This window comes from Poecilia latipinna, unplaced genomic scaffold (genome assembly GCF_001443285.1).
Source record: "Poecilia latipinna isolate Pla-1442-1.1 unplaced genomic scaffold, P_latipinna-1.0 Scaffold1544, whole genome shotgun sequence".
NCBI classification, from domain to species: Eukaryota; Metazoa; Chordata; class Actinopteri; order Cyprinodontiformes; family Poeciliidae; genus Poecilia; species Poecilia latipinna.
The window spans coordinates 1-69106 of NW_015114160.1; the positions used below are offsets into that span (position 1 = coordinate 1).

The 69106-nt window shown below is 38.9% G+C and overlaps 7 protein-coding genes and 1 long non-coding RNA gene across 15 annotated transcripts; 4 read left to right on the forward strand and 4 right to left on the reverse strand.

The window, feature by feature from the left end:
- Positions 1-37: 37 nt before the first annotated feature.
- On the forward strand, positions 38-2140 carry LOC106963532 (complement component C7-like). The gene is made up of 4 exons (XM_015058482.1): positions 38-461; positions 833-932; positions 1015-1196; positions 1778-2140. The coding sequence occupies exons 1-4, from the start codon at positions 368-370 to the stop codon at positions 1954-1956; spliced, it is 555 nt and encodes a 184-aa protein (XP_014913968.1). The 5' UTR covers positions 38-367; the 3' UTR covers positions 1957-2140.
- Positions 2141-2966: 826 nt separating this feature from the next.
- Positions 2967-12013, reverse strand: LOC106963533 (complement component C6-like). Its single transcript, XM_015058483.1, has 18 exons — positions 11933-12013; positions 11357-11516; positions 11037-11193; positions 10776-10920; positions 10566-10707; positions 9795-9933; positions 9485-9679; positions 9133-9376; positions 8690-8812; positions 8436-8602; positions 7017-7242; positions 6275-6443; positions 6071-6182; positions 5063-5195; positions 4538-4732; positions 4325-4412; positions 3421-3665; positions 2967-3338 (listed from the first exon to the last, which is right to left on the reverse strand). Exons 2-18 carry the CDS (start codon positions 11506-11508, stop codon positions 3157-3159), a joined length of 2814 nt encoding a protein of 937 aa, XP_014913969.1. The 5' UTR covers positions 11509-11516; positions 11933-12013; the 3' UTR covers positions 2967-3156.
- On the reverse strand, positions 11944-19885 carry LOC106963536 (regulator of G-protein signaling 7-binding protein B-like). Of its 3 annotated transcripts, none has more exons than XM_015058494.1 (6): positions 18752-19885; positions 18497-18669; positions 17591-17721; positions 16336-16477; positions 16196-16266; positions 11944-12106 (listed from the first exon to the last, which is right to left on the reverse strand). In XM_015058494.1, the coding sequence occupies exons 1-6, from the start codon at positions 18881-18883 to the stop codon at positions 12042-12044; spliced, it is 714 nt and encodes a 237-aa protein (XP_014913980.1). In that variant the 5' UTR covers positions 18884-19885; the 3' UTR covers positions 11944-12041. The 3 variants fall into 3 exon arrangements, with proteins under 3 accessions (XP_014913980.1, XP_014913978.1, XP_014913979.1); XM_015058493.1 differs by lacking the exon at positions 11944-12106 and adding an exon at positions 15388-15479 and having other exon boundaries at positions 16336-16474; positions 18752-18883; XM_015058492.1 differs by lacking the exons at positions 11944-12106; positions 17591-17721 and adding an exon at positions 15074-15479 and having other exon boundaries at positions 16336-16474.
- A 94-nt stretch (positions 19886-19979) lies between these two features.
- On the reverse strand, positions 19980-25623 carry LOC106963534 (E3 ubiquitin-protein ligase RNF180-like). 6 transcript variants are annotated; one of them, XM_015058488.1, is made up of 9 exons: positions 25465-25623; positions 24873-24937; positions 24606-24707; positions 24034-24120; positions 23305-23787; positions 22044-22199; positions 21532-21745; positions 21335-21460; positions 19980-20291 (listed from the first exon to the last, which is right to left on the reverse strand). In XM_015058488.1, exons 3-9 carry the CDS (start codon positions 24672-24674, stop codon positions 20116-20118), a joined length of 1311 nt encoding a protein of 436 aa, XP_014913974.1. In that variant the 5' UTR covers positions 24675-24707; positions 24873-24937; positions 25465-25623; the 3' UTR covers positions 19980-20115. The 6 variants fall into 6 exon arrangements, with proteins under 6 accessions (XP_014913974.1, XP_014913975.1, XP_014913973.1 ...); XM_015058489.1 differs by having other exon boundaries at positions 24606-24710; XM_015058487.1 differs by having other exon boundaries at positions 24606-24710; positions 24873-24973.
- Positions 25624-26286: 663 nt separating this feature from the next.
- htr1ab (5-hydroxytryptamine (serotonin) receptor 1A b) lies at positions 26287-28209 on the forward strand. Its single transcript, XM_015058491.1, has one exon. The coding sequence runs from the start codon at positions 26805-26807 to the stop codon at positions 28059-28061; it is 1257 nt and encodes a 418-aa protein (XP_014913977.1). The 5' UTR covers positions 26287-26804; the 3' UTR covers positions 28062-28209.
- A 7378-nt stretch (positions 28210-35587) lies between these two features.
- On the reverse strand, positions 35588-38835 carry LOC106963526 (uncharacterized). The gene is made up of 3 exons (XM_015058477.1): positions 38750-38835; positions 37286-37589; positions 35588-37039 (listed from the first exon to the last, which is right to left on the reverse strand). The coding sequence occupies exons 2-3, from the start codon at positions 37519-37521 to the stop codon at positions 36643-36645; spliced, it is 633 nt and encodes a 210-aa protein (XP_014913963.1). The 5' UTR covers positions 37522-37589; positions 38750-38835; the 3' UTR covers positions 35588-36642.
- Positions 38836-59007: 20172 nt separating this feature from the next.
- On the forward strand, positions 59008-60299 carry LOC106963529 (uncharacterized). Its single transcript, XR_001428208.1, has 2 exons — positions 59008-59124; positions 60237-60299. It is a non-coding gene; the product is annotated as an uncharacterized LOC106963529 (long non-coding RNA).
- Positions 60300-60509: 210 nt separating this feature from the next.
- Positions 60510-64240, forward strand: parm1 (prostate androgen-regulated mucin-like protein 1). The gene is made up of 3 exons (XM_015058479.1): positions 60510-60986; positions 63413-63491; positions 63565-64240. The coding sequence occupies exons 1-3, from the start codon at positions 60521-60523 to the stop codon at positions 63644-63646; spliced, it is 627 nt and encodes a 208-aa protein (XP_014913965.1). The 5' UTR covers positions 60510-60520; the 3' UTR covers positions 63647-64240.
- Positions 64241-69106: the final 4866 nt, after the last annotated feature.

The window sequence follows — 69106 nt, forward strand, 5'->3', positions numbered from 1 at the left end:
ACTGGAGTTTGACACCCCTGTCATTGTGAATGACAACCTGAGACCAACAGGTTAAACTAAAGCAAAATTTAAAACCCATTAAGTTTTATTAATGAAGCTTTGGTTGTCAAATAGATGAAAATGTGGACATTTTTAGAAATATTCAGGATTTGTACTGCGCTTATTGTGAATATTTCAGTTATAACAGTTTCTACACTTATTAGATGTTTATTTTTTCATAGATGGTTTCATAAATATTATGCAAAAGTAGAAATTAACATTTCTTCTAGGTTCCACTTGTGGATTTCCTGAAATCGGCGGTTTAGTTGAAGCCACGCCCATTAAAAATGCCTACCAGATCGGAGACACCGTGTCCCTGTCGTGTCCCATGGGATCAGAGCTGGACGGCGAGGTGTCAGAGGTCAGGTGCAGCTCCAGTCTGCAGTGGTCGCCGTCTCCTGATGATGTTCGGTGCAGAACAGGTGAATCTTCAGAAACAGGTTACCTTTAAACCGGATAAATATAATGATTATTACAGAGAATTTATTCATTTTGACACAAAGTGATTCAAGTTCTGAAGGTGAGGTCTAATTTGGCCCAGACAACTTTATTTTTAACAACAGAGTATTTGGCCCAAACTGGAAGAGAAAATAAACAAAGTAAATAAAGAATAAAGTCAAAGTAATAGTAATAAGAATAATATTTTAATAATATTACAGAGTAATATTATGTATGACTTCATAAGAATAGTCACTTTGACTAAGATAAACCATCATCACTGGTCTATAAATGAAAATAAATCACATTAGATTCTGTAATGTTTCATTAAATTTGCCTTCTTGTTCCTCCGCAGTGCTGCTCACCTCTCCGGCGCCACCTGCTGGTCTGAACTGTAAACCCTGGGAGAAGATCGGAAAAACCGGCTGTGTCTGTAAAATGCCCTCTGAGTGCCTGTTAGTCTCTTACTTCAGAACTAAAACCAAACTCAGATCCAGACCCAGTCGGGGTGTTTGGTTTAAAATGTTCTTGTTTCAGGTCGTCTGTGCAGTTCTGCTCCCGGGTCGGGCCGAGGAGTCTCTGGTTGGGCGTCTGCCAGCTGGGGGCGCTGCGCTGTTTGGGGCGCAGCTTCACGCTGGCCGCCGATACGGACTGCAGCAAACCGGAAGAGGAAACGTTCACTTCCTGCAGCGACTGCAAACCAGGGACGACCTGCCGAGGTGAAACACCCGATTACTGAACATCCTGCTCTATAAAAACACAAAAAAGAGTAAATATGTTCAGATCTGACGGACTGTTTCCAGCCCAAATCTCAACGTCTGATGAAACTCATGTCAATAGTGCCAGATATACATTATGACGGAGTATAGAGACAAACCAAATAGTACAAAGATATGAAAATAAATACAATTTAGAGAACAGAGATGTAATTCGAATTATTTTTACTATATTCTCATAATATTATGACTGAATTAAAGTCATAACATTTATGTAATATTATAACTTAATTCTTTGATTATTTTTGACCTTATTATCGTATAACATCTGGGATTTTTGTTTTACTTTAACTACTATATAGTGACACTTTATTAACCATTTACTACTCGATGATGTCACGATCGGGAGAAATTAATACGTTTTGAGATTTTCTGCCACACAATGACAAACTATTTCAACAGAATTTTCCTCTGAATTATCAATAAAAACACCTCAAATGTGGAAATTTGAACAACCCGCCTAAAGCTTTTCTTTATTATTTTCCATCCAAAAGTGCTGAGTATGATTACCTTTTTAATCATAGAATCCCAGCGGAAATGCGCATGTCTGAGTCCGTCGGAGTGCCCTGCAGGCCCCGCCTCCCTGTGCGTCAGTTCCGGTGATGATGGCGGCACTGCGAACATGTCGGAGTGTGAGGTGGGATCCAGGAGGTGCGCAGGCGAAACTGTCCGCCTGATCAGTCTGGACCAATGTCCGCAGTAAACAGACACTTTTCTTCATTGTTTCTGTAAATATTTATTACTTTCGTAGCAGCTGAACTGTAAATAGAACAGATCGTTCCAAATAAATTGATAAATTTCTTTGTTTTTGTACATCCATAAGGATGTTAATGGTTGGATTGATTGTTTTTGTTATAAAATTAATAAAACTGTTTTAATTCTCTTGATTTATTTTATATTTGTTCATCCATTTTTTTAACTTTAACAGCAACTGGATGGTTTCTATGGTCCATTTAAACTAAGCTAATTCATATTAGAGCTAGCTAACTACCACCTTTGCCCCTCCAGCTAGTTTAGCAATTGCTAAGCTAGCATGAGGGGCAAAGTAGCTAAACTTGACTGGCAGCCAATCAGAAAGATTAACAAGGCAAACGCCATTTCAATTAATTATTTTAACTTATATGGATTTTTACAATAATGGTTCAAAGATTACAGAAGCCCATTGCTGTCATGAAAGAAACAAATAAAAGCCCAGCAAGAAGTCATAATTTTGAGGTATGGGTGTCGATAGGAGCAAGTTTCCTTAGAGAAACAGCGGGACTTTGAATTTCATAAACTATAAAATTCAAAGCTGCTTTGAGCAACTTGTTCCCCTCCTCTCCTGTGGGGGCACTACTCAATGAAACAATGAAGGACACACTGAGTGCAACTTCCTTCTTCACAAAATATGAACAAAAATGAAATGCCGTCAGATTTTAGCGGTTTGGCTTTGGTGAAAAACCAGGAACCATTTCTCCAGCTAGCGCTAGGCTATCGCATTTGTTTTGTTTGTATTTACCCAGAATCCCCTGCTCTGTAGTCCACTTCCTGCTTTTGGAGCGGTCACTGGTCTGCTTGGCGTTCACATTAGGGCTTTGAACTCTAACTGAACCCAGACCTCTGTTTGTAGGCAAACCAGAGTTTGATTAGCATTCACACCTGCCCAAAGGAACCAGAGTTTCTGGAAACTGGTGTGAATCCACTTCGTCAACAAAACAAATGTCTACATTTTTTAAATATAAAATTTTATTGCAATACAAAGTAAAATAGAGCTTTAAATGCCAGGATAACTACCTTCATCCATCCATTGAATATACCCACAAACATTGACACTCAGGACAACCAGCCATACTAAACTAGCTTCAAAAACCTTTCATTCATTTTTAATCGTCATCTGCAGCTGCAGGCAGGTTTACTTGGACCATCATCTGCTCTGACAAACGCCCTCGTTGAGGATTTCATGCTCCCGGCCGCTGCAGGTGATAGCTGCCAAAGTGCAGAGACTCATGCTTCGGATCATCTGCATCGGCTTCAGCTTCACGCAGAACATCTGGTCCGAGGTTCTGGGGCAGTCAAGAGCAGCTTTGCACTGGCACTTCTTAGAGGCTAGAACCCATAAGTAAACATTAGACATGATGCTTGATCACTTCCCAGACTTCCCAGTACGTGAGACGCCAGACCGACTCACCTGAGCAGGTCTCCCAGTCGTAGCAGCTGTCCAGGTCGCACGGCACATGCAACGAACTCCTGGGCGACATCTTGGCTCTGAACCTGGCCCACTCCAGTTTGGTTGGCTCGACCGAGTCGCACACGCCTTCACCGATGTAGAAGAGTGGGTCGCCGTGGCAACGGCCGGCGTGGAAGGAGCAGAGCGACATCGACACAGCGACATCCAGGTTTGTGTTCAGGACGCAGAGACTCGCCGACTGTGAACTGGAGACGTGCGAACGCTCAGATCAGTGAAGAAACTTATTTACATTCTGTTAGATTCTCCTTCCTAACAAGGTTCTGTCAGTCAACATTTAGCAGGTTTATCCAGTGGTGGACACGCCTACATTAATTTTTACAAATAAACTCTAACTTGGCCATTTTGCTAACTTTCAGTTGAATAAAGTTTGACCTGTGTTGACATTTTGGTCATTGATTCTTAAAAACTCTCAAAGTAGTTAGATGTTTAGGACTTTAGTATTTTTGCTAACTTTGAAAACGTTTAGTGCACTTAGCTTCACTTAAGTTCATTTTTCCAGCTAAATTTTTGGCTGTTTTGTAAACTTTCAGTTGAATAAAGTTTGTTTATATATTTAAGAATTGTTCAAGTAACTAGACGTTTATGTAAATGTGTCAATGACACATGGTGACAACTTAGCGCCTAGCATTTAGCATTAGCTTCTGCTAGATACAATGTTGGAGCGGTGCTTTAGCATTAATTAATTTATGATTAGTGATTTAGAGTTAACGTAACTAACTAAAGAGTTAGTTAACTAAAAATGTAACTAAAAATGGTAAAACACATCTTTGACAGAACTACCAATGAGCTGAAGAGGCTTTAAAATGATGAAAATGCAACATGTTAAGATCTAAAATTCACCCACAGACAGCTTTCCCGTTCAACGCAGACACAGCCAGATCTCTGCCGCTTCTGTCCTGGACCGCACTGGCCGTCAGGAACAAATGGCTCCTCTGAACAGACAAAAAGGGACATTTAGTTCAGCACTTTCACTAATGGCTTCACAGCTAGCAAACAAAACGACTTTTTTCCAGAAGTTTGTCCAATTTTAAGAGCCTCTTCAATGTTTCTAACCAACCGTCTGTGCAGCGGAGGTCTGCAGGCAGCGGAGGCTCCCAGGTGAGTTTTCTGCTGCACCTGTAGATGCCTCTTGGCATCGGCATCAGGCCCGTCTCATTGCAGTTGAAACCAACCGATTCGCCCACTCTGTACGTCGCTTTGGGCGGATACAGCTCCATGTTCTCTGGGACCTCTGGAGCAACACAAAGCCTCCCTAAAGACAAGAAGGTGGCAGATTTTAGGAACTTCCTGTGGAGAAACATATGAATCTGCTGATCTTTCAGTGTAAAAGCATCTCAAAGACTTTAGACCTGACTTGGACTTGTCCCTAAATCACTAGCAATATTTAGACACATCCACATTTCTCATTGTATCCAAACTTTTCTATTGGTAATTTATGATCTTTGGAACTTTAGAATAGTTTTTAATTTTATGTTTAAATCATTACGGCTAATAATGTCTGGATTTACCTGTAAACGTTTGGGACTGTCTGGTTTCTCTACATTGACTTTCTCCCAACGATGCGGTAAAAAAACAGACTTACTGATGCATCTTCCTCTTGGTTGACTCCAGGTTCCATCAGGTTGACAGTTAATGAACTGGAAACCTTCCAGTTCGAATCCAGTGAAGCACTGGAACTCCTCATCCTCACCGAAGCTGTAATACTGTTTAGATTTCTACAAGAATGAAGCAAAACAGCTATGAGACCTTAAAATGATCAAATGTACAGCAGCGTATTGGGGCCATTTTATATAGGAAAACAAACAGAAAGAACTTTTGAGAATAAGCTCAGAAATTTATAGAAAATACAAGGACATTTCTGAGCTTCAAAAGTGGAAACTGGGTGCTGTGGTGGTGCAGAGGTGAGGCGCAGCCCATGTGCCACATGTCCTCCCTCTCTCATAACCTCCTTCCTGCCAAACTACTTTTGAATAAAGGCCACTAGAACCAACAGAACCTTTAAAAGAAAAACGTGGAAACTTTGGAAGAAAAAGTCAAATATTTTCAGATTAACCATAGAAAGATTTTTTTTTTTTTAAAAAGAGGAAATTTCTGAGTTTGAAAAGTTGAAGGTTTGCTAGAACAGAAACTTTGATATTAATTAAAAACAACTTTTGAACTTTGAGATTAATCTTTCCAGCAAATATTTGACTGTTCAAACTCAGAAATATCCCTGTTTTTGTTTTTGTTGTTGTTTTTTTGGATTCTTTTTCAAATTAATCTAGAATTTTCCAAGTTTTTTATAACAAATTTTAAACTTTTCAAGGTCAGAAATGTTTTTTGTTTTTTCTAGAAAATTTCTGAGATTGATCTTAAAGTTTCTGATTATTTTTCTAGCAAACTTTGATTTTAAAACTCAGAAATTTCCAATATTGTTCTAGAACATTTATAAGATTAATCTCAAAATTTCTGATTTTTTTTGCTTAAATTTACTCGTCCTTTTATTCTATCCACAATGGCGTTAATATGCCGTTATAAATTGCTATTAGGTTCAAATTAAACGTATTGTTAAATTTAGACATGGTTTTTGTCCAGTTAAGGTGATTTTTACCCGGAGGAAGCTGTGGCTTGGTCTCTGCGGCCTCAAACAGCCCTCCACCCCCGGCGGCAGCTCGTCCCTCCATCCCACAGTGAACTCATCGTCGTTGTCACACGACTCTTTTCTGCACAGGAAACCCAAACAACAAGCAACTGTAGAAAAACCAAACATGCTGGTTGAAATAGTTCATTTTACTTGAGTCCAGATGAGTCCTACTTTTCAAACAGGGAGAGGGGACACGGTTCCTCTTGTCTGTTTGGACCGTCGCAGGGCTGGCCGCCTCTGAGGGGAGCAGGGTTGTCGCACTTCCTCGTTCGGTGTCGCCTCATGGAGGCGCTGCAGCTGCTCCACGGCCCCCAGCAGCTCCAGTAACCGTCCACTACCTCTGTGGAAAACAAGCAACCGTCCAGTACAAACAGGACTAAATGTTTGTCCTCCTTTCAAGCTAATAGGCTGTAGGCATATTAGCCTATTAGCTAATAGGCTGTAGGCATATTAGCCTATTAGCTTGAAAGGCTAAAGCAGTTCAACATAGAGATTTAAATTGATACTTTAGTTTTTTTCTTTATTAATTATAATGGTATGAAGTAGTTGGACAGTCAACATATGACCTGAAGTCAAACAGATACATTTATAGATTTATATGTGGAAAAAACAGTCACTAGTTATGCTAGCTGCTAATCCCCTGGTTAAGCTAGTGGCTAATCAGAGTTCAGTGGAAATATTTGTTACTTTTTATTTATTGTTTTCAACCATATAAATTACATTTCAGTTCAAAACATTGTGAAATGTCTGATTAGTTGTATCATAAAAGTTTTTAGCTAGATTCTTTTTTTGTTTCTGCCACTCTAAGTTATTTACTCGTAGAGAGTGGCACAGTGGCCAGGCAATATAAAAAATATTTTGAATAAGAATAAAAGATGCATTAAATGAGTCTGGTACTCAAAACGTCGGGTACCTGAAGTGTAGTCAGGCGCCCGAATCTCACAGTTGGTGCCGAACGTTCCTGTCTGGCAAACACACTTGCACTCGGTCCCAGAGAGAACCGGCTTGGCGTTGTTGGGACACGGGGCGCACTTACAGGTATCAAACTCCTCCAGGTATTGGAGCAGAGCCTTCCTCAGATGTCTCCTCTTCGTGACAGCACAGGGAATTCCCCGAACTAGATCTATGATTGGACGCAACTGAACAAACACAAACATGGAGTCTTTAATATCATTACTGATTACAGAGTGATGTCAGTTTGGTGAACTGGGTGGAAGTTTTTGTGAAAACGTTAAGATAGCAGCTACTTACACCTACTAACCAGCCTTGTTAAAATACCCAAAATAATGAGATGACTAGCTATGAGTGAGTTCATGCAAAGCTAAGCATAACCAAACTGTATCAATGTGGATGTTCGCTCTCCAATGACATCAAGCAACAACAAAAAAAAAAATTCTTAAGAGAGGACCAACTGTGGATAAAACCTGGACAAGAAACGTCACAAGAACTTAATTCACAAGCAGAGCGAGTTAGACAAGGAGAGAAATGCTTCCTCAGCATCCTGCTAGCAAGGATGCTAACTGTGGATGGCTGAAAACTGAACTGTATGCCGGTGATTTATGCTGCCTGTAAGCTTAGGTGCTAGTTATGTTTAAGATATCCTTTGTTTAAGCTGCCACGTCCATCAACATGTCCTTTCTTATGAACAAGGCGTTAATCAGTTGAACATCTGGATGACTCTTCCAAAGGTTTATTGTTACTGGAACCACGTGTTGAAATCTAAAGAGTAGAGCACTTGGTCTTACAGGCAGAATATGACTCAATAATTGGTTCTAGTCATGGCAGCCATCTTGTCACAAGACTATTCAGACAATGACAGCCATTTTGGGGGATCCTTTGTTTAACTTTGTTTTTGTTTACACCTACGCAAATGCCATCCATTGTCTGTAGCAGCTTGTCCTTGTGAGGTTGAGGAAAGGCTGGTACCCATCTCCAGTGGTAATTTGGTCAGAGACGAGATGCACCATGTTCAGATTGCTGGTTACTCAGCTAACATACAGCTAACAACCCGTATGCTGGCAGTCAACCATGTAGACACCCTGCCAAACCTTAGGACAATTTAGAGTAACCAGTTAACCTAACATGCATGTCTTTAGACTGTGGGAGGAAGCTGGAGGACCCAGTGAGAACAGGCGATCTCCATTCAGAAAGACTCTAGGTTGGGATTTGTGATGCCAAACGTAACACCGTCTCAGCCACCGAGGAAACTTTCTCTCTATGTCCCTTTGTAAGAAAACCCTTCGGATCATTCTGGTTATTATCTGCTCTACTACGCCAACCCTTAAGGATCAATGATGAACAAAATGTTTCTATGTGGATCTCTGGAGTTGACCTGGTAGTCCACCAAAGCAGGGTTGTCAATCACAGACTTGGCCCAGTTCTTGTAGGATGTCTTGTCCGGAGCAGCGCCTTGTCTTTCCCAGGACAGAGCTCCAGCTTCCCGGGCTCCACCACCTTTCACCATGGAGAAGGATTTCTCAGAGGCCTGGATGAACGAGCCTGGACAAGAGAAAAGAGGAGAAAATGAGCAAAGAGACGAACCAAAGCGTAGAAATAAGAGAAACTCTGCTACACTTCAGAAGTAACCTTGGTATTTCTCAGTCATGCGGTTGTTGGTGCATCTGGTTACGCTGCTGGATTCAGAGTAGAGGATTATAGTCCAGGACGTGTCTCGGCTCAGGCAGCCATTGATGGTCTCTTCTGTTTCACCTGCCAGAGATAAAAACTGAGTTTTAATCCACTTAATCATGTTGGTTCAATGGAAAAATGTATCCAACTAGGTTACATAAACTGTATCTGTCTTTTCTTGTTAAAGGATGCAGGATCTTTGGTGACCAATATGAAATCTTAAGCCAAGGCTTTTAAGGAAGCGATCTCATGGTGCTTTTAGGATACAACATCCATCCTAGGTTTTCCTACTTGAGCAGTCATTTTGACCTTATCTGATCATTTCCATGCATAGCGTTGTAGACGTACCTCTGGTTTATACTGTGGTTCTACACTGTTAATGCCAGGGTGTGACGTATAACCTGAGCTCTTTATCTCCTCCCGGCTGTACTGGTAGAGCAGATCATAGTGGCCTCCCAGTTTTCCAGAGCTGTAGTAGTGCGTGCCAAAGCGCTGGAAGATCTCCCTGTAGAGGGCGTAGTTGTAATCGAGTGGCAGAGCGTGAAGGAACTGAAGGAATGGCAGCGAAAGAACAAGATCCTGTGGATCCTTCACTGTAAAGTTCGAAATCGGTAGAAGTTGATGCACTCGGAAAAACTTGGAGTCCTGGAAAATGGTGGGATAGACACTGATTGTAGTACTTTATAAAACATTGAATAAGACATTTTGTTCTTGTGTTAGCAACGGGTTGTGTAGATCTAACATTTAAATCACCTTTTTCTTTGAAGCCTCAAAGGCTTCCTTACTCGAGGTCAGACTGGAGCTAGAAGAACGGCGCCCATAGAAGAACAAAAACTGAAAGCTGTCTTGATCTCGTGTGTTTTGTTCACTCTGACCTGATTTCTTTATCACAACCGGCTCAGAAACCACCGGCTGCGGGTCGGTGCTGAAGTCTTCCAACACCCCGACCTAAACATCCACAACATAATTAAAAAGTGGAGAACATTTCCAGGATGTATCACTGTTTTAAAACTTGGTATCCAGTTAGCAGGAACAGTTTTCAGAGCAGATTATCGATGACTACCTTAATGTCAAAGGTCTTAAAGTTGTGTGGCACTCGATGGTAGAGTAAAGTGCTTTGCGGCCGCCTGATGATGCAGCTTCCTCCCATAAACATGTTGTCCAGCACTGCTCCCCTCGGCTCCTCCGCCAGAAAATCAAAACTACAAATAAACCAGGAACCAGAAGGAGGAAATACTTTGTTAAATATAATTATTTTCATTTCCCACTGCTCTGGACGTATCATCAGTCTTTGGAGGAGAAAAATGCTGCAAAGCAGCACAGAAGACACTTGAAACAATGATATAATATTAGCTATATCACTAATCCGAAAGCACCAATAATAAATATTAGCTCAGCTAATGCTAAAGCGCTATAACAACATCAAATTTAGCAGAAGGCAATGCTAAAGTGCTTTAGAATGTACCAGAAAAGGAAGCTAATGCGCTAAAAGATGTCAGTTAGCTAAAATGCTAAGGTGCTAAACATGCAACTACTTGGAGAACTCTTAACAGTTAGTAACCAAAACTTAAACATAGATGTTGAACTTTATTCAACTGAAAGTTTATAAAACACCCGAGTAAATTAGTGCCTTAGAATTTATCTGAAAAAATGTATATACAAAAAGCTAAGTGCGCTAAACACCTTCAAAGTTAGAAAAAATGCTAAAGCGCTAAATAAAAAAATGTTTTTCAATTAGCGCATTAGTGGAAGTGTGCTCACTACAATGAAAGTACACCTCTACAAACGTCTCTGGGGCAGTTAGCAGTTTGGGGTAAGAACCAGGCAGTTTTACCCGTTTCCAACCAGATCAGCCCCCGGGGCGGGTCTCCTCTCAGAGGGACAGACCACCGTAGGGGCTCCGCAGCCCCTCTCATCCGAGTTATCTCCACAGTCGTTCTGTTTGTTGCATGTCAGCGTTGAGTTGATGCAGCGCCCTGCAACAGAAAAGGTCGTTTTTAATCATTTCTTACAGCTGAAGTTCAGGAGACTCAGTTTTAGTCACCATTGTCACACTTGAAGTCGCCCCTGCAGCCCACCGCCGGGAGCTGGCAGTCTTTGGAGGGGTGGCAGGGCCTCTCCTCTGTCAGCTCCACGCTGCATTCAGAGCCACCGAACTGGGACGGTCTCACCACAGACCGGGTCCGAAACTGAAGCAGAACACGGCAGAAACCCGAGTCATGGCAGCTGGGTTTAATAAATTATTCACAAATACTGTAGTTTCTAATGTGAACATGAAGTGTTTTGGAGTGACGTTGGTTCCTGCCTGCTTCCTGGCGCAGGGCGAGCAGTCGGACCACCGGCTGAACTCGGACAGGACGCAGTTGATGGGACAGGCCTGCTGGTTGCAACCCCTGGTGTCGTATCTGGAACACATCTGGTGGCAGCTGTTCTTCCAGTAATAATCATCATACTGAACGTTCCTGCAGAGACGGGAACGTCTGTCGGATCTTCTGGGTTTGCAACAATACTTTTAATGTTTTTGGTTCGTTGTTGCACAATTGGCCGTTTCTCAAACATCATTTAGAAAAATAACAACCTTATAACGTGTTTAACTCTAAGAATCTGTTTTTTTTTTTCTCTCACCTGCTTCTGCTCTGAGTGCCGTAGTTGCAGGTTCTGGTGCAGGCGGACCAGGGGGCCCAGGGGTACCGGTCACAGTGACAGGCCAGGCTGCCGGACATGAAGCCCAGGAGCAGCAGCTGCAGCGGCAGCATCATGCTGCGGGATGGAGACATCGAGCAACCTGAAAATTATTTAAGTTTTTATTTATTTTAAAATAAAGCAATGCGATTCATTTAGTTTCTATAGAGGAGAAATAAGGCCACTGAACAAAAACAACAAAAAAGATTTTTAACTTTATTCACACAATTCTGACTGTCTTTCTGAAAATGTTGACTTTTTTCTCAGAATTCTGATTTTAATCTCAGAATATTTTTTTTTCTTAGATTTTGACTTTTTTTTCTAAGAATTATTAAATTAAAATCAGGTTTTTTCCCCAGTGACTCTGATTCTCTTTTGAGAAATTGTTTTTATTGCATCTGCAGTTTTCATGCAAATTTATTGCATTTTCCTCCTTAATTAAATATCTATACATTTTGCAGCAGGTTTTGTTGAGCAGACTTTAACCACAAAAACTTAAAAGATGAAGCCATAACTCACCAGATGAACTGCTGTCGTCTGCAGGAGGGATTTTAATCAGAAATCTGAATCGGTTGGTAATAAAAGCAGAGCTGCAGCTGATCTGAGGCTGAGCTTCCTGTCTGCGTGGTTATAAACCCACAGCGATCCTCTGGGAATCCTCTTGTTTATGAACTCTTGTTGACCAATCGGTGTCTAAAAACAAATCACAGGTTCTTGATCCCGGTTGTTACGGGAAGCGAAGCAGCTCTGGAGTTTCCAGGCTGCTCGATGCAAACCAGATGTTCAGTTTCACTGCTTATCTTCCAGAGGGGGACGGGGAAAGTTTCTGCTCATTTATGACCTTCTTAAGTTTTCCAAACATTTTCACAATCAGCAGCTTTGCACAATCGACGATTTGTTTTGGTATGAACATCTCAGCCCAGTCTGGATCATTTCAGCAAAACAAAACCATCTGATAGAAGGAAAATAGGCCAGATTTTTATTAAAACTGCTCACAATATGAATCTAAAATACTGTTTATGTAGAACTCAAACCAATAACAATAAAGATCTAAAAGTTTTATTAATTCCTATGTATTCCCAAACAAATTCCTTATATTCTGGTTTTCTGTAAACAGTATCTGCTCCACATTGTTTTAAAAAACAAGATCGTACAGACAGGATTTTTTTATCCACATAAAATCACAAACCCATCACTGATTGTTGTTATAATCATGCCAAACCAATAGGGGACAGCATAGCGCAGAGCTACAACCTGTCAGCCAATCAGATTGCTTCAAAACAACCACCACTTCCTGTTAGGAATCAAACATGGCGTCATGAGCTTCATTTGTAGGTTGAACTCATTTTAAATAACGTATTAGAATATAAAGTTATATTTGCGCTTTATTTTGGACCCTAAATCTTCTTCAGAACCGCTTTTAGGGTGACTGCTCTGAGGAAACGTATATATTAGGTTACAACTTAAAGTATTTCTGAATTTAATTTGTTATTTTAGTATTTAGCTAATCCTAATTCCTGATGAATATGATGCATGGAGCTGATAGAAAAAACAACAAAATGATCTTAAAAATGGGATTTTCTTGTATATAAAACTTTATTTTTGTTATAAAATGTCCTAAGCTGTACATTAAGTTCAGCAGTTTCCTCTACTCTGCAGGAGACATCAACACAGAGGCCTAATCTGAGTCACACACATGCCAAAACAAGACGGACTATTTAAAACATCAGCACAGCGTTACAGTGAAACTGAAAACAAAACACAATCGTTTACAGGTTACATTACATTCAGTTGCAAAATGGCCCCAGCTGGATGCAAACAGATTATTTCTGTTTTTGGTGTATTTTCATTTTAAAAGTGAGGCTTTGTCAAAGTAATGCAAAAACGGAAATATGAGAAGCATTCTCATATTTCCGTATTTCCGTTTATGGAGCTATATTGGGGCCATAAAGTTGGTTCAACAGGAAAAAAAGTTAAAACTGTAAGAAAAAGTTTTGAAACTGAAAAATAAATTTTACAACTAAAAAATGTTCAGTTTTTGCAGTTCCAAAATAAATTGGCAGTTTCAAATCTTCTTTTAGTTCCCTTTTTTTCCTTTTTAAAACTGAAAATAAGTTTTAGAACAAAAAAAGTTCTAAATTAAATTTCAGATTCAAGGTTCTTTTTCTATTTAAATAATTTTTTTTATTTAAATTTTTTTCAGTTTGAAACTTTTTTTTTTTTGCAGTTCCAATATATATATTTCTTTTTGGAAAAAAAATAATTTAAAACAGTTTTTGAAAAAAATTTCAAGTGCTTTTTCTTTTAAATGTTTTTGTAAATTTTCAAAAAGAAAAAAAATGGCCCCAATTCATATTTTTGTTTAAGGGAAGACTACTGCAGGAAATAAAATAACCAATTTGAAAATTAAACAGAAGAAGAAAATGTAAGTGCCATAAATGCAGAGCAGTTCTGTACGCTAATCATCTGTGTCTGATACGGCGTTAACTGGACTCAACAAATATGGCGAGAGCTTTGGGAGAGAATGGCCGCCCAACAGATGATGTCATCAGAGCAGAGCTCCGCCCACTTGGTGAGGAACGTCCCGCCAATAGAAACACTCCCACCGTGGCTAAAACCAAACCAGACATTAGAGTGAGATCTGACAATGGAGAAGGAGCGTAGAGATCTTTATATCCTGTGAACACTACAACTACAAACTGCGCTGTTTTTATCAGGATTTTATGTGACAGACCTGAACAGCAGAGTTCAGACGTTGTGAAGAGGAAGGAAAATGAAAAGTGAAGAAGCACAAACCTACTGAGATATGGAGAGCAGATCAGAGAGGAGGCCGATCTCAGGGTGTTTTCACACCACAGTCCCGTACACTCAGTCCGATTTGGGACCAAAACTGCAACATCTGTTACATTTTCAGATTTCCAGCTGCTGCTGTTCTCTTCCTCACTGCACTAAGTCAAACGATCCAAACTGTTTAAGCAACCTGTTAGCCTCCTCACCTGTGGGGGCGCTGCACTAACAACCACAGAGAAAACCTCTGAAGAAGACACTGAATGCAACTTTTTTCTTCATGAAATGGAAACAAAAAATGGATTAGCGCCAGATTTTAGCAGCTGGAGGATTTCTCGAGTCATCTCTCCCGCTAACAGTAGCAAACATATTTGTTTTGGTTGTATTTACCCAGAATGCCCTGCGCTGTAGTCCACTTCCTACTTGTGGATAGATCTCCGGTCTGCTTGCTGTTCACATATGCATTAAAGGAGTTCACTTTAACCAAACCGTGGTTTGCACGCGGACAAGACTTCACTGTTTTGGTCTCACCTCTCCAACCGAACTGGACTTTCTAGTCAAACGGACTGGAGTTTATTAAACTACAAAGCTAACTGTAAAGATGTTATTTTCCTTCCTTTTCACGACTATGAACGCCTGCTGAATCATCCACGGTGGTTTAGGGGGAGCGATGTGAATCCCCCTTCAAGGCACCGTTAGCATCAGATTCTTTTTAACACTTTTATGACATTTTTCATGCATGTTTCAGTTTCTGCACCGACTGGTTCAGGCAGAAAAAAGCAGATTTTCCAAAGTTTATCACCGACAACATCGAAGCGATAAAAATATACTTTAAAAACGGAGATGATTAAGATTCAGAAGCAGCTTTTCTTCTTTTCCTCTCTTCTCTCTGTACATGAACGCGGCGTAACGTGGAGGACTTGCTTTGTCACGTCACACAGACCAGAAGACGAATGAGACTTGGACACGATGTGGAGCCATGGGAGAAGCACAGTGAGGCAGCTGCATAGCCTGGACATTTACAGGGTCAGAAACCGAACAAATCTGACGTCTCAAAGACCCGCTTCCCAATAAAACACCAAGCTTAAACATTCTGGAGCTCTTGAGGAAACCCAAGATTACAATTTTAGTTTGAAGAGATGAAGTGAGATGTGAGTGGGAGCTGGAGTAAAGGTTGCTGTCGATCCTCAGCCCGACACCATGCAGCAGAGTCCGGGGAAGCGCCTCTTCCTCTGCCGGACCAGCGGCTGGGGAGTCAGGTTCAACAAGCTGCTGTCGTCTGGAACGGGTCAGAACATCCAGAGGTCACATGACGAGCGCAACGCTTTAGCTGATGGCTAAATGTTTCAGATCGACAAACCGGTTTCAGAGTTAGGGTTCAGTTTTGTTTTACCAGCCTCGGGTCTGATTTACTGTCAGATCTGCAGAATCAGAAAATCAGCTAAACTGAATCTGTCTGACAGGATGAAGTAGGCAGAAGGCAGAGATGGGCACTGCTAGCTAAAAGGGTAGCTGCGCTAACCCCACTGCACTGACCATAAACAGTAGTTTCACTAAAGCTAAAGCGCTACAACAACATGGTGGGAGCTAATAAATATGGTATTTAGTGAAAGCTAATGCCAAAGCACTACATTAGCATAGTATTTGGTGAAAGCTAATGCTAAAGCACTGCACCAACATAGTATTTATCAGAAGCTAACCCTAAAGCTCTACACTAACCTGGTATTTAATGGCTGCTAATGCTAACCTGCCGTACCAACCTGGTATTTAGCAGAAGCTAATGCTTGTCAAGTCAAGAGTGCTATAGCCAGTTAGTTTAGGAGTTTTATTTTTGGGACCTTTACATCTTTCAAAGAACAGAAACATTTCCACCATCAAAATGTCCGCCTCATCAAGATCAGTGAGTCCAGAAACATTTTTAAATAATACATGAAATGTTCATGATGGCTTGTTATTCCAAGCAGAGTTTTTCAGTGACTCTACAGCTGGACGTACCTTGATTTTTCAGCGGCAGCGGCATCGTCTCCCTGAGTTTGCTGAGTAAGTTTCTCATCTCTTTCATGTCTCTGCCAGTAGAAACGCATTGGGATGAGTCACGTGGTAAAACAGAAAACAGAAGAAGAACAGAGCAGCACCTCTCTATGTTGTCGATATCCGTCCCCACCAGCCACGTCTCCTGAGGGTAATCGATGGGAGACGACGACCGGTCCTCCAGGATGGGAACGTCCGAGCTCTCGTCCATCCGGAAGTCGACTCTGGGCTCCGAGTCGGTTCCTGCTGGGAGGAAAACCCACAAATAAAGCAACAACACAGACCTGCTGTCTGCCTCCAGGAGGATCAGAGTTTAGAAAAACATTTAGAAAAACATGAAGAAAAAGTATCTTAATAATTTAATCAACTCTCTGCTGCCATCTGGTGGTCAGAGAGGCAATAATCCTATGATCTCAAACATGTTTGATAAAATCAAACAGCAGCAGATCTGCAGCGTGGAGGGCGAACGTTCTCTTCACCACCGAATCGCTCACAGCGTGTGGTTTTATTATCAAAATATATTAAACAAAATGCATTTTAGTGGCTAATATTTAGTTTAAATCCATGAAATAAGAGCTGTAGTTAGCTATTAGCAGTAGTGGGACACTTCGCTAAGGCGCTAATAGCAGAGCTAATTTTTCATTTAGCGCATTAGCAGTTTTGATAATTTTGAAAACGTTTAGCGCAGTTAGCTTCTCATAAATTCATCTCATATCCTGTTTAGGAGATTAACTGTTGAACAGAGTTGGGTAACTGGTTACATTTACTTAGTAACTTTTAAAAAATATAAACTTTTAGGAGTATTTTTACTTCTACTTAAGTAATTTCATTATGAACTATTTCTACTCTTGAGTAAAATTTCTGGATTTTCTACCCACTGAATGAAAAACATGTTTTAACCAAAAATCCAGCAGTTTTTGTTAAAGCTTAAGAAGTCTTTTAGTTTTTGTTGAATTTTTGTCATTCTGGTCTTTAAAATACCTAAATTTTCACATAACTTTATATTTTAGTCCATCTGATGATGTAAATTCTAAATATTAAATGATCAATAATTTGATCATTTACTCAGGACTTGAGGAGAATTTTTACCAAATAAGTTTTTAGTTTGAACTTTAGTAAAAATATTTTGAAGTAGTTCTACTCTAACTGGAATATAATGTTTGGGTAATTTACACACATTGATGATGTAAAACATCAACTTTAGCATTAGTTAGCACTTTAGCGTTAGCAGAACTGATGTTTATAATTACTGCTGTAGGGTTAGAGCAGCTAGCTTTTCAGCTAGCGGTGTCTCTGGTTATGAGAAAACGTCTAAACTTCAAAATAAGTCATAAAAGTGTTTCTGTTTTAGTGCTGTACCTTTCCTGTGCAGCTGCAGAACCCCCAGCAGGCACATGGACTTGAGCATCTCGGTTATGAACATCTCCAGGCAGCACTGCAGCTGGATGAAGAGCCGGCAGATTTCAGGATGGATCTGTCCGTCCTCCGGCCTGCAGGAGACAAGATGGATGAGGATGTTCACAGACGGAGCTCCAGATTTAGACTCACTAATGCATCAGGAGGAAAAGTGATCATAAAAACCCAGTAAACTGTGGAACTGAAACTGTTACACACTTCATCAATTTGTGGCATAATTTGCTAAAAGAATATAATGTTTGTTTTCTTTTATGAGTTTTCTGAAATTCAATAATGTGTTTTAGAAAATACACATAAAGTATTCTGCTGCTTTGTTTTTAATAAGGCTTTATGGATAAAGTTATTCTACCTTCACTGTTGACAGGAAATTTAATATTTATTTTTGTGCAAGTTTCATCTTGTTTGTATTCTGTGTTTTCTCTCTTCATTTTGACTTGTGTATGGAATAGTAAAAAAGACAAATAACTTTCATTCTGATTATTTTGTATTTTTATTTTAAAAAATGATAAACTGCTTTTTTTCTTTGTTGCTATAGATGTTTTATTCTGGATATTTAAAATGCCTTCCTTTTTTATTTTTACAAAATTTAAGTTTCTTGGTCTTTGAGACTGTGAACTTCCAATAATACAAATAATATCTCACCTCTATTTGTAATCTTGAAGTAATACATTACAACAATATCAATATCAAAACAACAATATCATAATTTATCGCAATAATTCCTGGAACAATTTATCGTCCAGGAAAATGTTACTGCAACAATAATAAATCAGAATTTAATTTTTTTTTGTTTTCACTTTAAGCCAAAGCGGTAAAATGCTGCTCCATGTTCCTGCGGTTTGTGTTTACCCTGATCCAGAGATGATGGCCAGGTCCTGGTGCGCGGCCCGGGCCATGGAGCATCCTTTGGACCGGGTTTGGTGCATCTGAGCCCGCAGAGACGGACAGTCCACCGAGATCTCCCCGACAGAAATGACCTGCTCCCGGTACAGAGCCACCAGCGTGTTGAACTCCTGCACCGTCTGGAAACCGACACCAGTAAAGGAGGATAAATCACGAACAGAGCGGAGCGGGTTTCATTTATTTTAATGTCTTTCTACCCACCATCCTGCTGTCGTCCACCGCCGCCTCCGTGCTCTCCCGCCGCTCCGGATCCGCCTGCGCCCCCTTGCTGATGGGGAAGATGCTCCCTGCGGATCTTGGGCGCTTTTTCCGCCCGTACGGTGCGGAACACATGCATGCACCCCCTCCGCCGGAGCCCACCCAGAGAGAGGCACCCCAAAATAAAAATATCCAAAAAGATCCAACAAAATGAGTCAGCTCAGGCGGATGACAGCCCGGCTCGGAGGGCCTCCCTTCCCCGGCTGTAAGCGCTGGTTTCCCGGGGAAACAGGAGCTGGTGTCCGGCCGATGGGAGCCCCAGCAGCCGCTTCTGCATCCCAGCCGAGATGGAGTCACCTTCAGCCGCCTGTGAAGGCCGACAGGAGGGGGAGGCTGTGCGGCTTCCGCCTCTGCCTCACGTGTGAAGGAGCCAACAGCAAAACAAGTCGTCACCTCGGAAAGAGATTAACCGTTTAACGACGTGAGCATGAACGGATGAAAACACTCACACACACACACTAACAGGGTTTAAATGTAAAAACATCAAAATGTTTTAGTTTAAATGGATGAGAATGATAGTTTCAGCTCTTTATGGGGCGCAGTTTGAAAAGTAAGAGCAATAATGTGAGGAATAAAAATTAGTTTGTTTTTCAAAGTCAGTTTGACCAAGTTATTCATTCATTCATCACAGTTTAAAACTATACATCTAATGAGCAAGATAAATATTTAGTTATCAAGTTTGATGCTTAAATACTAAGTTTGAGGTTAAATATTTAGCTAGCCAAGCATTTAGTTACAATGCTAATAATATATTTTGAAACTAAATATTTAGTTTGAAGCTAAATTTTGTAAGTTAAATATTTAGTCTTCCAACTAAATTTAGTTAGACTTGGTTTGGTACTTTAACAAACCCTTTGAACAACCTGTTCCCCTCCTGGCCTGTGGGGGCGCTGCACCAAGAACCACTGAACGAAATGACACAAAAACATCTGAAGACACTGAAAGCAACTTCCTTCTTCATGAAACGTAAATAAAAACATAGTATAAGATTTTAGGGTTTGTCGAATTTCTCTTTAGTTCTTGTTAAAAACCACTAGCCGTTTCTCCCGCTAGCGCTAAGCTAACGTGTTTGTTTTGGTTGGATTTATCTGTACTTCTGAGGACACAGGAACAATGACTCAGCACAACAAAAGGTGGAAAAACCCAGAAAACATGAAAACTGTCTCAGTCCTTGAAAAGTCGAGAAATTTATTTTACAAGAAGTTGGAACCGTTTCGTTCAGCACCTTTCTGAGGTTCTGCAGGATCTGAAAAGCCTCTCAAGTTCATAAATTATGTGCAAATTAAAAGCAGGTCATGTGCAGAAGCTCATGTGAGTAAAGTGAAGAAGAACCCGGCGAGGTAGAGGAGCAGCACCACGGAGATGACGAAGAGGATGATGAGCGTGGCGAAGGGCAGCTGAGGAAGGCCCTGAGCGCTGAGGTCAAAGGGTCGTTGAGTTAGGCGCCAGCGTCGCCACGCGGCCTCCGCGCTTCGCCCATGACCTGCAGCAAACAGAGCAGAGGTCAGAGGTCACCAGACAAAATGATCTACAGAAATATATTCACAGATCAGCTGAACGTTAAAACTGCTCTATGATAGACTTTTTATTCAGATTATCAATATTTTAGTTGTTCTCAAGACTAAATATATGAAACTTAGTTTATGACTCTTTTCTATTCAGCTATTGGCTCCAGATAAACAACATAACATTTTAAAACTAAAGTCATGGTTCTACCTGCTCACAAATAAACTGAGCATTTTAATTAAATCATTTTTAAAAACAAAGAATTTAGTTTGAGCAACAAAATCAGGATTGGAGTTATTTATTTTAAAACGGTCACTATAGTTAGCAAAGTTTTATATATATAAAATTTATTATTAAGATAGATATTAAGGATTAATCTTACCTTATTGTGAGCAATAAAATAAGATAAATACTTTTAAACTGGGAGCTCTTTGGGAAAACAGGTGTGACGTGTAATGACACACCTGAGCCACCAGGGGCAGCAAAGCTTCAGTGTATTATATTTAAATGGAGGCCATTTTGTCTCGCCGAACAACAACAAAACTCTTAATGCCACAGAAACAGGCCTGGTGTCTGATTATGTTTTGGACAAATTAGTGTTTGAAAATGTCAGAATTTATGGATTTTTGTGGTTTTTGTTTTGTATGCAGAGGAAAAGAGATTCTGACTCCTGTGTTTTAATTTCATATTTTCCAACAAACTGATCCCAACATGGAGTCACATTCAGAGCCCCGTTGGGGCCAGTGTGGTGGAAAAACAACATTTTATCTACAAACAGAGAAAACTCATCACTACAAACGAGGAACTCCTCTACATCTCTGATTGGTTCTGACACTGTTAGGAAGATGAACTAAAGGAGGAGCCATTTTGGAAATCAGGCTTCTGAAAATGAGCCTAAAACCAGAGATATTAATTACTGACCCAGTCAGGTGGGTGTTTCAGCGGTTAGACTCAAATAAAAATAGAAAAACCTGCTAACTGTGACACAGCAGTTTGAGTTAAAAGTGAAAATGCCCTGACAGCACAGGAAGCGGCTCTGCTCCCGGGAGCTGGGCAGCGGCCAGCGGGCGCTCGGCGAGTTCTGGAAGTTCTGCCTGCGCGTCGCCCAGACCTTCGGGAACAGAGTCTTGGCCCGGTGGTCGAGCTCTGAGGGAGGAAGAGCAGCGGGGTCAGAACCGGAGGGCTCAGTCTCAGATTGTGACCCGCCGGGCGCCGACCTCTGTGGAAGCCGGTGTTGGCGATGAGGCGGCGGCAGAGCGGGCAGGGCGTGTGGGCGGCGCGGTTCCGGGCCAGGCGCCGCAGGCACGGCTCGCAGAAGACGTGAGCGCAGGGCAGGCAGCTGCGGGGCCGGAAGAAAACGTCCAGACACACGGCGCAGGTCAGACCGTCCCGGTCCACGTCCTCACCGGCCAGAGGACGGGCTGGGGACGACTGGGACACACAGGTCAGAGGTCAGAGGAGGGAAACCGACAACCTGCAGAGACTCTGTAGTTTCTCTACTCATCGATTCTCCTCATTCATCTCAGTAAATCAGATCAAACCAACAGTAAATAATAAACATTCAGATATTAAACCGTGTTTTATTGATCTGGAGTCATTTTATAACCTAAACATGTTTTAATCGTCATATTTAACAGAAATACGGCTGCAGTCTGAGTTACAGACTGAAATCAATCAACTTTTTAATAATAATCTAATTTACTGCAGTGTGGCCCCTGCTCTTCCTCACCGGCTCCTCCTCCTCTTCCTCCTGCAGCTGGCTCTGCAGCCATCTCTCTCTCCTCCTCTGCTTCCTCCTCTGACTCTTCAGTCGGTTCTGGTCTGTTTTGCTCAGTCTGATCCGGGCCAAGGAGCTCAGAACCACGGGGCCCTGAGAGGACGACACCTGGTCAGGAGAGAGCCAGAACTGGGTCAGAACCGGACCAGAACCAGGTCAAAACCAGGTCAGAACCGGACCAGAACCGGGTCAAAACCAGGTCAGAACCGGACCAGAACCGGGTCAGAACCGGACCAGAACCAGGTCAGAATCAGGTCAGGACTGGGTCAGAACCAGGTCAGAATCAGGTCAGAACCAGGTCAGAATCAGGTCAGAACTGGGTCAGGACCGGGACAGAACCGGTTCTCCTGAATGGTTAACTGTTTAAAGAAAACAGAGCAGCGTCCTGCGTCTCTCTGTCGTTTCCTGCTAATTCATGCTGTGGAGTTTTGCCACTCAAAGTGGCAGCAGGTTGGAGCTACGACTGAGTTTCAGTCATTGTAGACAGAAAAACAGAGAAAATCCACTGAGACACTCAGAAATTTCTGAGCTCCAAAACTCAATAATCTGAGAGAAAAATCTCAGAAATTTTCAAGAAAAAACTTGAACATTTCTGAGGTTCAGAGGTCGAACATTTTAGATATTTGGAACTCAGAAAATTTCCGCAAGTCTAAAATTTTCAACTGATGAAACTTTCTGTGAAGCTGTTTGAATTGTCTTGTACATGAAATGGAATTTACAAATAAATTTGCTTTTTTTCTAAAGTCAAGCTAGTTATGCTAGCCTGACTATGACAGCCCTGACATGTAGATGTGCTGTGGAATTTGGTGTTTCGGTTCAGTTGAATAAAAATGGCGACCTAAAGACAAACTCTCTGACAGAACATCAGTCGATGTTTAAATTATCTAATCAATCATCGCTGTGTTCAGATGATTGTTTATTAATAATCACAAAACAAACATCAAGCCTGAAAACATAAACATTATGTGTAGGAAATGTTTGTGTCATTTCTGGTGTTGAATCCTGAGTGATTCAATGTTTTTTCTGTTATTTTCTTCTCTGCACTGAGTTCAAATCAGCTTCATCTCCAGGTTTCATTTTGGGAACAGACTCTACTGGTGAAAGTAAAACAATCGTCTTTTTTCCCTCCAGTGTTAATTTAACATTAAATAATAACATTCAGTATTAAAAAGTTTCCTGCTGACTCCAGATTCAATCAGAAAAGTAAACGAACCGCTTCCTCCTGCCGCTCCGCTTCTCCCTCAGAGGTGAAATAAACATCATCTGTTTCCTGAGGCGCTGCAGACGACGATGCTAACGGTGCTAATGATGCTAATCCTGCTGGAGCTCCAGACTCCCAGGGGACGGCGTCGCTCCACACCTCATGATCCGGTTCAGCCTGAAGTTCTGCTTCTCTCCTGACGGACGAGTCCAGCTGCGGCGCGTCCGTGTCTCCGGCGGCACCGTGTTGTGGGGCCCCACCGGCACAGACCGGGCCCAGAGCGGGCTCCTCCTGCTGGGCCTGCGCCGACCCGCGGCCCGTCCTGCGCGGCGGGACGATGAGGAGGCGGGGCTTCTGGTCCAGATCCACGCGGCTGCGGCTGAAGTGGACGGTGGCGTCGCGGCCGCAGGGGCAGCGGTACCGGTTCAGGAAGCTGAAGCCGCCCAGCCGGGACCCACAGTGGAAGCAGTTCAGCTTCCCGGACGTCCAGACGGCCTGAGGACGAGACGGCAGGTTCTGGAAAACTCTACAAACGGTTCTGATCACAGATCAGTGGAGCTCAGCCGACCTGAAGCAACACAGAACTCATGATTCTGCCTCAACCTGGATGACCGTCTGAACGACACCGGTCAGATTTGGTTCACTTCAGGCTGCAGTGAGAACGCAGCCTGAACCTCATGTCAGACATTACATTAAATATTAAATGATGAGAAAAACAAGCAGGAAGAGGAGAAAACCAACCTGCTGAACTGAAGTCCAGATCCACTCTGGTAGATTATCAACATCCATGTGCCAAATACAGCAGGGGCCCGGACCGGAGTCTGCTGCCTGGAGACACAAACTGAGCTTCCAGTAAAACAGAGAGCACTAAAATAAATTCACTTAATGGAAAAACTGCAGTTTTTACACTGGGATGAGGTGGTTTTATAAATGTATCAAAATAAATGTGTCTCATGAAGCTGTAATGGAAACATATGAGTCACATGATCAACAGCCGGATGTTACTACTGGCAGAAACCACAAAGAAGACAACAACAGGAAGTGGATTTACAACATTCAAAGGAGATGGATGGATAAAAGTGATGGTTGAATTCACTTTAAAAATCAAAACTTGTTTTCCAGAGTTCACAGGAAGTGCCCTATGTCCACTTCTTGGAGTGACTCTCCACATTAATGATGTTACATTAATAAATAACAAAAGTCTGAACTGGATGAAAACACAGAGATGCTGAATGTCTGAGGCTCAGTCCTTACAATGTTCTGTATCCAAATCAAACCAGTTTGATTAAATTTAAATAAAACTCGTTACTGACCGCCACCAAACACTTGGCGTCTCCGACGGCCCTGCGGCAGCGCCTGCAGCGGAGCTTCTTTCCGTTCATCTTCACCCGCCTGGCAGGAGCAGATCAACCCATCTGCTGGTCAGGAGGGACGACAAACCAAACAGGTCAGAGGTCAACGGATTATTAAAAACATCTTCAAAATGATATTTTATTCACTAATTCTGTTCAAAAAGTGAAAATTTTTATTGGTTCTGCCTTATAGCTACACTTTTTCCTTCCACTAAACATTCCACTCACCTCCCAGAATCAGCTGTAGGGTGTTGCCATGGAGACGGATGTTAGGGTTTTGTTAACCTCGTGACCTGATCCCAGAAACATGGATTTAGGACTGAAACTGACTGTAAAAAGCACCAAAAGTTCAAAATAATTGATGAAAACTTCCAGGAAACGTCCGGACTGTTGATCTAAACCCACTTAGAGGGTTTTAGAAAAGAATCAGCTTCTTTAAATCTGGAAATATGAGAGATAATTTAATAATTCAAGACTTTTATCACAGCTAAGCTTGTCAAAATGCACCTGCTGATGCTGAAGAAATACTTTCAGAATCAAATTAAAACCATCCAACTGTTTGCATTTTTACACAGTTTAACACCCGCATCAGTCTCCATAACACTTCTTTGTATTAATATTACAACTTAGCTGTTATTTTTCCTCTAAATGTCTCGCTAAAAAAGAAACTAGACCGTTTAAACTGTTAACCTCCAGCTAGCTTCGCTAAAGTTAACCAAATAAACAAGTTTCCCCTCGTTACGGTTTAAAATCCACAGCGAGCTAACTTTTAAAGTGTCGATCTTATATTTTATAATCAGTTTGTCACAGTTAGGCTTACCGTGAGTAACTTTTAAATGTTTAAACGGCCGAGGTGACGAAGTGAGGAGCATTTAAATCCGTTTGTGACAACAGGAAAAGTGAGAACTACGGGACGGCCGTTGGGCCAAAAATTACGAGAGCGCTCACCGTCCCAAATCTAATAAAGGCGAATATTTTCGCTTCTCTGTGATGATTAAATTTACATTTATCTAGAATGTTACGCCGTTAAATAACGCATTGGAAATTGTAGTAACAATAGTGTCCCCCTGCTGGTTTATTTATGTAATTACACTTAGAAAATAGAAAGGTTTGGAGGAAAAAATCAATTTGTATTGACAAAAAAGTGTTGAAAATATAATAATTTACTTATTCACAGTATGTCATTGTAATAAAAGTTCAGTTGAGATATTTTTTTTATTTAGATCAAAGGGTAATAAATAATATAATATAATCCAAGTATCTTCAGTCATTGATATCATAATAATTAGTATAATAATGATAATAGTAATTATCATTATAAATATTTTTAATATTGTTATTACTATTATTATAATATCATATTATTAAAATAATGATAATAATAACAATAGTAACAATTGAGATTAATATTAAAATAGCTTATTAATAATAATACAAAACTAATAATATGATCAAAACTACAATGACATATTATATTACACTATAAAAGTTTAATGTTATTATAATTAATTTAGCTTGAATATTGTTTGAGGTGTATCATTCAGACCAATAGCTTGATATATATAAATTATTATATTATAATAATATAATATTGTAAGTAGTAGTAATAATAGTTATTATTGTTGTTATTATTATTATATGTATAATTATCAACATTGTTATTTTACTTCTCTCAATCTTCTAAAATTAACTTATAAATCTTAATTTACAGTCTATAAATTATGAATCTATTTTCTTATCAGACCTAAACATTGTATATTTTATAGTCACCATGCCAACAGCAGGTGGCGCTCTAAGCGCCTCTGATCCGTTTGGTCACCTGGTTCTCTGACCGGTTCTGAAAAGCTGCAATAAAACAAAACAAAAACTGCTGAATAAAAACAACCAGAGATGAAACCTGGAAGAAAATAAAATGTTCAGTTTCCAGTTTAACAGCTGAAACATTAAGAGGAAACGGAATGAACCAGAACCAGAACCAGAACCAGAACCGGCCCCATGACGCATTTTCCATCACAGGTATAAATACCGCGCATCATTCTCAGTCAGCAGCCGCGACCTGCAGTCCCCCGCGCTGCTCTGCGCTCCTCCCGCAGTCCGCTATGTGCGCTGATCGGCTGCGCACCGGGCTCCGCTGACACGCTCTGACCGCACCGCGCCACCATGGACGGCACTAACAACACCACAGCCTGGCTCGACTTCCCCAACTCCACCGAACCTGCTGCCGCCGCGGGCGGCGAGGTGACGCTGAGCTCCCAGCTGCTCACCTCCTTCCTGCTCGGCGCGCTCATCCTGTGCGCAGCCTTCGGGAACGGCTGCGTGGTGGCGGCCATCGCACTGGAGCGCTCCCTGCAGAACGTGGCCAACTACCTGATCGGCTCCCTGGCCGTCACCGACCTGATGGTGTCGGTGCTGGTGCTGCCCATGGCGGCGCTCTACCAGGTTCTGGACCGCTGGACGCTCGGCCCGGTGCCGTGCGACATCTTCATCTCCCTGGACATGGTGTGCTGCACCTCATCCATCCTGCACCTGTGCGCCATCGCGCTGGACCGCTACTGGGCCATCACCGAGCCCATCGACTACATGAAGAAGCGGACGCCGCGGCGAGCCGCGGTTCTGATCAGCGTCACTTGGATAGTCGGGTTCTCCATCTCGGTGCCGCCAATGCTGGTGATGCGCTCCCAGCCGAGCGGCGACGCGGAGGACCGGCACAGCCAGATGGAGTGCAAGATCCGGCAGGACCCGTGGTACACGATATACTCCACGTTCGGCGCGTTTTACATCCCGCTGACGCTGATGCTGGTTCTGTACGGGCGGATTTTCAAAGCGGCGCGGTTCCGGATCAGGAGGACTGTGCGTAAAACCGAGAAGAAGAAAGTGTCCGACTCGTGCCTGGCGCTGTCTCCGGCGCTCTTCCACAAGAAGCCGCACGGCGACGCGCAGCAGGGCAAGAGCTGGAAGCGCAGCGTGGAGCCGCGGCCGCCGCTTCCGCCGAGCGTCAACGGCGCGGTGAAGCACGCCGACGACGGCGAGTCTCTGGAGATCATCGAGGTGCACAGCAGCTCCAGGGGCCACCTGCCGCTGCCCAACACCCCGAGCTCCGCGCCGCTGTTCGAGAGCCGCCACGAAAAGGCGACGGAAGCCAAGCGGAAGATCGCGCTGGCGCGGGAGCGGAAGACGGTGAAGACGCTGGGCATCATCATGGGCACCTTCATCCTCTGCTGGCTGCCCTTCTTCATCGTGGCGCTGGTGATGCCGTTCTGCCGGGAGTCGTGCTACATGCCCGGCTGGCTGGAGGCCGTCATCAACTGGCTGGGATACTCCAACTCCCTGCTCAACCCGATCATCTACGCTTACTTCAACAAGGACTTCCAGAGCGCCTTCAAGAAAATCATCAAGTGTCATTTCTGCAAACCCTGAATCAGAAACGAACCGGAACCGAGACTCGTGTTGATAATCATCGTTAAATATCTGTAGACTATGCATAGATAAGCTGTGATCGTTGGATTGAGGCTCATGTTCTTGTTCATGTAACGTCCAATAAAAAGATACTTTTTCACAAACTCTCAGCTTTTAGGTTGATTTTTATGGGGGAATATTATTGCCATAAGTCAAGAGCACACACTTTCAGTTTGAAAACAGGAACAAATATTAATAACATATAAAAAAAATTTTCACCTGATAATTTACAAACTTAATGTTTTTCTTATAAAAACATGAAAAAAATCATTAAATTTCAGATCTATAATGATTTAAACTCACACTTCATAATTAGTTTAATTAGAATTATTGTATGCTTAGTTTATTGTTGAGCAGTGAAAAGGTGTGCTAACTAAACTAGAAACAACCAATCAGAGCCAGGAGGCAGGACTTAGTGCTGTCAATCATGATAGTGTACACATCCATACAACCTTGGAGAAATTTGAAAACTATATTAACATTTAACTGAAAAATTATTTTTAGCTTTTCACATTATGAAGTTCATAAAGTTTCTATAGTGAAAGTTTCCAGGCTAAGCTAGGTTAGCAATAGCACTAATGCTAAAGAGAACATCGAGGCTGTTAAGATTTACTAGCCACAGTATTAGACGAGATTTAAAACGTCTCAGTCATGTTTTCTCTGTTAATAATGAAAAGGGTCTTAATTTCAGCTTCTTTATAAAACCAGATGTGAAATTATATTTATTAGGGCTAATATTAGCTCATTTTAGCCTTGCCTCTCATAGCTTTCTTTAGTTTACTTTGTGCTACAATGGCTCTTTGTTAAGTTTGAACTGAATTAAAAACATTTCTGCCAAAATAAAATGTTTTATATGAACCAGTAGCCTACATATATTACTTATTTATTTTTTATTTTGTCTAAACATCTCAGCAGTTTGGTCATGTAAACTGTAGCAGTCTCAATATGTTTACAACTTGTCTGTAATGTAAACTACCTAATCTGCAACACATTACCCAACAGAAACCTTTGACATTTGATTCTGAGCTTCTGCCACCAGGCTCCTTCAGACTAGCCAGCAGCAATTAGCAAACAGCTGCTGGAACGGCTCATTATAGGAGCTGCTTCTCAAAGCATTGCTGGTAAAAATGTTGTTAAAGGGTTAATAGAGGAGCCATGTTGGGATGAATTCCTGAAAGTTTCAGAAAGAGCAGGAGCTTCTTAAAGAGACAGAGGCCCAATAAATCAGGAAGTCACATTTCTTTTAAGACAGATCTTAAAATGTCTGATACAGCATTTCTTTGTTTTAAACTGAAGGTGACATAGTTACTTGATTGTGTTATAAAATCATATCTAGAGTTGGGTAGCAACTAGTTACATTTATGTAACATTTTGAAAAAAAATATTTTTACTCTGTTGTACTTTGAGTAATTTTATTAGAAAGTATTTCTTCTCTTACTTGAGTAAAATTTCTGGATTTTCTACCCAATGAATGAAAAACAAACATGAAAAACAAACATGTTTAACCAAAAACTCACCAGACACAAACACACACAGCTGCAGTTTCAGATAGTTTCATCAGTTTCTTATTGAAAGAAACTGATTTGGAAAAATTTTCTTTTGTTATTTATATTAATTATTTTCATTTTGATCCTTAAAATACCAAAATTTCCACTAAACTTTACACTTTGATCCGTCTGATGATTTAAATATGAAATGATTGATAATTTGACTGGTTACTCAGTACTTGAGTTGACTTTTTACCAAATACTTTTTTACTCTTGAGTCATTTCTTAACGGCTACTTTTACGTTTACATGGGTAAAAACATGCTGAAGTAGTTTTACTCTTACATGAGTAATATTTTGGATACTCTGCCCTCGTCTATATGTGTGCAGAAAACATGATTTTTCCTCTTTAAATGTGAAACTGTTGGAGGAAACTGATCTGTCATCTGTCAGACTTTTGCTTCTTGAATCGTCTCAGTTTCCTCTCCTCAGTGTGAATCTAAAAATCAGAGTCAGTAAGGCGTTAAAGGAACAGCCACGCTGACCGCCGCCGCCATATGAGCGACCGACCACAGAGAGGTCAAAGGACGAGGTGTTGGGCCTCGAACGTCCGTCTTAAAAAGGCGGCTGACACATGAAGGATGGAGAGGTGGTCGCCATGGAGACATACGAGCGACGCAAACTCCGGGGGCCGAGGAGCAATTACCTGATCAAAGGCCTGCTGAGACGCATGGAGGTGAGTGTGAGCAGCCGCAGCTGCGACAATAAGCAGGTGGAGTTCCTCATTGTTTCCTCCAACAGACGAAGCTTGTTTATACTTTATTCTTGCAACCAGAACCAAAATATCACACAGAAAACAGAATATTGACATTTTACCTCCAAATCCAGGAAGATATTCTTTATTTGTTGTGAGTCTTCAGATCTGCAGACACAGAGAGAGACTGGTTCACTAAAAACTGGCTGTGGCGTCAAGTTAGGACATGATAAATCCCCCTTTTTTAATTTGAAAATATTTCAGTAGATTGAAAATGGAGACACATTTTATTCAACAGTTGATGTTTGGAAAAGCAATAAAACCAGAAGAAAGAGTCATAAACTGCCATGAAGCTGCTTTAAGATGGGAAATGTTGTCCAGGTTTATGGCAAATATAAATTCTCTTGAATGAAACATTTATGTTCTTCTGTCTTTGACTTTTGGAGCTCAGAAATTTCCACGTCTTTTCTTGAAAATCTCTACATTTTTGATGTAACTGTACTCTTTTCTTCCAGACGGTGGTCTTGGTACAACGTTGCATCTCTGTTATCAAACTACAAAAATGGCCGACCGGTTTGTATTGTAAGGCTGTTTCCTTCACTTTGAGCTGCAGTGATTATTTTTATTATCCAGCAGCAGAAACAGGATCTGAAGAGATAAATGGTTTTGTGTCAGACAGTTTCTGTCTGTGAATCATTTTGTTTGCTGCTCGTTTTCTCTGGTTTCAGTCGTTGGATTTCTGGTTTTCTCTGCATCTTGTCTTAAATCTCTCCAGTTTGTTGCCTCCAGCTCTCCTCAACACGTCAGCGCTGTCAGATGTTCCAAAGCTGCGTTTGTTCCAATCTTTGTGCAACTTTTTAAACACGATTAAAAAAATAACAGCTGAAGCTCCAGATTCTGATTTTTCTCCAGCAGAATCATCAGAAATCGACTTTCTGAAGATTAAACTGATGATTATTTCACTGCAGCAGGAAAACAAAACCACTGAAGGCTTGTCTGGATGCGAACACTCCAGGTTGATTTCCGGCTCTTCCTCAGAGACGCCAGCCGAGTGCACTTGGCTGTAAATCAGCCTGCAGAGCAGAGCTGGGATTAAATTTGGTCCGTATGCTGTTGAACTGTTGAGCCGTGTTTACCCTGCAGGGCTGCTGGTGGCGCTCTGCTGTCAGAGGAATTACAGTCTGCAGCCAAAACACGGAGCTAAACCTTCTGGTTGCTGTTCATCGACTTGTTATTAACAAATAAAAAGAAAATAAAACAGAACATTTAGTCCTGGAAGTACCAGAAATATCAACATAATTCATATTTCCAGGTTCTCCATCCAGTCCCTGTCCTCCAGAAACAGACAGTCAACAGGAAAAGCAGCTCAATGTTAATTTGAGTGATAAATAACTGATTATAAATGTAAGGCTCAGTTTCAGGTGTTTGTGTTGGAGCGAAGCGAAGCGCCGTCTGGGATTAGCTGAAAGGGATCATGGATTCCTGGTCATGTCTGTGTGAACGCATGGGGCCCCTCCACACGCTAATGAAGCCATTCATTCAGAGTCTGGACTTCAGTTTGAGTCCAACTGAAACTCAACTTCACTCATTTAAAAACAATAACAATAAAAATAAAATTACTGTAATTTGTGGAATAATGTGATTCAGAAACTCTTAGAAATTGTTTCAGGACTCGAGATCAATTTGGACGATAATATAAATAACTATTGATTAGTTTTTGGTTTTAAATACCTGAAATAATAATAATAACCTTTCCTGTTTTATCCAGTTTTCACTTCATGGCGTTATTTTTTATTTTTAAGCAGTTATGAGGCTCAGGGAGGAAACTTTAAACTGCTGCTGCGCAAAAATACTCAGCAGGTTGTTGCTAGGCAACCAGAGTGTGAGAATTAGTAAGTTACTCAGCAGGTTGTTGCTAGGCAACGAGAGTGTGAGAATTAGTAAGTTACTCAGCAGGTTGTTGCTAGGCAACCAGAGTGTGAGAATTAGTAAGTTACTCAGCAGGTTGTTGCTAGGTAACGCTCTCAAAAAGTGAGTTAGTTAGTAGCTAAATAGTTTGTTGCTAGGCAACCAAAGAGTGAGTTAGTTAGTAATTGCTTAGCTCTGTTAGAGGTTGAGTGTCTAAAGTCTTTCCTCTGCCTACATGTCCCAGAATGCTGTGCGGTTCTGGATCACAGTTTATTCTATCAGCTGTATTATCTATTGATATTGATCACATATCTAAACAGATACATGTTATTGATTTATCGTCAGGCTGTGTAAACTTTGTTAGATGTGAGACGGATTAAAATGAAAAAATAACATGTAACTTATTTCCAGTGTTTCCTGCAGAGTCTCTGTGTCGGTGGGACTGTTAGCGTCCTGACCTTTGACCCTGCTGCAGGTGCCTCTGTTTGGGCTCAGTCACTTTCAGAGGAACATCAAACAGAGGATTGTTTTGTTGTTCTGCTGTTTGATGCGATCTGCAGCTGTTCTTCATCTCCTCCAGGTCGTTGGTAACATTTCCAGATAAATTCAGCTCCGTTTTGTTGCCATGACAGTAAAAACTTCCTAACATGAGTCAAAATATTCAGATGAAATAACTGCTTTCCTTTTCTATGAAAACATGACGTCTATCTTTGAACTAAAATGTTCTGGTTGTTTTTACTAGGCTGAGTTTATTTTATTTAATATTTTCCAAATGTGATTATTTTAATAAAAAGCTTCATTTTAACAAGCTGAGATTTGACAGGATTTGAATTGATGCAAACATCAGAATAAAACGTAAAAGTCACATTTCTGATCAGTTATTGCTGTCATAGATATTTAGCTTCCTAGATAAATGACCAGCTAAACTATCTAACTTCCTAAATGTTTACAACCTATTTATTTATTTATCAAATTAATGTTTACAAGCTAAAAGTTTAGCCAGTAAGTTACATACATAATTAGGAAGCTAAATATTTAGTTTGGAGCTAAATGCTAACTGTTTATCCACGACTTGAATAAATGTCAGTTTGTCACAAACAAAGCCCAGAAAAAGATCCGTCTGATTTGGACGTTTGGTAAACATGCTGATGTTCAGCAGGTAAATAATTAAATCTGAATTCAGTCGATACGTTTACACAGAACATTTCTTCTGTTTTTGTCTCTTTACTCTTTCTGCTCCTCCCTCAGGTCTGATATATAATAATAATATTCAGGATGAAGCTTTCAGACACAATGGGTTTAAACACAGTTGGTGTTTTTTGGATTTTTAGGCATTTGGAAGTTTTTCTGTGTCAGACAGAAAGATATGGATGGTTTTTGTAAACATGAATATTTCTGACATGAATGTAAATGATTTAATTTGCATGGACTTGGTGAAACACGCCAGGTCAGTCCACAGACTCACAGCTCCAACACAGATATGTGGTTAATATCTGACATCACCTGCTCTGGGTTCAGATTTCTGACTGAAGTCCAGGAAGGAAAAATATTGTGTGAAATCTTCTGGTTCATTCATATTTGAGCAGCTGGTGGTAAATCATCTGTGGTGGTTTTCAAATATCTGCAGCAGAGAAACAAGGAGGAAACCATGAAACATATTATTATTTATGCATTATGCTGAAACAAAAACAACTACAACACCCAAATAAACAATAACAAGGATAAACTTATTAAAAATGCAAGTAGTTTACATTTATATTAATTTATATGGAGGATGTAAATCATGATTAATTTGTTGCTCCAGGGTTGCAGTGTTTAGCTTTAGCATTAGCTTCGATGTTAGCGTTACCATTGAACTTCTGTTTTTGTTTTTCCATCTGATTTATTTTGTAAAACTTTAAATGTGTTGCTGATTCAACATGATAAACAGAAATAATAGAAAAACTAAACATATTGACGACTTTTTACATAGAAAATACATAAAATTATATGTATAAATTCTAGAAATGCTTGGAAAACCTAAAACTTTCCAGCTGGTTTGACCTGGAGGAACATTTTCTGTTGTTGAAGGCGGATCAGTCTGTGACGTTTTCCATCTGCTTCCTTCACACAGAAACATTTGGTGGAAAAAATCTGCTTTGATTTTTCAGAGCAGATTCCAATTTTCTGAGGATTTTGACTGAATTATTCAACTTTATATTATCGTTTATAAACAGCAACATGTTCCTGTTATATTTGCTTTTTCATAAAAAATGCTCACAAAACGATTTTTCAATCATTCCAGGGGACAGAAAAGGAGCAACCAGAGGATGAATAATAGAAAAACATAATCTGTACCGACACCACAAAGTGTTTACGGTTTGCAAAACATTTATATTTCACAGATAGAAAATAACCGATAAAAACAAAACAAAACGTTTCTATCAGATGTAAAAAAGCATCAGGTGATTCCAACCGAAGCACCAATTTAACTGAATGTCCTCCGTATCATTTGTGCCAACATGTTATTATGATGCTAAGAATAGATTAAATCCCTCTAAATTAAACTTTTGAACATTTCTGTTGTTTCTATGGCAACGGAAAGCTTCCAGTTTGACTAAAACAACAACATTTCCCCCAACATGAACCAGCAAACATCAAAACTATTCAAAGAAATGAAACGTTTTCATGTTTGAATTATGAAAACTCCAGTCAGGATTATTAACAATAAAAAAAAAAATATTTTTATTATTATATACACTAAACATTCTAACTAAACTGAGTTGATGTCGTTTATTTAGACTTTTCAGTTTGAAGAATGAAAGATTAAATCCCAGCTTGGAGTTTGCAGGTTCTCTCTGTGACGGTTTGGGTTTTCTCCTGGTACTCCGGCAGGAATAGAACCAGATTTTAATCCAAACTGGACTTTTAACTTTTAATCTGTGAAGAAAAAGCTCCTCAACTTTTTCTTATATTGTTAACAGAACCGTAAAAATTTAACTTGTTTCTGACTATTTATAGTCTTCAGGCACTCTGCTGTAGCCCTACAAAATAAAAGTATGAGAATAAAGTTTAAAAAAGAGAATAAAGTAAAAATAACAAACAATAAAGTCAAAATAATAAAACAGTGAAGCTTTATGAGAATCAACATAAAATTACAACTTTATTCTTGTTTTATTTTGACTTTATTGTCATAATAGACTTCTTGTATGACTTCATTCCTGAAATATAATATAAATATATATTTAGCTTATAATATTAAATATTAAGACATTTTCTCCTCATAGTTTTATTTTTTATCAGTATTTCTCCTAACGCTCTGATGTAATATAGTTTTGTTTACAAACATAATATAAGTTACAGTCCAACAACAAAACTTTGCATTTTATTGCAGAAACATTTTGTTTCTGTTAATAATTTCTAAATATTTTCTGCTGTAACACTGAACAATCTGCCTGAACAGAAGCTAAAGACGATATTTTATCTTTGACAGGTTAATTTTATGATGAACGTTGATGGCTGACGCCCCGTGGTGCTGAAGGATGAAACCGAGCGCTGAGCTAACAGAGCATTGAGCTAACAGAACGCTGAGCTAATGGAGCCTTAAGCTAACAGAGCGTTGAGCTAACGGAGCATTGAGCTAACAGACCGTTGAGCTAACGGAGCATTGAGCTAACAGAGCGTTGAGCTAACAGAGCGCTGAGCTAACAGAACGCTGGGCTAACAGAACACTGAGCTAACAGAGCGTTGAGCTAATGGAGCGTTGAGCTAATGGAGCGCTGAGCTAACAGAGCATTGAGCTAACGGAGCGCTGAGCTAACGGAGCGCTGAGCTAACAGAGCGTTGAGCTAATGGAGCGCTGAGCTAAAGGAGCGTTGAGCTAACGGAGCGTTGAGCTAACGGAGCGCTGAGCTAACGGAGCGTTGAGCTAACGGAGCGCTGAGCTAAAGGAGCGTTGAGCTAATGGAGCGTTGAGCTAACAGAGCGCTGAGCTAACAGAGCGTTGAGCTAACAGAGCGCTGAGCTAACAGAGCGCTGAGCTAACGGAGCGTTGAGCTAATGGAGCGCTGAGCTAACAGAGCGCTGAGCTAATGGAGCGTTGAGCTAATGGAGCGCTGAGCTAACAGAGCGTTGAGCTAACAGAGCGCTGAGCTAAAGGAGCATTGAGCTAATGGAGCATTGAGCTAACAGAGCGCTGAGCTGATGGAGCGTTGAGGTAATGGAACGCTGAGCTAACAGAGCGCTGAGCTAACAGAGTGTTGAGCTAAAGGAGCATTGAGCTAACAGAACGTTGAGCTAACAGAGCGCTGAGCTAACAGAGCGTTGAGCTAACAGAGTGTTGAGCTAACAGAGCGCTGAGCTAACAGAGCGCTGAGCTAAAGGAGCATTGAGCTAACGGAGCGTTGAACGACCGTTCACAGGGCGGAGTGTTCGAACAGGATGACGGTGGAGCGGCTGGACAGGCTGGACAGCCTGGAGGGCCGGAACGCTCCGATCCGGGAGTAAACGTCCCCGTCTGAACACGCGCCCCAGGACAGGTGGGGGCTGGGCGGCGTGGTGTGGATCAGAGGCAGCGACGGCGGCCGGAGTCCAGGCGGGGGCGCTGCAGGCGGGGTCGGCGGGAGCGGGAGGGAAGGCGGAGGGACGATGGAAGTTATGGTGGTGATGGTCTGGATGGGAGCCGGTTCTTCTGGGAGCGACCCGTTCTTGGTGGGGATCTCCTGGCAGGCGGTGGGCTGCTTCAGCCTGTAGGTGGCGCTGTGGTAGAAGCTGCTGTACTCCAAGGCGTGTCGCGCCCGGGCCAGCCTGAGCCTGGAACCAGAACCAGAACCAGAGACAGATTAACAACATCTATCAATATCAATAGACGCATCTGATAGAATATTCACTGAACTCTGAGTCAGAACCGCACAGCATTCTGGGAGATGTAGGCAGAGGGAAGACTCAACCTCCCCCAGCTAGCTTAACAAGGTGGCTGCTATCAACTAGCTAAATCACTTTTTGGTAGCCAACAACAAGCTGTTTAATAGCCTACTTCCTCTCTCACTGAGCTCCTACCTGTGCCTCAGCTGCAGCAGCCTGTAGAGCAGCAGCAGGATCACGGCTCCAGCCAGCGTCACCAGCAGCAGCGCCACCTGCAGGTCCAGACTCCAGCAGTTCCTCCCAGCCGAGCTGCAGCTCCTTGGAGGTTCTGTTGGCCGCTCCGTCCCCCTGACGGGGCCGGCGCCGACCCGGCTGGGCGGAGGAGGAACCTGGAGGGAGGAGCTGCTGGTGACCAGCTGGCTGAGGCGCATCACTGCCAGGGGCGATCACAGACAGGAAGTGATGTCGTCCGGCTTGAACTCCATCGATTCTCACAGACCTGAAAACGGAAGAGTTCGGTTTGGTCTGAGGTCAAAAGGTCAAGTGATGTTTATCATTAAACTGTCGAGAACTATCAGCAATGATCTGGTTTATTAGTCACTGATCCATGGAGCAGCAATTCTGTTTTAAGATGAGAGAAAAGAAACAACAAAAGAAACAACAAAAGAAACAGCGAGAAAAGAAACGCTGCTGGCGTGACGTGAGCAACAACTGAATCAAATCTGTAACGCCAGCAGGAGTTTTCACAAAACCCAGCTTTTACTTTGGTAGTCAAATTCCTGTTAACAGGAATTCAATTTGCATATTGGCTAAATATTTAGCTCTGAACTAAAGAGTTAAGTTTTTACTGTGAACCTAAATATTTTCATTGAAGCTAAATAATTAGCTAGTTAATCAAATATTTGGCTTTAGGCTAAATAACTAGTTTAAGGTTAAAGAGCTAAGTAGTTAGTCGAAAGCTAAATATCTAGCTTGTTAACTAAATATTAGCTAATGTATCGGTTAACCTATCAGAAGTTTCCAGATCGATGACATCATCATTATCGGGTTTCTCTTTATTTTTTAAAGAGACAGTAGTCATTCTGGATGTAAAGCAGAAATAATTAATCATTAAATATCTGTCATATTCTCTCATTATTGTGTCTTTTAGTAAATAAAAATAATTTTGGTGATTCTAATTTACCTAAAACAAAGAAGTTTTGTCTGATTTTACTTTAAACAGTAAGAAAAAAACCATGGATGTCTTTTTATTCAGTGTATGTAAACTTCTGGTTTCAACTGAATTTGAAATTGTGCAGTTTTACCCAAAATTATTAATAATTCACAGATTTAAATTCATAGTAATCATTTAATTTAACCAACATGTTTCTTCTGACTGGAACAGATTTATGGACTCTGAGGAGGAAGCTGGAGATTAGGGTGATGGCACAGAGGCCTTCCTCAGAGCAACACAGATAAACGGTCATTAGAGAAAACACCCAAAAAAAGTCTGATTATTAAGAAGGATTTCAATTTAGTCAAACTGAACTGAGGCCTGACAGTTTTTCTGATGTAAGTGTGTTAAAGCAAACCTAGTTCCTTGATAAAACCTGAAGCTAACCTCCACGCGTGCGGCGCCTCGACGTTTGGTCTCATATTTCAGTAGAAACTCAGACTCACCTGAACCAGATGTGGCAGTTTTGGGTAAATCCAGGAGAAAACAAGCCGACCGTCGGAGCGGCTCTCCGGCGGGAACAGCAGGAAACGGGCCACTTCCCGAACTCACAATGCCACAAACCTGATTGGAGAGCACTTCCTGTCGCCATGGTTACAGGAAACTGGTCAAGGGAAGCTTCCTCTTCTTACGGACTCAGTGGAGTTTGAAGAAAACATGAAACTGAGCAGCACAATAAGGCAGGAAAGAGAAATACTTTTGTTTTTTCTTCTGGCATTTTGATTTTTCTCCACCAACATAACTTAGAAAAAAACTAATGTAGTTAAATTTACTCAGTTACATTTACCTGAGTAACTTTTTTGGAAAAATCATATTTTTACTTCACTGTACTTTGAGTAATTTTATTTTCAAGAATTTTTTACTTTACTTGAATAAAAATTTGTTGAGGTAGTTTTACTCTTAATTTTTGTTTTCTCTGCCCACCTTTGGTAATTATACTGTTTGTTATTAAGCTTCCATTACATGAACTGAAAATATACAAAAACTCAGCAAAATTGGCAAAAATTTATGTATTTTTAAATACATAAATTGCAATAAAATTGCAAATGAAATGTCTCAACAGCGCCACCTGGCAACATTGAATGCCCTCTGGATTGACCTTACCTTATTGTAAAGTTAAGAAATTTGGTGGAGCTGTCTAACTCCCAAAGATCTACAGGAAACTCTCAGGCATCGACGCTCCACGCCAAACAGGAAGTCGGCCATCTTGGATTGAAGTTCCAATTTTGACCACATTTTGGCCATTTACAGAGAAATGTCCTCCATCTGGTGTTTTAATCTCAATTAGCTTTTTTCTTTTCCTTTTTTAAAGAAATTTGTTTACAGAGACTTCATATTTCATTTAATTTGTTTAGTTTATTTATTTTGGATATTTAAAATGTCTTCCTGTTCCAGAGTTAAATGTTCATCAGAATTTAACGTTTATTGAACTTTTGTTCTTGGGTTATTATTACCATTACATGACTAAAAAATGGTCTCAAAACAACAATATTATCATTTATCTCAATAACTTATGGAACAATTTATCAAATTTGATATGACAGAGCTAATTATGATAAATTTAAGTTAATGATGAGAAATAAAAACATAAATAAACTGACAGTATGATTGTAAATGTCATTTTTGCTATTTGCTCCATAGTTTTTTTTTTCCACAAAAGCATTAGTAAATATCAGTAAATACTGATAATATGATTAAATTCAGTTACACCTTTTGAAGACGCCTGTTGTAAATGGGAATATTTTACACAAACAACATTTATGTTTTCGGCGCCATAAATGCTGAAGTTACCTCAAAAATAACTAATAAATTATTTTTTATCAATCAGTCAATCAAATTTTATTTGTATAGCACATTTCAGCAGCAAGGCATTTCAAAGTGCTCTGCATAACTAAAATAAAAACAGCATGTGACATGGAATAAACAGTGAGAAAGAGAAATAAAAAGAAATTAAAGATAAAGAGATTTAAAATAAATAAATAAATAAATAAAAGCATGAAATATCACGATTAAATTCGGTGTCCGTATCGCCCGGCTCTGCTGGAAACCCAGATTTTCAGGTTCTGGCCAGCAGAAGGGCAGATCGTCTCCAGGTTTGTAAATGAGACCGTTTGGAGCAGCAGCAGCTGTTTATCAGCGGCGGCTCCTGATGCAGAGATGGAGGAGGGCGTGAAAGGCGGCGCTATCTGATGGAGCCGCATTCAGAGGAACCGAAGAGGCCCGGCCCGACTCAAGTCCGGATCCATTTATCTGTCTAATGAGCTCTGATGCCGGGCCAAGCTGGGAAGAGAACCTCTGATATTACAGAGAAATATTAAAGATCTGCTATCGGCTGGCGGCTCAGCAGCGATCCAAGAGGAAAAGAAGGATTTTAAACACAAAGATGATCAGAAGATCCTCTGATTTAAATACTGCATTAATATAATAACAATAATAATAATAATAATAATAATAATAATAAGATACGCAGGAATAATTTAGAGCAATTCTGTTTGACAGTTTCAGAATAACAATAAAATATAAAATAAACTCTTATTTTATTCCATCAGCTACAATTTAACATAAATATGATTAAATTAAAGTTGAACTCTGTCAATTAAAAATCAATTATTAGTATCAAACGGTCTTGTTTTGTTTTTAATTGTATCTAATTCATTTATTTTTATTATTTAAATCTGATTCCAATTAGGAAAAATAATGAGGAAGGTAAGTTTTCAGACTAAATTTAATCAATTTTAATTAGACAGATTTAATCAGAGTGAACTACAGACAGATGGATGGATGGTGGAAGTGGACTACAGAGCAGGGCATTCTGGGTAAATACAACCAAACAAACGTGTTAGCCTAGCGCTAGCAGGAGAAATGGCTCAGTTTTTCACCAAAGACCAGAGAGAAATCCTCCAGACGCTAAAATCTGACGTTACTCCAGTTTTGATTCCATTTCCTGAAGAAGGAAGCTGCTCTCAATGTCTTCTTTGGAGGTTTTTGTGTTGTTTCCTTCAGTTGTTCTTGGTGCAGCGCCCCCACAGGCGAGGAGGGGAACAGCTTTTTAAACAGTTTGACTCAGTTCAGAGTGAAAGAGAACCTGAGATTTGTAAGAAATGTAAGAAACTGGATTCCTGCTTTCCTACAGACACATTTTAAAGTGCAGCAGTGAGGATGGGAGCCGCCATGCTGAAACCGGTTGCCATGTTGGAGGGACGATAAATGCTGAAGCCGGTTGCCATGTTGGAGGGACGATAAATGCTGAAGTCGGTTGCCATGTTGGAGGGACGATAAATGCTGAAGCTGGTTGCCATGTTGGAGGGACGATAAATGCTGAAGCCGGTTGCCATGTTGGAGGGACGATAAATGCTGAAACCGGTTGCCAGGTTGGAGGGACGATAAATGCTGAAGCCGGTTGCCATGTTGGAGGGACGATAAATGCTGAAGCCGGTTGCCATGTTGGAGGGACGATAAGCACTACGGCTGATGAGAGCTGATGATAATCACAGAGCTGGAGACGATGGTTATGATAACGACGCCTCAGGATGTCTCAATGAAATCCTGGTGATGATATTAATGATGACATTATGGAGGGAAACCTGTAAATGTATCTTTCTGCTGTTCCTGATCAAACAGATTTTTTTCATCTCATTTTGTGACTAAGCAGAGCTAAAAGCTGCTGAGAGCTCTTTGGCTGTGAACCCACACGGCTAAATCTCAGAGTGCCAATCACACGAGACGGAGCGAGTGGGAGTTTGTCTTTTCACATCATGAGGCTAAACATTCGTCTAATTTCAGTTTTAGGGAGCAAATAATAAAGTTTGCAAAACATATTTGAAGATCAGAGGTTTGTTTTTAAATGCTGATGGTTGAGACGTAAAATATGACAGAATATAAGAGCCATGCAGGATCGTTTTATTACAAGGATAAAGTCGTAATAATATGAGAATAAAGTTATATTACATTAAAAACTCATATTATTACGACTTTACTGACATATTATCTCAACTTTATTCATGAATTACATCTTTATTCTCATAATTTTATGACATTATTCTCATAATGTTTTTTTTATTTTACTCTGTTGTATTCAAACAGGCTAGGCTAATCTGTAGCATGTTAGGCTAATTTGTTTGGCAGGCTAATGCTAGCTTAGATTAGCCTAGACTTTTTAGACAGAGAAGAATCAGAACTAATTTTCTTCTTTGTTGCTAATCTTGCTAACAGGCTAACTGCAGCCTTTTGTTGTAAAGCCAGTGAATCCACTGTGAATATTTTCTGACGCTTCATAACAGGTCTGTGTTATTTTTGTTTACAAAGTTCATAATTCATTTTATCTGTTGTTTGTGTTGTTTTATTTATTTATTTTAGACATTCAAAATGTTCCAGTGTTAAAAGTTCATGAGAATTTAAAGTTTATTGGTCTTAATGATGTGTTTTTTCATTATTATACCTTTATATTACAACAAAATGGTCTCAAAACAACAATATAATCGTTTATCATAATAACTACCATCCAGTTATAATTGTTTTAACAACAGACCCAAATGTTTCATTTATTAGACAGTTTTGAGTCATTTTTCTTTGTAACTTGTATGAAAACGTAAATTTGGTCAAATCTCGTCTTGTTTTATAAGTTACAGTAAACAGATAATCTGCACATCAAAAAAAGCTCTAATTGTTTAATTGTCCAGCAAAGTGTTGATATTAACGGCTCATCGCCTCCCGGTGGTCGTCCTGCTGCCGGTTCCCGTCAGCGGCGGGTCGGTGGCGTCCTGGTGGCGATCTGAGCTCAGACGTGTGTCTGTGGCCTCAGGCGCCGCGCTGTCAGATCAGCTTTCCACGGCAGACAGCACAAGGTCATCAGATGACGACCCTGAGCCGGGGCTGCCCCGCAGTCCTTCAGCTGCCACATTCATTTCCAGTCAGCCGCCGCGGCGCTCAGCTCTCACGCTCAGATCGACTCTCAGCTCCGTATCGTTGTGCTTACAGCACGACGCCGTGACGTTCGGGGAAATTAGACGTCTGGCTGTCGTGGTGATGCTAAGATACTGACATCATTATGTTGGTGCTTCAGTGTGGAAGTGCATCCATGTTTGAACTTTAAAGCTGTTACATTTCTGGACCAGGAGGAAAGCGGAATGTTTCTGACCAAAACCGATTTTATTCCAAGTGAAGCACTGATTGATTATTTCTGTTTTATCAATCTTTTGCTAATTTATCTGCTTGTTTTTGTCACTTTGGGTAAGAGAGAGAGTTTAAATAAATTAAAGCAAAACAATGACTCACTTTAAACAGGTTAGGGTAAGTCTATGGCCTATACAAAACATGATCATTACATTTTTTATATAAAATCACTCTTAGATAATGAGATTTTATGGCCTCTTGTCAATTTAAATCTAAATAATCTGCTGCTGGCCACGTCCCCCAACTCAGCGTTTGCAGGTAAAAATCTCTGCAGACAGATTCTCAATTATACAACCATACATCTTTGAAAAGCAGAAGTGGAGCCTCCTGCAAGAATGCAGCAAGTGGTTTCTGGGTGGCAACTCAACAACAAAACGCTCATCTTTTCCAGCAGCCATTGTACATAGGTAACGGCACAGTGTGACTTAACTATTAGGAGGTTTTCAAAACGACTCATTTTCCAGACAGAAAAAAAACATTAATTTGTTGCCAAAAAGCTGCTGTTTTTGTTTAGAAACAGCAGAGACACAAATGGAACCATGAAAAAAGTTTAAAATGTCAATTTTGCACAATAGTTCTGCTTAAAAGTTACATAATGCAATCAAACTTTCTGCAATAATAATTATCTTCACCTAGTTTTAAGATTACAAAAACTGTTCTGGTAATTTTAAATAACTGTGGAGGGAAATCAGAAAATCAAAACGTAAACAAATTACAGTTATTAAAACTAAACTTTATGTAATTTCACATTAAGAATTTAACAGGCTGGTGAACAAATACTTTATTTTAATATTTAGTTTCTTGCTAATAGATGAAATATCCAGTTTGCTTGTGACTGAAGAGAGAAAAGTAATGTTGCTTCTTTTGAGGAAATCATTGAATAAAAGCAAAGGTTTAAAAAAGATGTATTGGATTTAAAAAAATTTTTTTGTCAATCAACCAGTCAGCCGTTTTAGCGATTAAAAAGCTCAGTGAAGGGAAGAAAGACACATATCTGCAGCTAAAAATCCATACATGCAACACCAATTGTCTGTTTCAAAAGGAGCATCTGTAAAGGAAAATACCCGTCATTTTCCTCATGGGAGGCCCGGTTACTGTAAAAGCTTCCATTGTTCCCAAACAGACTCCTCTGATGCTCGCGTCAGGAAGCAGAAAGTGTGATCCGCCTCCAGTCCGACGCAAATGTCGGACTGGATTTGTCTTGGCTGATCGGATGAGACGCAGGTCAAAAGGCTTTCATTAGCGTCTAAACACACGGCTAATAAATGCTTCACACTCATAAAGCAACGCTCAGAATGCATGATTTCCATATTCATATGAGTGACATCCGGGTCAGAGGTTAAAGGTTCATTTCTGCAAACTGGGCAGTAAAAAAAGCTTCATCTAATCGTGTTTCACACACATTAACTAATAAATTAGCTTTATTAGTGCTAATCATAAACAGCTCCGTTAATGCTAAAGCTAGTACACCGAAATGCTACTTAGCAGAAACTAATGCTAAAAAAAGTTTGCTCTTCTATTATTGGACTTTATTCAACTGAAAGTTTAACAGAGGAAATCTGAAAATAGCAAATAAAACCAGTTTAAAATGTATGATAGTGAAATATGATTTTACAAACTGAATCTGTAGCAGCTTTAAATCAGAGATTTCAGCCTGGAAACTGGGAAATGTTAATTTTTCAGGTTTTTTTGAGCAGCACCGCCGCTGTATAATTCTACCAGCCAATTAACACGTCTTTCATCCAGAAGCTTTGAACCAAACGTCGCTCAGCCGGAGGGAAGCAGGACCTTCATGAAGCCGCAGGGTGCAGGTTTCCCGTCGGCAAATCGGCCATTAAATTCACTTTCAGTCAGGCAGGTGAGCGAACACCTGTCAGCGCCTTTGTCCACTGTAAAACCTACATGAACTCCCACTGATTAAATGTTAATTAACTTGATGTTAACTTTTTTGATGTAAAATGTTTGGTGAAGTTACCTGCAGAGACTCTGTGGAGGAAGATCTTATTATTACAGCGTTAAATTAATATTTTCACAAAAAGATTTTCAGTGTTAAACAGTTTAAACAGTTTGTTTAGAGTGGAATCGCTAAGTTTACGTACGTTACAGAATGACTGCAGTCTCTCCTGTCTTTCTGAAACATTTGTTTTGTATTTAACAACACAATTTGTGATGTTGAATGGAAACAATCAGGAAGTTGAGTTGGGCAGATATTAACAAAACATTAATATCTATACAGAGCCGATATCAGAATCAGATCAATTCCATTGTGATAAGATCAATACTTTAGTTTTAAATTCCCTCTTGAAAAAAATGTTTTTTTTGAGAACTGCAGATTCTCAACTCTACCTCACAAAAGATTATATTTTAATTTGCTCAAATATTTTTTTGTATTGTGTTTAGAACAAATTGACTCTTAATCATGTTAAAATGTTAAACTATTTTGTAGACGGCTACAGATTTTGTCCAAGTGGTTTCTGGATGGTAAGTCAACAATAAAACATGTTTGTGTTTTCAAGCAGAAATTGAACAGCTGACCAAACATGCTGGAACTTGGCTGGGGTTGCTAGGTAACGTGGCAGAATTCCTCTGGGGTTGCTAGGTAACGGGTGGGCTTTTAAGGGTTACTGGTCGCTATTTTTTGTCAATTTTATCTGAAGCATAAAATCAATCATTTGGGTCACAACATCATCCTTTTATTTTTTTAAAAATATTAAGTAAAAATAGATTATAATCACATCGAAGCTTAAAAGCTGTTTTATTTAACTAGGAATAACATGGAGGAATGACTGAATATTGAGACACTGGAGGTGACAGAAACCATGTTCCTGGTTTGAACCCACGTCACAGCGGTCCTGCATGTTTATTCTGATCTCAGCTCATTTCTGCTCCTTGTTTCTGATATTTTCCTGAAGGTTTTTCCTCCAGACGAGCCGGAGGCTTCAGTCCCAGATGCTCATCGTCCAGGATTCAGTTTATCCTCCAGAGAAACAGCTGATGGAGCTCTAAATCTAACTCAGCTCCAACATCCAGGCTTCTGCATTCATCAAACTTTAGTTTTATTTTCAGGAAAACGGTTTTATTATCTTCCTGTTTATTTATGTTATCTGCTCTCTGTCAAACACCTGATCGCTTCCTCCTCTTTCCATTTTTTGAATGTTTTACAAAGTAAATTATGGATTTAAAGGCAACCTATAATACAAAAATTCACATTTTGCACATTTTTGTATTTACATTTGGGTTTCTACTGACTCTAAAAATCTAAGTTTTTTCGTTTCTGGAAAATGAGTCATTTCAAAAACCTCCCGATTGTTAAGTCGCATTCGACAGGCACTGCACCATTACCTAGCAACCCCAGTGAAGTTCCACCCGTTACCTAGCAACCCCAGTGAAGTTCCACCCGTTACCTAGCAACCCCAGTGGAGTTCCACCCGTTACCTAGCAACCTAAGCAGTGCTTTAACACATTTGTTCAGCTTCTTTGTATGCACTGTACTATGGCTGCTGGAAAATAAACCAGAAACCACTTGCTGCATTCTTGTTGGTCGTGCAGGAGGCTCCACTTCTGCTTTTCAAATATGTACGGTTGTATAGTTGTGCATCTGTTTGCAGCCATTTTCATGTGACACAACTTATTTGGATTTAAAGTGACAAAACGCCCTAAAACAGCTTAAAATGCAGAACTGAGTAAAATCTCATTATCCAAGAATGACTTTGTGTAAAAACAATGTAATGAACATGTTTTGAATAGGCCATAGACCTTGCATATCTTCCTTTCTAGCAAAAGCCAAAGCAAAAAGTCACTGTGCATTGTTCTCTTTCTCTCTGTAAGCCTATTAAGTCACCATAGCAACAAGTTATTTAAGCGTCAGTGTCTGACAGGCTCAAGCAGTTTTAAAAAATCTCAGTCTAACAAAAGGAACAAATATGGATCTGCAGTCGACCATCAGTGTCCACGCTGCGGTTTGGATGACAGAATATTTACTCGATTCTCTGTCAGTTTGACCTTTTCTGACACAGAAATCATCTCACAGAGTCAGGCACTTTGAGGCAGTTTAATCTGTGTCTAAATGTGTTAATTGCAGCAGCATGCTTCACGGTCTGAACTTAATGAAACCGGTGATGAAGATCGTCTCCAGGTCCGATCAAAGCAGGAAGCCACTGAGCTCAGCAGGACAGGCTGACCAATCACAGCCCGGCTGCTTAATTTACACCTGAACTACTGAAACTGTCCAAATTCTGCTTCTGTCCTTCACTTTTTTTGAAAGTTAAACATTCCTGGTTCAGTTTCTACCGTATTTAGTGGAAGTTCTTCTGATCGACCTTAATTAGTCTAAGATCAGAAATTGATCAAAAATTTGTGGTAAATAATTTCTCCCCACAGAGACCAATTATATCTGTACATTTAAAGAAGCAGAAAGCTGTAAAGGATTATATCTTTAATTAACTTCATGCAGTTCCATCATTTGTCTGCAGTGTGATCGTAGCCTTAGCGCTAACACTGAAGCTAAAAAAGACGCTTACAGTGGAATAATGTATTAATTGCTACAAACGCATCCATCCTAATCCTAGGCACTGCATGTCGGCTTTTATCTTCATAAAGGAGATTTGGTTCATCCAGAGATGGATTCACAAGGTGAACAAATTAGGAATTAATCCAACTTTAAATCTGTATATCACATAGTATATTTCAGTGAGGAGATTATTTCATGGGCAGTTGCAGATGCAGAGACATTATTTACTGTAGATAAATCGTGCTAAAGGGACACGTCGCTAATTAAAGATCCTATAAACACAAACATAGTGAAACATTTCCTGTAATTCAGGTTAAAACCTTCCGTCATTGAGCTCACCTTGACTGATAAACGGCCTGCCTTTCAAAATAAAACCCCAAAGCAAATGCAAATCTATTCAGAAACTTCCTCTAGACAATAAAACAGACAAGTTGCTTAAACAAACTGTTCTTAAACTATGTTAACTTAAATTGTTTTCCAAGATCTGAATAATTCAGAGACTGTAAACGTGCAAACAGATTTAGGAGTAAACATTTCTGATTAGCATTAAGCTAAGTCTGATTCTCTTATTATTCACCTTCTGAATCTTTTTCTCCTTAAGACCAAATGTTTTCGCTTTCAGACATCAATCTAACAGGAAATGAAAATGAACTAATTGTGCAGGGCATTCTGGGTAAATACAACCCAAACAAACATGCTAGCTTAGCGCTAGCAGGAGGAATGTCTTGAGAAATAAACCATTAAAATCTGACACCACTCCATTTTTGTTTGTTTCATTAAGAAGGAAGTTGCACTCAGCGTCTTCTTCAGTGGTTTTTGTGTCATTTCCTTCAGTAGTTCTTAATGCAGCGCCCCCACAGGTGAGGAGGGAAACAGCATTTTGAATTAGTTTGTATTAATTGATGCTGCAGTGTGAAAAAGAACCGCAGCAGCTGAAAATGTAAGAAATGTACAAGACTATGGTTGGAAAAAAGCGTTAGCCTTGCTACAAAAGACATGCTATTAGCTAGCATCCGAGGCTGCAATCTGTGCCTAATTAAAGGCAGACAGACTTTAATTAGGCAGCTGAATATGAACATTTTAACATTTTCAAGACAGTAAAGTTGAGGATGTTTCTACAGCAACATCTTGTTTTTATAATCTGCTTTTTAAACTCTACTGCACCGTTTGCCACACAATCTGGTAAAAGGGTAGAATAAAACCAATGAAAAATGGCTGCTGAGCAGCAACAATTAAGATAAAAAGAGAATATAAAAATGCTCCATAATTGACTTCCCTGGCGCTTTGCAGTCTGACTCAGCTTGCTCTTTCATTTCGGCTTTATTTTGCAAGTACCCTTTAAAGCTAGATCTTGAAAATATGCACTTTACCTAAAGAGAAGAAATAAATGGACAGATACGTATTCAATAACTACCCAACAAAAAAAGTGACAAGCTTTTAGTGGCCATGGTTACAGCGGATCGCGTGAATCAGTCGACCAGAAGCGAGGAAAGAGACATTTAGAGGAAATTGGTCGTGTGGTAAGTTTCTGAGCAGCAAAGGAAATGTGATGAAATTCACATTACAGGTTAGATGCATTTATTTCAAAATGTTTAGCTTCCATAAAGTTGAAAACAAAGCCTGGAAAATCCTGCAGAAAAGCTAAATTTACTGGTTTGTAAACATAAAAATCATTCATTATTTTATATTATAATGAATATTAAAGGAAAACCTGCTGTTTTATGATTTGATTCTGATTTCAGATTGAAATAGTGACTTTGATTCATAAAGTCTGACTTGCCCTCATTTGTTCACTCAGATTAAAACCAAAGCAGTTCATTAAAAAATATAATCTGCTTCTAAAATGAACCAGTTCATCTAATAAGTTCTCATATGTTAGTTGAATATGTCGCCTAAACATATTATGTTATTGACCTAAAACAGCATAATTACTTCAAAACATCTGGACTGAGACAAAATGTCTCAAAGTTTTCAAGTGGCATTATAAACAACATACTGCTAGCTATCTAGGGCTAACACTGTTAGCAGCAGCTAAATTAGCAGGAGCTGGACAATAAATCAATAACCATATATATCACAACAGACATGTGATTAATATCAATAGTTGATACGTCTGGCAGAAAATTCAATATGGAAAATATTCACTGAACTCCGATTCAATGCACTGCTTTGCATTCTGGGAGATGTAGGCAGCAGTTTTAAGGTTTCTCCTCAAAACGGCTTAAAAATAAACAACAGAATGAAAACTGTCGATTCAGACATTTAAAACAAAAATCTAATCAATAATTATCAATATCGGCTGATATGAAATACTTGTACTGTGAAAAGTCTGTCAGCCATATAGCATGGCCCTAAGCTAACACCATTAGCTATTTCTAACACAGTTAGCAGGAGCTACCACAACTAGCAGAACTTCATGCCATTAGCTAGAGCTAGCACCAGTAGCAGAAACTAGCATCATTAGCAAGATATAAAACTATTAGCAGAATCAAAACTGTCAATAGGAGCTAGCACCATTAGTAGAAGTAGCATCATTTGCTAGAGCTAACACCACTGGCATAACACCGTTAACAGGAGCTAAAGCACTAGCAGGAGCTAACATCATTAGCAGAATCTAATGCCATTAGCTAACCTCATTATCAGGAGGTAACACTATATGTAGGAGCTAACGCTAATGTGACAATGAAACATCTTTAAGTTTTTAACAAACCGTTAACTCTTTGCAGCGCAGAAACCGGTTTTTGAAACCGACACGCTCCTTATCCTCCATTTAATCTTCCTCTTTTTTATTTCTCCTCATCATTTCTTCACAGTCTTCCATCTCAACACAATCCACTTCAAACTGAAAGGATTAAACATTAATTATGGTGCAACAATTACTGTTCTGGCTGGCCGGCGCTAGCGCTGTTAGCACTTAGCTTACATAACCTGCCTCATCTGTCACAATAACACATTCGGCTGTACGATAAATTTATAGCGATAAACGATGATATTGTTGTTTTGAGACCAGATCAATGATGTATTGGCATAACGGTGCGAGGACACATTCAGAAAGATCAACAAACTTTAAATGAATATTTAACACTGAAACTGGAAGACATTTTAAATATTCAAATTAAATAAATAATAACAGAAACAATATGTCCTAGTTGAGACCGAAGCACCGGAAGAAACGATAAATCACGCAAATGGGAATGATTGAACTTATCATTTAATTTGATTAACTGATTTATCATTTATTGTGACGTCTCTGTGACAATATTTTGTCTGAATCTCTAAAAACTGTATTTTTACTGTTTATTTTTCACTCCTGAATAAAAAACGTTTCTCCAATAATCATTCCAATCAACTTTCCGCCTTGACATCAGAGCACTTTAAGCCATAACTTGGTGATTTTCTCCGACGCGTCGGGAGGACATAACCTTTTTTAAACGTAAACATGAGAGCCGGAGTCGTTAGCGGGCGGAAAGCGGCCGCCCTCGCAGAAAGCGACGGCGGCAATCAGCAGGAGGAGGAAGAAGGGCCTGGAGAGCGGCGCTCGTCGGCGCTGAACAGCCTTTTGTGTCGCCTCTGATTGAGCCGCGACACTCAGAAGACGCTCGGTAATTGTGCTGCCGTCTCCGTTAGCGGCGTGTGGGTCCAGGAGAGCGCGGCCAAGTGATGGGAGTGTGTTTGTGCAAGTCAAGGGCCTGAAGATGTCGATGCAATGAGGCTCATCAGGAAAGCTGATTCCCATCAGAGGAGAAAACGTGACGATGGGGAATCTGAGGAGGAAAGAGCCAGTTGGCTGCAATAATCTGATTTTATTATAACAGAATGAAGAGATGATGCCAAACCCGACTTCTGCTGTGCAAAAGTCTTCATGCAGACACAATTAGAGAATCATTAAAAACTAAAATTAGCTAAAAAGCTGAAGATTATATGGTGCATAGTTATAACAAAAAATAATACATATTATGAAAATTATAAAATAACTAGAATTATTGTATATAATCCTTACAAAATAAAAAAAAATAATAGTAGTAGTTGAAGTAGTAATCATGATATAATAATTCTAATAGCCTTTAATATAATTATAACATGGTAATAATTGTTACAAAATAATAATATTATAAAATATTATAAAATATAACAATTAAATGACAAAAATTTTTTAATATAATAATACTTAGTATTAGTATTATAAAATAACAGAAAATAATATTCATTAATATGATTACAAATTGGTCACAATTACATAAAATATTAAAGTATAATTATAAATTATGATTTAAAAAAATAATATTAAGAATATTAGTAGAAGTCACAATAATAATAAATTCTTATGATTACAAATTGCAAAATTAATTATAAAAAATTATGAAATAATTTTTAAGAATTAATATGATTAGTTATAGTAACATTAATATTCATTGTTCTTAATTAGAAAATTATTATTATAAGAATAAATATATTTTTAAATGTAATCATTGTTAAGTCTGAGAAACTGAATAATAATGATAAAATTTGATTACATAAATGTAATAAAAATATTTTTAATAATCTTTTAATGTATTAGTGGAAAGTTTAGTGGAAGGAAAAAATGGAGTTATGACTAAAGTTCCCAGCAACATAGTTGATTATGGCAGCTTTTCTCAAGGACATCTTACAACAAAAAACGTTAATATTTAATCCAGTTTTTTCCTCTAAACAAACATTTATGTATTTATCTTCATATAAAATATGCAGGAATACTCATGTTTTTCCCTTCAAGCACTCAAGTGGTCATAACTCGTCTGAAGGATCTTTAAAGTTTAAATCTGGCAGTTTTAACGCTGATTTTCAGTCTAAACCTGATAATTATTATCATAGAAACGTTTTAATTTGCTAAACTGTTTAATCTGGCCAATCAGTGGCTGATAAATCAGATCAAATCAGCAGAAAGTAAAGAAGCTCGGAGGCAATTTAAACAGACGGAGAGTTCAGTCCGACCTCCTTTCCTTTTGTGTTTCTGCTATTTTCTCTCAGTTTTCAGTCAGAACCCATCTGCCGATCACTGGGCCTTGCTTGTGGGTGGAAGAAGAAAACACGGAGCCTGTAGCGGGTCTGGGTCTCGTTTTGGTCTCGATCGTAAAGCTGTGGGCAGAAAGCCGCTACGTGTCGCTGAGAGCTGAATCCATACGGAGAGGAAGATTGGAAACTGGCAGCAAGGATCTATAAAACCGTGAAAATAAAAAGTCCTGCCAAGATGGAGGATTTTTATTCAAACAAATAACTTAAATGAACTGTGAATATAAAATATCACAGTTTAAATGAGAAAAGCATCACATTTAGCTACTGAATTGTTACTGAAAACATCACTAGTTGCTACATTCATGTAAAAATGTTTTTGTTCTGACATTTCTTACAAATTTAGTCAAAGATACCCCAAGAAAATACAAAAAACTATTTTAAATTCATGAATAAATCAATAAAACAATCAATAGTGACCCAAACAAACCTGATTCTGAGTGAAATATTAATTGCCCACTAAACATAATAAACTAAATTTTCCCATTTTGGGAGAAAAATCTACAATTAGCTCTTTCTGATAAATGATAAAAAGTCTTTTACAACATGGAGGATGAATTCTGGCCTCACTCTGCTTTGCTTAATTATGAATGTCAGTAAATTGTGCTGAAATGACATTTCTATCAAATTTCAGTAAAATACTAATTTCATTAATAACATTCACTGTTAGCCAAATTAATGTTGGTTAGTAACTGAAACATCCACAAAGGTCACTGACATAACTTAACACTGAACAAAGTAGTTATAAATAAAATTGACTTAAATTCAGTAAATCTTCCTGAAATTTACTGAATTTCAGGAAAATAAAATTTATTGGTGGATAATATTAATTGTTAAACAACAATTAATGTTTTTAACTACCATTAATTGTTGGTTAATGACTGAAAAATTAACAGTGATCAACTGAAATATATTGAATCTGAAAAAAGTAGTAATAATAAAGAAAATACTAAAACTAAAGAAAATCAGACATTTTCATGTTTGGGGGGTTAAAGGTGCCCATCGTGGCCCTCTGGTAAATTTGGACTAGAACCGCCACTGCACAGAGGTCTTTGTTTTTTTTTTGTTGTTTTTTTTAAGTAGCTGAAGTTAATTTGACTCGTTTCTAGGAGATGAAACTTTTAGTTGTTGTGGCTTCTTTAATGTATGGCTGATCTATGGAGCTCCAATCAGGCCTACATTTCTAAAGTCTGACGGGAGATTTCCATGTGTTTATTTATGAATCAAGTGATTTAGAAGGAGAATTTAACCAAAATCTGAGACGTAAACATGATCTTTTTCCAGCTTAAGAAGGTTGAAAACGTCTAAAAACATTCAGACTGAGTGTAAATAAAGCCTGACCTATGGAAGATGCCAACATGCCGGCGTTCCTGTCATTCACAGGTCTCTGCTCATTTGTGACATCTGGTCAGATCTGCAGTGGGAAACAGACGGCGACTCCCACCGCCACCATCTGCCTGCGTGAAAATGGGCCGCCGCGGGTTGCCAGGTCTGCACCACATCCAGCCGATCGCAGGACACTTTGTGTTTTAGAAAGAAGCAAATAAGAGCGAAAAATCAGTGAAGGAGCTGAAGAAAATGAAACAAGTCATTAGAAACGTAACTAGATAGTTTTCAGTTGCTGTTTTTCACCATCATTTATCCTCAGGTTTTGATCTGCAGTCTCAGAATTCTGACTTTTTAAAAATTATGACGATTTTCTCAGAATTTTGACTTTATTCTTAGTGTTATTTTTTCAGTGGTCCTAATCCTCTTTACTGTATGTAATAAGTACAAAGTTTAAACTTTCTAATTTAATGACTGAAATAAACTTACCTGTTAGTTGCTGCTGTTTCTATTTCCCACAAAATTCCGCAATTTAATATTTAGAAAATTAACTTTTTAATTCTTAGAAAAATTTGCTTTTCAATACAAAGTTTAGGGTATTTGGGAATATTGAATTTGGTTTATTTCATAAAGCTGCAATGGAAACACTTTTTTTCACATAATGAATCATAAGATAAACAACATGATGTTACTTCTGACAGAAACTATAAAGCAGACAACAGGAAGTAGTTGGAGGATGATAACACAGCATGATTTTTACTGACTTGTTGCATAAACAAGATTCTCCATGTGTGATTTTAATCGCATTTCTTATTGCAAAATTGTGTTTTTTTCAGAAAATTTACATTTGTAATGGAAACGCTGTGAGTGATCTCGTAATTTATTCAATTTATTAAAGAGAAATATCTGTAAAAAGCTTTAGTCTTGAACAGAGATGATAATTACTGCGTTACATTTTTCCTGGCAGATTTCTGGAAACAGAAACATTTGAAGAAATTTCCTCAGCATGCCGTTTATTCTCTTTCTTGTAGTTGTATCTCTGCCCAGCAGCTGTTCGCTGATCATCGTCCTCGACCCCAATCTACTCCGAGGCCTCGGCAACGTCATCGGATCTGAAGCTGAAAATTTAAATACGGCCGAGTTCTGGAGACCCGAAACGTTCCCGATTGATCCGATATGTCAGCTTATCCGACGGTCCAGGCTGCAGCCGCTGCACCAGGCGTCACTGTCACCCCATCAATATAAATGCAAATCCTACAATCTGGTGAGGGCCGCGTGGATTACGACTGGCAGACAGTCGCCTGTCTGTGAAAACACGGTGAAAGGTCAGCGGCTCGTTAAGTTTGGCTGATTGCAACGCGGTGAATTTAGAGGCAGACAGGTGAGCCGCCGTCGGACCTTAAAGTGCAAACGTTTCCGTGGATCTTTTCTTGACATTTTTACCCGTCTGAAACACGAAGACGTCAGAGGTTCACTTGAACAGTTCCATGAAGTTTTTACAAGAAACCGGGAGCAAAACTGAACATGCAGCCGATGCAACTCTAGCAGGTTGGACACAGTTTTGTTTTTACAACCATCTTCTGACTTTAAATTACGTTTCTTTTGTTTTTGTTGCTGTTTATGCCATGCTGCACATCATTGGTTCATTCATCTCTGGAATTATTAAACCAATGAAATACTTTGAAGGTGATTTTGATATTAAATATCTAGCTTGGCGCTACAAGCTCAGCTTGCTAACTAAACATTTAGCATGCTAACTATTTATTTTGGAGCTAAATATTTAGCTTTCTAACTAAGTATTTAGTTTTTTAATTAAATATCTAATATTTGACTGTGATATTTATAACCTTATAAGATAGCAAAAATATGACTTTGCAAAGTAAACCTAGTTTTTCCTTTCTGAAATGCTAAAATTACCCAAATGCTGTTAATTTTTAATGTGTAACTTTACACCCCATAAAATGAGGCTTAGAAACCTGAGAACTGTTTACCAGCACAGTGGAGAAAGCATCATGCTGTGGGCTTATTTCATTGCCCACAGTGTCTCATTGTGTCTCTGCTGCAAAAGTGGTCAGCGTGAATCTTTCAAAGTGCAACTTTTGTTTTTAGAACAATTAAATCTGCTTGAAAACTGATGAGTTAAGTCTTTATCATACCCATGATGAAGACTTTCTCGTTCGGTTTCTCTTTCCAGCCACATGTGAACTGAATGCATTGTTTGCAGTAAAAAATTGACTCCAGAGTCTTTAAATTTGTGTCCAAATGGAGCCGTTTGGTTCAGACAAAACCCAGCGGAGGCTCGGCCTCAGCTTCAATCAAACAGTCTGTTTAAATTGCAGACCTTTCCCCACTTCAGAGATAATTACCCCCATTATTCTATTGATCAAGTGGCACCTGAAAATCCCTTTAATGTTTTACTCTCTTTGTGTTCGGAGCAGCTACGGAGCTCTTGTGTCGTAAAAAGCGAAGGAATATTTTTAAAAACGGAGATTCACCTGCATGCAGGTTTTCCTGCTGAGCCTCTGGTAACGATAGATAAAGTCTCACAACCTGCCTGGAACAAACGTCTCAAACCCTGCAGAGGTTTGCGATCGCCTCATTGGTTTTGCTAACGAATTCATTAATTAGGCAATCAGACAGAAATTAGAGGTCACTGCATGAGGGGTCAATTATTCTCATCTCCTCCTGGGGTGAAGATAAACTTCTTCCTGTGACCTGCAGCAGTAAAATCAACACTGACAGCCAACACACTACTATGAATTCAAAGCCAACTTTGTCCTTTTTAAGTTTTTAAACTTAACTTTGTGTGTCTGCGAAAACACTTTCAGTGATTTCTGCCTTCCTATTTATTTAAAATCTATGAATATCGTTGCTACAATCTGTGTCAACACTTTAAACTGGCTTTTAAGAGACAGTTTGAAGAATGAGAGTCCAGAATATTTGGTCTTATTGTGACCAAAGTTGCAACATTTGTTACATTTTCAGCATCAAAAGATTTGAATCCTTTGTGCAACCTGTTCCCCTCCTGGCCTGTGGGGGCGCTGCACCAAAAACCACTGAAGGAAACGACAAGAAAACCTCTGAAGACACTGAGCACAAATTCGTTCTTCACCAAATGGAAGCAAAAATGGAGTGGCATCAAATTTTAGCGGTTGGAGGATTTCTCTTTTGTCTTTGGTAAAAAAAACAAAACAAGATCCATTCTTCATGCTAGCGCTAAGCTAACGCCTTTTTTTGGCCGGTTTTACCCAGAATGCCCTGTGATTTAGACAAATTTCACAACAGCTCTGTTTGGTTGCTTCAATCAAACTCTCGTTCCAGTTCGGTTGGAGAGGTGTGAACGTGTAATTGGACAAAAAAGCGGTTTGAATAAGCTTTCAGACTGGAGACCGCTCCAAAAGCAGGAAGTGAACTATAGCGCAGGGCATTCTGGGTAAATACAACCAAAACAAACACACTAGCCAAGCGCTAGCGGGAGAAATAAAAATCCTCCAACCACTAAAATCTGACGCCACCCTGTCTGTTTACATTTTGTGAAAGAATGAAGTTTTGCTCAGTGTCCTTTTTGGAGGTTTTTTGTTTCCTTCAGTGGTTCTTGGTGCAGCGCCCCCACAGGTGAGGAGGGGAACAGGTTTTTCAGAGTTTGGTCGGTTTGACTCAGTTCAGTGTGAATGTGAACCGCAGCATCTGATCAGAGCAGGAACAAATCCTTCAGTCCTACATAAACTGTTGACTCCCTTTAGTTACAGTAAAGCCAACCTGGGTGGAAAGAGACGAGATCTGGTGAGACCAGATCAAATTTTCTGTTGGTAAACTTCAATTCTCTGGAATCTTTCTGAGGATTATCGCATGGTTTAAAAAAAGGGCTGAATGTGATTATTAATGGATTTGTTTTAACGTGTTACATTGTAGGCTTTCAAAATGAACACTTTCTGTTACTGTAATGAATCGCAAAGCAGGGCGACTTTCATAGGAACATGCTGCCCCCTGCTGGACTGTTTTATACAGGAAGGCAAGAAACTTTCAAATAAGCCACAAAATAAATAAAGAGAAAATAAAATGGTTAAAAAATTAGTAAATAAACTAATATTAAGAATAAATAAGAGGAAATAAAACTAAATAAATAAAAAAGACAAAATAAAATTTAAAATAAATAGGAAATAAAACTGTAAATAAATGAGGAAATGCAAAAATAAAATTTAAAATAAAGACTACAGATTAAGGTTATTCATTCATTTGTTCATTCAATAAATGGTGTACTTGTCCTTTAAGTGTCACCTGCTGCAGTTCCTGAATGTATTAAAAGCTTGTGCTGCCCTCTGCTGGCGGATGAATGTAATTACAACTCAGATGCTGCTGCTGGCTCAACATTTCATCACAAAACACTAAACATTTATCAGAATTGTATAACTGTGGCTCTTAAAAATAACAGTTATAGAAATAAAAACTACTTATATTCTGTTTTATAATATATCTCAGTTATTAAACTCCAGATGCTTTTAACCAGAACATGGAGCCTAAAAATAAACCAACCACAGGCTGTCACCTCTAACAGCTTCCTGAACGCGGACCGGGCCGCCCTCTGAGCTCTGACTCAGTCAGCGGTACCGCCCCCCCTCTCCGTGTTCGGCTCATATATAACCAGAACCAGAACCGGCTCCAGGCAGGGAACCGCTCAGACGTCCAGAGGGAGCAAAGATCAGCGGCTCAGACGTCCAGGAAGATAAAACAAGATGAGGCTCATTCTGCAAACGCTGATAACATGTAAGTCATCCGCTCTGTTATCAGCTCACCCAGATACCTGGATAATATTCAGGTTAATTAGTTTAAATGTTTAAATGATGCGGAAAACTATCATGCACCCTGATCTCCTCAGCTGTTTTCAAAGAGATTAAAGTTAAAGAAAGTTTAAATTATAACCTGGATTTCCTGGAGGGAAGCTCCACAGTTCAAAGGTTTTCTCAATGATTGATTGATTGATAAACAGTAATCACTTTAACTAAACCGGCGGAGGCTGGAGGGAAAACGTTGGTTTGTGGTTTTTAATGGCAGGAAGAGTTTTTAGACAGATTTAGAGGCAAAAAAAAATGTTTTATCAGTTTGAAAAACTATTTCAGACCAAACTGTCTGAGAGAGAAACTCTCAGCAGCGTCAGACCGGATCTCAGTTTCCACTTCCTGCACACCAACGCGGCGTGTCGAAGAAAAACATCAGCGTGGTTTTAGTTACAGACCGAAGCAAAACCTGAAGAAACTCCCTAAAAAAACTTTTTAAAGGGTGAAAACTAAAAATGTGATAAGTTTTACTGGACGATAAAACTGTTCCAGAAATTATTGTGATAAACGGTAATGTTGTTGTTTTGACTCCATTTTCAATCTGCTTCACATCTTTGCAACCATTTTGCAAAGAAACAAACAAAACTATGATGAAGGATTAAGAAAAATATTTTTAAAAAGTAAGACAAGGTGATAATATTCCAAGAATAAAGTAAAGTCATATTTTAATGGAAGTTTTCATACATAAAAAATTACAATCTGGAGTTCCACAGGGCAGCTGTTTGGACCTTTTCCGTTTTCATCATCAAACTCCAGGATAAGTTGAACAAAATAAACAAAATGTGTCATCTGTTGCTGATTTCACAACTATGGATGATTTTTTTGATGTAAAGCTCTTTGAGTTTCTGGAATGTTCTACACAGATTACAGATTATGTAAAACTAACCAATGGGAATTGTGTTTTTCTTGACTGGTTTTGATTTTTAAATGGTTTTACGTCTCAAAATATAGAATATTGTAGAGAAACTGCTGCACTGTGAACCATAAGAGGCGAGATGTAGAGTGGAAAAAGACTGAAGTGTTGTTTGTGTGGAATTACAGGTCTGCTGTTATCAGCATCTTCATCAACGACAATGACACCACCAACGACACCACCAACGACAACAAAGACACCAACAACGACAACAACGACAACAATGACACCACCAACGACAACACCGACAACAAAGACACCAACAACGACAACAAAGACACCAACACCGACAACAAAGACACCAACAACGACACCAACAAAGACACCAACAATGACACCACCGACAACAATGACACCACCAACGACAACACCGACAACAAAGACACCAACAACGACAACAAAGACACCAACAATGACACCACCAACAACAAAAACACCAACAACGACAATGACAACAAAAACACCAACGACAGCTAAAGCAACACCACCAATGACAACAGCATCTATACCTTCGTCAACTGAGTTCAGCTCATCAGCCACATCATCTCAAACTGAGATCAGCACTACGACCATTTCTGCATCTTCATCACCACCATCATCGTCCACAGCAACATCAAGCACCACGGATACGACCGTCATCCACACAACCGTTCAAGTAACGAACTCCGTCAACCAATCAACAACCACCATAACCGAAACCAGCAGCATCTCTACTGGCTCCACAACCAGTAAAAAGGCCTCAGAACCACCAACGTCCACCGGAGCCCCGACCACCAGGCCTGATGCTGCTTCTACCGGCAGCCCTACGTCCACTAAAGCCCCCAGCAGCAGTCCGCCGGCGGATCAGGAGGGACAGCAGTCAAAGGCGCTGAGCCCAGGTAGGCAGAGCCACCATTTTACTTTTTATTCTTTTGGAATCAAAATCACTGATTTTGTGACATTTTTCCTCATTATGCTCCTTCCAAAATCAATATATAAAAGAAAAAAATAGTTAATTGACCTGAATTGTGCACCTGCTTGTGAAAAATCAAAATTTTCAGAGTTTTGATGTTGATTTGGAGGCTGAATCTGTGGTCTGATGCAACACTGGAGTTAAAACTTTTGAAATCGGGGAACGTTTCCCAAACTGAAGGGCTCAGAAGCTGGTAAGACTCTGAGAGGTCATTTAGAGTCTGGATAGCCAGATGTCTGGAATTCAGGTCAAGGTGAAACTCAGATGGGGATTTCCTTTTGAGATTATAATCTGTTAAAATGTCAGATTTTTCCATCACAGTTTAAAAAATCCAGTCAAATATTTCAGTAATACACCCCCTGAGTAGAAGTAGAAATTATTACGTTGGGTTTTGAGTGAAATTATTATTGGAATGATTTTATTAGGGCTCCAACGTACATTTTTTAAAATTATAAATATGTTTTCAATAAGTTTTATTACAAAATAACTTACTTAATTTTATAAAAACAAATTTTTCTTGTAATTTTAAGACGTTCGTCTGGTAAAATTGCGTCTTTATTCTGCTAATATTGTGACTATATTCTTGTCAATAAATAAAAATCCTCATCGCTCAACTCAGAAGTTGATGATTGAAATAAAAGCCACTTTTTAAAAACATTTTCTGTCATTTGATGTTGTTTTAACAGATATGCTTCAGAATAAAGGACTTTCTGACATTTAGCAGCTAAAACACATTAATAAAAACCTTTTCAGAATCTGATGGCTCCATGTTTCCTGCAGTCGTTGTGAAACGTTTTCATCCATCCCACTTCTGCCCTCATAATGTGAAAAAGTTCCTGCTGTGGTTAATATGTGAACCGATTTCTTCTCTCACTTCCTCGTTTACCTTCAGCGACTTCTTCATGAGATTTACAAACAAACTGAAAAAAATGTTTTTTTAGTAACTGCTCTTCCTCTTTGGTTGGAAAATCAGTTACGGAAATAATTCTGACTTTCTCTGCAAACGTTTTGATTCTGCTGCTTAAAATTTCATCTGTTTGCCATGGAGCCCATAAATAAAAAATAAATAAAAAAATCCAGGTGTTGCCTCACCTGTAGCGTTTATTAGCTTCCATCATGGTGGAGGTAATAAATGTGACTCAGAAGCTTTATGGTTTCACGAGAAACTGAGTCAACTCCGGGTTTAGTTTCAGGTATATTCAGGAAATAAACAAAAAGTTTTTAACAGAATTAAACATGAAATTAAAAAAGCTAAATGCTAAATGCTACATGTTATAGTGCAATAATGATATATGTGTCATTTAAAATGTGAGTCTTCTGGTGTATTTGAGTTGAAAGAAGGATTGAGAACAATTTATATTTTATTGTTTTCTCTTTAAAAAAAGAAAACAATGAATAGAGAATATTGCATATACTAATATTTTATTTAAATATTAAGAATATTTTACTTAAATGTTTTTAAAATTGAAAAATATATATTTCATCCTCACTTTAAGAAAAAAATAAATAAAAATACAATATTCCAAGTTTTTCATATTTAAAACATTTTAAAATAAAATAAAAAATTGGGGTTTTTTTATTAAAAAAGAAAGAAATCTTCATGTTTCCTTTGCCTAACTTTTCTTCTTACATTTAAAAATTATACATTTTTAAAAAATATCTAAAGAGAGGGGACAACATATTTTATTTTTGTATTATTTCCTTTATTTTTTAAAAAATAAGAGAAAAATTCATTTGTTCTTATTTTCTAGAGAGAAGAAAAATGTAAAGAAAATTATGTAGATTCATGTTTTCATATTTTAAAAATAATAATTTAGAAAGAGAAAACATTACCTTTTGAAACAAAAAATACATTTTATTATAAAAAGTATATTTAATTAAGATTTTTATTACATTATAAACAGTATAAATACATTAAAAAGAGAACATTATGTTTATTTATTTACATAAAGTAAAAGAGAGAGTGAATAGTTCATGTATCAGATGAAGCTTTTATTGTTGTTTCCTTTTATTGTTTTCCTATTCATTTCAAAGTTCAAAGGTCAATTTTGTCTGACCTGCTGGAAGAGGGAATTATCTGAAGGTCATGGTTCACTGACTGTCTGAACAATCCGATGACTTCATATTTTTATCATTTATCTGATTTTTTATGAAGAAACTCTGAATTTCTGTCTGAAACGCTCTGAGCACAAACACAAAAACATTTTTAAAACATGAAACTTTGCGATTCTTTAAGCCAAAAAACAAATAAATGCTTATATTTAATCCAACATGGATCCTGTTTTTGCCTCTAATTGGGTTAATAATTAAACGTTTTCCTAGCAGAGGCGTTTAAATCTGATCTGTCTGCAGGAAGCGTCGTCGTCATCGTGGTTGTTTTCCTGCTGCTGGTTCTGCTGGTGCTGGGAGGATTATACCAGCACAAGATCAGGTCAGGACCAAACAGTGATAAAACACTAAATCACCTTTATTCTCATTAATCATCTCTGTGTTGGTGTTTGCAGACGGACGTCGTACGGCCCCCTGCTGGACAGCCATGAACACGGCTCTTTGGGAAACTTCACCAACCCCATGTACGACCCCTGATGACCCCTGATGACCCCTGACGACCCCGGACAAATCTAAAATCCTGCACTCTGAGCCGTTTGTAAAGACAGATTATAAACGTCTCTGCTTTAGAAACACTGGTTAAATGGCGTTTTTTGTGTTTTTGGAGTTCAGAACATTTTTAATGTTTTTTCCACTGAAAGTTGAAGTAGGAATTATGAGCTGCATGAAAAAGGCAAAAAAAGAACAAAAATAGCATCAAAAAACAATAATTTAATTATTTTTAGCACGGAATTTATATTGTTTTTACATAAATATTGTCAATTTTCCTTGCAGTCCTTGCAGCTATACGAGTTACTTTAAACTGAGATAAAAAGAAATTAACTAAAAACTAATTAGTTAAATTCAGTTTTCAGTGACAGTATTTATTATTCAACAAATTGTGTTTAACAATGGTGAATATTTTAAAATCAAACTAAGAATTTCTGTCTTATGTCTTATTATTTGCATTATTGTGACTTTAAAAATCAAATAGACAAATTCATGTTTAAGTTAATTATAATTCTGTGTTTCTGTTTATTTTCAGTTTTTTTTGTTTTAAATATTTACATCAGTTTGGTTTGTAATTTTTAATCGTTGCTGATTTGTGTGAAGAATAATTTTGTTTTGATTCTGTGAAATTAAATAGTTTAACTAAAAATAGTGATTAAAACAATAATGTGAAAAAGTTTATTTTTTCTTTTTCTTTTGATTTGGTGAATTAAAATGGTTTCGTAATCAGAAAACAGTCTAACCAGCTGAATAAGTTATTAAAAATAAAGTGAAAAGTGGGGAGATTAATAACTAAACAGTTTGTTTTCAGATATCAGATTAAAAATGAACCTCATAAAATATTTCATAATCAGAGCATTAAGTCATAAATACGATGCTAACAACAAGCTAGCTGGCTAACCTATTAGCTGGCTAGTCAGCTTGCTGCCAAATTAGCTTGTTGCTAAGTTAGCTACCTGCTAACAATGTGTCTTGCTAACTGGACAGATTCAGTATTTTTCTCCGTCTAAAAGATAATCCTGCAGAAAACACTTCGGCCATCTTGACCTGAATATTGACGACACCTGGATGATAACGCACAAAAATGATCAAAGACACACCAGCATGTTTATCTTTAAACGGCTCAATAACAAAAGCAATAAAGTTTTACAGTGTTCTAGTAGAAACCTAGTTTAAACCTGATTAAAATCCTTGGTTTGACCTTAACAGGCTGTTCATGCTGGAAAATCCCCCAGTTTGGTTGAACTGAACCAGTTCTGCAAAAATCCTCCACAAGGATGTGAAAACCTCTTATTGTCCGTTAACACAACGAAGACATGATGGCACCAGGGATGGCCCAGTGAATTATGTGTCCAGTTTGGATCACTTTTTCCCCTAAATAGAGACATTTAGTAGATTTTCATGTTTACTCTGGTTATCTTCTAACTTTAAGTTGTTTGATGATCTGAAACATTTAAGTGAGACAAAAAGCAAAAACAGATAAATCTGTATTTTTTTCACAGCACTGCGAAAGAAAAGTATTTGTTTAGTCATTTTAAAATTCAAAAACCAATATGTACATGCTTTCAATACCATTGAAAGCATGTACATTTCTTAAATAACATTTTTAAAACAAACTTTGGATTTGTTACAAAAACCAAAGGGTTAAACTATATTTTGTACCTAATAATGGCCTTAAAATGTGTTATTTATCTGTAAAATATGCTGAAAAAGTGTCCATCTAAGCTTTCAGGTCAGATTTGCTCCTTTTGGGCCCCAAATCCTCCAGAGGGTCTCAAATGAAGAATCTTGAAAGGAGTCGTTTTTATTCAACCCACTCAATTTGTCGCCATTACTGGGCAGCAGTAATTACAGAGGGAGCAGATTCTCATGCTACGCTGTGATTATCAGGCCCTGAATAGTCCATCCAGTGTGAGTCCATATGGTTCCTTTATAATTACACAGCAGGAAGGGCAGACCGATACCAACGGTAGTAACATCTGGACCAGCTAAGTTCATATATAAGGATTTAAATAAGTGAATTAATACAGATTGAATTATTTATTCAGCTGTTTTTCATTTATTCTAACACTCCTTCCTGATCAAATACAGTTTTAAATCTACCCTCAGAAATATTGTCATTTTTTTGTTCAAATACTGATTGACATAAAAAATATATACATTTTTAGAACCAAGCAGACTTTTAGATTTGCAATAATAACAGTCAAAATATGCTAATATTTATCTGGCCTTTCTGAGTTTTCTGTTTTTCCACTCATGTTTATTTCAAACATTTAAAACTCTTTATTTATCAGTAAATTGTGCCACATTTGCAAGGATTTCTCTTTGTGGTTGGACTGTGTGAAACTTACCAAACCCTGTCAACGCCGAGCAGCTTTTGGTGGAGGCAGTATCATGGTCGGGGCCAAACCACCTCACTGGAAAAAACAAGGGGTTGTTATTAATGGAGACAATCAGAGATGCATAGATGTTCAGATCTACAAGCTAAATATGCAGTTAGCAAGCTACAAATGTAGCCTCATACTTAGCTTGTTAACTACGAAATATGAAGTTATCAAGCTAAATATTTAGCTATAAGTTAAGTATTTAGCTAGCAAGCTAAATAACAAAATATGTAGTTAGTTTGCTAATGAAATATTTAAGTTTTCACTTTTGACTGTAACTTTACAAATGACACCCATTAACGGAGAAGTCTTTAGTTTAATTAAGTACATTATTAGATTTTATGCAATTTATCCAAACAGCAGCAAAGAAGACATATTAAGGCCATTTAAATGTAACATAGTTTGGAAATAAAACGGTTTTCCAAGCAACAAAGAAAATAAAGTCTAATTTTCCTACTATGTGATTAGACAACAACCTGTCAGCAGCGTGTAGGAAGCTGAAAGCTGTTAGCTGAAAGCTGTTAGCTGAAAGCTGTTAGCTGCTAGCTGAAAGCTGTTAGCGTGTTAGCAGGTGCGGGGCAGTCAATGTTGACTCCTGTGGTTTGCAAACAGAACGGAAACTGTTGCCTGAACCAACGTTTCATTTCAAGAGAAAAAAACTTCAAAAGTTTCACTTTCTGTCCGTCTGAAACTCTGTGGCTGACTTCACTAAGTTTTATAAAAACATTCGCATCAAGCAGGAATAGATGAGGCACCATTACCCGTCCTGAGTTCGTCCATCAACGGGACCATATCGGGTCCAGTTCTGGTCCAGTTCGGCCGCTTTAGAAACATACAGCCGACTAGTTTTCTTTATCACATGATAAACAACTATACATATAACAAAATCAAAGAGGTGCTTTAAAAATATCAATTTGGAGCAGTTAAGACCAAACTGAGTGTTTTGTTTCTGAAAATGGAGTAGTAATTTCTGTCACCACTAGAGGTCAGTAAACATCAACATTCCTGAACCTGGAAACTCGATTTTAGCCAAATAAAATTAAATGAAACTTTTACCTGAATGTGTTTATGGCAGTTAAAATAACATATTGGTTTTCCTTTGTGCTAAATAAAATTATTTCTCTTATTATTTTGCTTAGTTACATTTAACTTTGTGAAAACTGTCACAATAAAAACATGAATCTCCAGCATTTTTGTGAAAAAGGTATTGATTTAATAAAGAAAATATACATACAGGAGCAAGCCAAACATTTAGCTAGCTAAATATTAAATTACCAAGATAAATATTTGGCTCCAATCTGAATATTCATCTACAAATTATTTATTTAGCTAGCAAGCTAAATATTTAGCAAAATATTTAGTGTGAAATTGGGACATTTATAAATAAATTAACAAAGTGAAAGTGTGTGATGTATTAAATATATATGCAGTAAGCACATGATATTCTAGACCATTGCATTGGGGAATTTACGTTATTTATAAAAGTGTTTTATTCAAATAAAAATGGTAATGTGACACTTTTACTGGGGAGTGATCTTTTAATTTGACAGAACTGAGAGGATTTGGTTTGGTTTCTGTGAGGATAACAAGTTCAATCAGGCAGCTGATCTTGACAGATCAATTAAAATATCCTGATATTTTCCTAAACTTTTAATGACTTTAATGCTGTTGGGATTAGATTAAATCTGGAGCTGAACGTTTCTGATGCAGTTTGTGGTTTTAAAACACGAACATTCATGTTTTACTCAGGTAAATCATCTGCAGTGGGTTTCTTTCTCATTCCAAAGCAGCTTCCATTTCCCACAAAGATTTTATCTTTTACAGAAAATGATTTTCTGCCAGAGAGCGGCTGAAGGTGCTGATGTTTATGAATCTTTGGACCTGAAATCAGTTCCTTGTTTGGAGAAACAGTTTATCGTAACTAGAGTAAATATATCAGGCCCAAACAGACTGTTAATTAAAATTAATGAAAACATTCCTCCATAACCCACATTGCATGGTTTTTTTTAAACTGCGAGTCCCAACAGAAGAGTTCAGCAGATACATTTGTTAAAAAATAAAACAGCATATTAGACAAATGTTGCAATATTTTCTTCCAGAAGAGAAACACTGCAAAACCACAAAATATTACCAACTAGTTTCTAGCGCAAATATTTTAATACACTTAAAATAAGACAAAATTAACTTACAAATAACTTTTCAGCTAGAAATATGAGGTTATTTTAAGTCAAAAATGTCTTCATATTTATGAAAATGTACGAGTTCCACTGGCAGATTATTTCACTTTAACATCTTAATCAATATTAAGGAATTATTACTTAAAACAAGTTCGTATATCATGCTGAGAAGTTTTAAAACTTAAGCTTGACAAACATTACCATGAAAAATAACTGGTAAATGTTTTATAACAAATAATTGCTTCCACAGTTGTAGAATCGGTAGATAATTACAAAAAAAAAGCTAAATAGACAAAATTCAGTTTGCGTTTTAGCTTATAGATCAAGTAAATGATGATTTTTAATTTATTAGTTCACATTTTCATCGAACTGATTTCAAACCGCTATGCTAACATTAGCATCAGATACAGTTCCCCCGGTAATAAACTGGATATTACTTCCCTAATAGAGTAGAATAGAGTAAATATCAATCTAGCTTTGAAAACAATCATAAACGGACATGAATCAGTTCTGATGAAAGTAAACTAGGAGAAAAGTGGGACAGCTTTACTGAAGTCCGTGATTTGAGCTGCGCGGTGTCCGTAGCTCTTTTTGCGGCGCGTGCAAAGCGCCCTGAACAAGCGCGTGCGGTGCGGTACGGAGACGCAGGGGAAACACGAATTTACGCAACGGTCACAACAAGGGCTCCGGCTGATGACGTCACGCAACCACAAGGCGCAACCACAGGAAAAATAACTGTGCAACGTACACAGTGACTGTGTATCCAACTGTTTGAATGAACAAACCACTGAGGGAAAGTTGAGTCTCATCCTTAAGGATTCTGTTTGGAGGGAAAGAAGGATTTCTGATGAAATGGGTTGGAGAATGAAGACAAGCGCTGGTCCATC

What these genes read in the sequence shown, in the direction of transcription:
- LOC106963532 (XM_015058482.1), top strand. Translation starts at nt 368, where the DNA reads ATGGGATCAGAGCTGGACGGCGAGGTGTCAGAGGTCAGGTGCAGCTCC. An exon ending in TGATGTTCGGTGCAGAACAG is followed by an intron (nt 462 to 832) that starts GTGAATCTTCAG and finishes GTTCCTCCGCAG; the next exon opens with TGCTGCTCACCTCTCCGGCG. An exon ending in AAAATGCCCTCTGAGTGCCT is followed by an intron (nt 933 to 1,014) that starts GTTAGTCTCTTA and finishes TTCTTGTTTCAG; the next exon opens with GTCGTCTGTGCAGTTCTGCT.
- LOC106963536 (XM_015058492.1), bottom strand. Translation starts at nt 18,883, where the DNA reads ATGTGTTCCGCACCGTACGGGCGGAAAAAGCGCCCAAGATCCGCAGGG. An exon ending in GCCATCATCTCTGGATCAGG is followed by an intron (nt 16,475 to 18,496) that starts GTAAACACAAAC and finishes TCCTCCCAGCAG; the next exon opens with GAACCGACTCGGAGCCCAGA. An exon ending in GATATCGACAACATAGAGAG is followed by an intron (nt 16,267 to 16,335) that starts GTGCTGCTCTGT and finishes TTCTACTGGCAG; the next exon opens with AGACATGAAAGAGATGAGAA.
- LOC106963533 (XM_015058483.1), bottom strand. Translation starts at nt 11,508, where the DNA reads ATGTCTCCATCCCGCAGCATGATGCTGCCGCTGCAGCTGCTGCTCCTG. An exon ending in GCTGATCTGGTTGGAAACGG is followed by an intron (nt 9,934 to 10,565) that starts GTAAAACTGCCT and finishes GTTTATTTGTAG; the next exon opens with TTTTGATTTTCTGGCGGAGG. An exon ending in CATGACTGAGAAATACCAAG is followed by an intron (nt 8,603 to 8,689) that starts GTTACTTCTGAA and finishes TCTCTTGTCCAG; the next exon opens with GCTCGTTCATCCAGGCCTCT.
- parm1 (XM_015058479.1), top strand. Translation starts at nt 60,521, where the DNA reads ATGACACCACCAACAACAAAAACACCAACAACGACAATGACAACAAAA. An exon ending in GTCAAAGGCGCTGAGCCCAG is followed by an intron (nt 60,987 to 63,412) that starts GTAGGCAGAGCC and finishes ATCTGTCTGCAG; the next exon opens with GAAGCGTCGTCGTCATCGTG. An exon ending in TTATACCAGCACAAGATCAG is followed by an intron (nt 63,492 to 63,564) that starts GTCAGGACCAAA and finishes TGGTGTTTGCAG; the next exon opens with ACGGACGTCGTACGGCCCCC.
- LOC106963534 (XM_015058488.1), bottom strand. Translation starts at nt 24,674, where the DNA reads ATGAACGGAAAGAAGCTCCGCTGCAGGCGCTGCCGCAGGGCCGTCGGA. An exon ending in CGGAGCGGCAGGAGGAAGCG is followed by an intron (nt 22,200 to 23,304) that starts GTTCGTTTACTT and finishes TCTCCTGACCAG; the next exon opens with GTGTCGTCCTCTCAGGGCCC. An exon ending in GCAGAGCCGCTTCCTGTGCT is followed by an intron (nt 20,292 to 21,334) that starts GTCAGGGCATTT and finishes TGTTTGCTGCAG; the next exon opens with GTCATGGGCGAAGCGCGGAG.
- LOC106963526 (XM_015058477.1), bottom strand. Translation starts at nt 37,521, where the DNA reads ATGCGCCTCAGCCAGCTGGTCACCAGCAGCTCCTCCCTCCAGGTTCCT. An exon ending in CTGCTGCAGCTGAGGCACAG is followed by an intron (nt 37,040 to 37,285) that starts GTAGGAGCTCAG and finishes TTCTGGTTCCAG; the next exon opens with GCTCAGGCTGGCCCGGGCGC.
- htr1ab (XM_015058491.1), top strand. Translation starts at nt 26,805, where the DNA reads ATGGACGGCACTAACAACACCACAGCCTGGCTCGACTTCCCCAACTCC.